At 36.3% G+C, this 72,089-nt stretch overlaps 1 protein-coding gene across 1 annotated transcript; it reads left to right on the plus strand.

Annotated features, from left to right (window-relative positions):
* Positions 1–23,411: 23,411 nt before the first annotated feature.
* On the plus strand, positions 23,412–49,130 carry LOC126086136 (glutamate decarboxylase 1-like). Its single transcript, XM_049902332.1, has 15 exons — positions 23,412–23,445; positions 25,629–25,745; positions 26,171–26,413; positions 27,608–27,698; positions 31,896–32,008; positions 32,334–32,449; positions 34,379–34,458; positions 36,797–36,851; positions 37,533–37,649; positions 38,719–38,783; positions 38,885–38,963; positions 39,485–39,634; positions 43,775–43,882; positions 45,623–45,712; positions 48,957–49,130. Exons 1-15 carry the CDS (start codon positions 23,412–23,414, stop codon positions 49,128–49,130), a joined length of 1,632 nt encoding a protein of 543 aa, XP_049758289.1.
* Positions 49,131–72,089: the final 22,959 nt, after the last annotated feature.

Consider the following 72,089-nt stretch of genomic DNA (forward strand, 5'->3'; position numbering starts at 1 on the left):
AAAAAGAAAAGGAAGGACTTTTTTTGTGTGTAATTTCGATATATTATATGCCTAGTACTGTTTTTTTTAGTACTGTCCTTAGAAGGAGTCCTGGTGGCATGAACAGTTAAGCGCTCAGCTGCTAACTGAAAGGTGGTTTGAATTCACCTATTGGCTCTGAGGGAGAAAGCCCTAGTGTTCTGCTCCCATGAAGACTACAGCCTAGGAAACCCTATGGGGCAGTTCTGCTCTGTCATATGAGGTCACTGAGAGTCTGAATCTACTCAATGGCACAAAGCGACTAAGAATTTCAAATATGTTTTTCTATTTTTTTTTGCAACAAATATGCCAGGGAAATATCGTTATTATAAGCTTACAAATGTGGAATCAGAGCTAAGCTAACTTTCCAGGGCCATCTATTAATTTTAAAAGTGGGTTCAGGATTTGGGCCCAGATTAGTCTGGACCCATTCACATTTACATTACAGTCACCAGTCCAATTTCCTTTGGGAGAGATGGAGCGAGCCAGGTAAAGCACATCTAAATAAAAGGAGTCTAATGTAGGACTCCTCAAGGAGCCATGATGCTGCAGTGTTTAGGCACAGGGCTGCTAACTGGAAGGTTGGTAGTTTGAACCCCCCAGCCTCTCCATGGGAGAAAGATGTGGCAGTCTGCTGCTGTAAAGATTACAGCCTTAGAAACCCTATGGGGCAGTTCTACTCTGTCCTATATGAGTTGAAACTGACTCGATGTTAATGCGTAGGCATCATCTTGATGCCTTATTTGAAGGCAGAGGCTTTTACTGTCAGGCATTCAATTGTGGGATTGAAATAATTATTTTGTTCATTTTGAAAAACTCTTAAGTGAACATTTACTATGTGCTAAGCATATTCAAGAGGCCAGGAATACAGAAAGCAAGTACAGTTCCCAACCCTGAAATGACCAAAGTCTAGTTGGAGACATCACTTGGTTTGTACCTATGAGTGGCCATCACTCAATGTAATTACAGTGGTTTGAAGATCTACTGGGAGAAGTGAGCTAGATGCAATGGATTCTGGAGCTGGTTTGGAAGCATGAGTAAATTGGCTGGATAAGAGTAAGAGAAAGAGTATTCCAGGCAGAGGGAATAATATGAACAAGGACACATAGAGAAACGTTTAACTGCTTAACCATAATTTATATCTGCTCTGAATAGGTAGATTTTTTCCCAGAAGTTTTTTCCAGAAAGGAGTAACTAACCCTTCTTATGCATTGTTAAAAAAAAAAAAAAAAAAAAAAAAATCCTTGAAAGATTCCATTTTGGAGAATTAAATACAACAGGAAGGAAAAATTGATGCAGGGCCTACACGAGACTGGTAGGAATTAATCTAGAATAAAATCAAGCTGATGACTTATTCTGTTACAAGACTTATGATTTTACCCTATGTGATGTATAAGATAATATGTACCTATGGAAGTCTCTCATAAATATAAGGGAAAAAATGGTTACTAACTCATTTATAGAATAATCCCCTCAACTGTATTTATTTCAAAAATTGTTGTGCGTTTCATAATTAAACCTGTAGGGTCGCTATGAGTCGGAATTGACTCGACGGCAGTGGGTTTGGTTTTTTTTTTAGTAATAAAAAACCATAATTAATTTAAAAGCAATGTGTGGGATGGGAAAGTCTAGATTAGATGATTTCATGAGGTAAGTAACTGTTATGGATTGAACTGTGTCCTCAAAAAATATGTTCTGTAAATTCTAGACTCTACGCCTGTGGTTATAATCCCATTTCAGAATGGGTTGTCTTTGTTATGTTAAGGAGGCAGGATTAGTGTAGGGTGTATCTTGAGGCAATTTCTTTAGAGATATAAAAAAGACTAAATGCAAGCTAGCAAGCTGAGATGGGAGAAGAGAGAGGAGAATCCACATGAAGATCTCCCAGGAGCAGGAGCTCAGAAGAGACAAGAACCTTCCCCCAGGGCCAACAGAGAAAGAAAGCCTTCCTCTACAGCCAGCACCCTAAATTTGGGCTTCTAGCCTCTTACGCTGTGAGCAAATAAATTTCTGCTTGTTAAAGCCACCCACTTGTGGTATTTCTGTTACAGCAGTACTAGAGAACTAAGGCAGTAATTAAAAGAAAATCAGTGTTATTAATGCATGTTTCATCTTTTCCTCATGAAAGTGTTTCTGGGTTAGAATAGTTGCAAAGAATTCCACCTATTTTATGTTATTTACTTCAAATTTTTGAAAAATCAAGAAGCAAATTACAGCCTTTTTGCAAATGTATAGCTTTTCAGGAAGAAAATAAATGTTCCATTTTGAAAAAAGACCAGTTGATTTCTCTTCAGAAACCCTAGTTACTACATTCTGAGGATGTTAAAATTTGAACAGGAATTTTGACAAGTTTGTCAACAGCCTAGTAACAGGAAATAGCCCCTGTGATGGGAGGATGGGAACGATAAGACAGAAGGATGGTGGTAACAGTATGAGGAATGATATAAAACAAAACAAAAAAACAAACCATATTTTTTGGTTGCAAAGAAGTAGCCACAGTGGTAACCATGATCAGAGTTGTCAGGTGGTGATTCTCTGATTCTGAGAATTCCTCCAAAGAAATAGAAAGACAAGATGAGTTGTGCCTTAAATATCTTTTAGGATGATGAAATACCATTCCTCAAAAATTAAGGAGAAAGAATCCATTTACTCACATTGTAATAACAAACGATTTCATTTAGCCCAGTTTTGAGAACAGTGTATTTGCCCTTAATTTATTTTCTATTCAACCTGTAATTTATCTGATAAATTGAAGATACTTCCATTTCATTATCCTGTTACAGATGCCATCTCAATTTCATTTAATGTCCTTCACAGTAATCAGAAAAATATTCTATCACAATTTTTAATATCATTTCTGAGTTTAATGCCAATTCTTACAAATCAACTTGTTCAGAATGAGTCTACAGAATTAAGGAGACCCTCGAGAGCTTTTCCACATTTTAACAGCATCCTCAGCTTGTCCCCTTCTAATCACCTCTTCCCTTACAAGTGGAGAGAGGATTAAACTCTAGAGACTTTAATATTCTTGGTTTTGAGTTAACTCTGAAAACCTTACTGTTCCACTCGTGAATCAAATTGACTATGATCCACATTATGGTCAATAACAATGCTGTTAGCATTTTGAACTTGCTCACTCAGAGGTATTGAATTAAGGCCTCTTATAAATTATTGACCTTATACTGTCTACAGAAATATAGCATGAATTTGAGGGCCAGAATCCAAAGGCTATAGAGGAAATGGAGGGGTTACTAAATATTTAGCCCTTTTCTTGCATAGTAGTTTAAATAACATAACTTAAGCAGTCTTTAATATATTTAGGGCTTCTTGGTTTGTTTTTTCTTTTTTTTATAAAGTTAAGAGAACGTTGATAAATGTTATCTTGCTTTATGTACGACACATCACATATGTGAACCAAGAATTTGGAATTCACCTTTCCACCAAAACCCGCAGGATTCCAAACTTTAGGAATTAGTCTCCATGAAAGGGAATCTGCCTCAGTTTCTTAGTCTTGTACTCCAGTTTATTTATTTATTTCAGGAGGACTAATATTTAAATCAGAGACCACTTCAAGCATACAGAAAAATATAGAGACTGGTATAAGGAATATCCATGTATCCACTCTCAGCTTTGTCAGTCTTAACATCGATTGTGTTTAAGGTTTTTTACAACTTTGATATGCAACATTTGATACATAAAAAGGAATACATTCACCGCAAATGTAAGCTAAGAAGCAGAATGATAAAACAACACCTATAAGTCAGACAGAACATTATCAGGACCCTGCTTCAGATCTTTTTCTCTAAGAAATAAAATATTCCGGATGTAGTTGAAGCTCCCTATGTTCTTCTTTCAATCCTCTTGCCTTCCTTTTCTGCTACCTTGAATTTGTCATTTGTAAAAACAAATATATGAAATCATAAATAATGTGTACTCGTTTTGCATATTTTTCAGATTTTACACAATTTACCATTGCATTTTCCTTCTACAATTTGCTTTTATTGGTCAACATTATGTTTTTAAGATTTATTGAGCTGGTACTTGCAGCTCTAGTTAATTTTACCTATCTATAAAAATATTTTTTTTCTTTTTCATTACATTGGAAACCTTGGTGGCGAAGTGGTTAAGAGCTACATTGGAGCCCTAGTGGCTCAGTGCTTAAAAGCTCAGCTGCTAACCAAGAGGTTGGCAGTTCAAATCCACCAGCCGCTCCTTGGAAACCCTATGGGGCAGTTCTATTCCGTCCTGTAGTGTCATTTTGAGTTCAAAGCGACTGATGGCAACGGGTTTGGTTTGGTTTTTGGTTGCTATATTACATTGGATGACTACACCAATATTATTTGTCACTTTTTCTATTGATGGACTTTTGAACGATGTGTTTGGATAATGTTTTTGTTTTCTTTTTTGTGTTTTTGTTTGGTTTTTACAGTTTTTATTAATATTTCTATGTACATTCTTATGTAAGGTGCACATAAATATGGATGCTTCTCTAAGGTTGAGGCTCTTAACTTTGACTGTACATTGAAACCACCTGGAGTGTGTTAAAAAAATCCTGATGTGTGGACCCCCCCTCCCCCCCGCCAGGGATATTCCTACTTACTAGGTCTGCAGAGTGGGCTGGCATTAGGATTATTTTAAAGTATCCCAGGTGAACTGAGTTTAACTTGGGCTGATAAACCTAGAATTAGATTTGCTAGGTTGTAGTTTATATGTATAAACACTTTCTACTTTACTATACATTACTAAACTGTTCCTCCAAATGGATGTACCGTTTTCTACTTCTAGCAGAAGTATATGAAAGTTGTCCTTTACTCTATCCTTGCCAGCATTTGGTGTTGACAGGTATTTCAGTTTTCGTCAATATACTAAGTGTAAAATTTTATCATCTATTGGTTTTAACTTGCTCTTGCCTGATCATTAGTGCATTAGTGAGAAGGAGTACTTTTTCAATTTTATTGTTCATTAGGTTTTTTTTTTGTTTTGTGAATTATTTAAGAGATTTTAAGCACTTTAAATCAAAGATTAAAGCGTTTTTCTTTCACATGTAAGCCATTAACCAATTCAACATTTTTACTTGCGTATCATATGAAAGAAGTCCTACGTGGTGCAAATGGTTGCTCGATGAACTCTAAGGCTCTGGTTTTAATTTTATCATGTGAAAAATCTTTTTTTTTTCCTCCCACATGAATGACTGATGGTCTCAGCATCATGTGGTCAAATGTTGTTAGTTGCCTTGGAGTCAATTCCAACTTACGGTGACCCCATGTGTGCAGAGGAGAACTGCTCTATAGGGTTCTCAAGGCTGTGATCTTTCGGAAGCGGATTACCAGGCCTGTGTTCTGAGGTACCCCTGAGTGGGTTCAAACCACCAGCCTTTCCCGCTAGTAGTTGAGTGTGTAACCATTTGTGCCATCCAGGGAATCCATGTTGTCGAATAGTTCATCCTTTCTGCACTGATGTGCACTGTCACTTCAGTCATGAATTGTTTCCACACATGTGTGGGACTGTTTCTGGGCTCCTTATTCCGTCCTAGTAGTTTGGTTTCCCTTCACCGGTGTGACTCTTCCTTAATAACAGCTGTATAGGAATTATATCTGTTAGGGCAAATCCTTTGTTTTCTTCTTCAGCGTTATCTTGGCCATATTGAATCTTTTTATTTTCCTTACAAGCAGTCTTTTCTTTCCCACAGGTCACGACTGCTGATATCTGATTGTACCTTGTGCTCATATCTGTTCAATATATAACAGGGAGTTTAAAAATTTCAGGTCAAATGAGAGGAAAGTGGATATTTTAATCTGATTTTTTTTTCCTGTGTGAAACAAATGTTATTTCTTCAGTCATTTATCTTGTCGGGAATTAAAAATCCTACCAACAAAGGAAACATCTCTTCATCAACATAGAAAGAAGGCAGATTTACAATTAAGCGTACAGATGAAGAGACTCATGTAGTCACAGCATGAGCATGTAGGTAGCTCACAAAAGACTACAAAAAACCAAAAATAAAACCAAACCCATTGCCACTGAGTTGATTCTGACTCATAAGTGACCCTATAGGACAGAACAGAACTGGCCCGTAGAGTTTCCAAGGAGTGGCTCGTGGACTCAAACTGCTGACCTTTTGGTTAGCAGCCAAGCTCTTTAACCGCTGTGCCACTAGGGCTCCAAAAACCAAAAACCTGTCACCCCCGAGTCGATTCCAAAAGTCAGGGTAAAATTCCACACAATTTATACATCACCATTGAGGTCCAGCAGATTCCAACTCATAGTGACCTTATAGCAAAGCAGGTACAAAGTTCACTTCAGAATTGAGATAGCTATTTGTTTAATTGAACTCCTCCTAGAGAATAATAAAGCTTCTCTTTTCTCTCAAAAAACAGAGGGTTATATTGCCCTGGAGACAAATGGTTATTCCTGGAGGTTGGCTCCAACTTCCATTCCAGAGATAAAAGCTTCCTGTGCCCTTGGCCTGAGAGAAATCTGCATTGTAAAACTGAAGACCGGACTTTCTATTCCCTAGACAGATTTGTCTACATTCCAAAGGCGAGGCGAAAGGATCTCAGCCAATTTTGTTTCAGGAGAACTTTTCAAGAGGGCAAGAGGAGGCAGCTGCCTTTTTCCCTTTGTAAGCAAAGAAAATTATTTTTATTTTATTCATCCCCACAATTTCATACATAATAGAAGTAATTTATACATTGAGTTTTTCCAAATTTGTTTAAAATTTACATTTGGGAACATTTGAAAATACATGATAACATTTAATGGAAAACTGCAAGTTCAAAAGGAAGAGGCATCAGACTGGATTATACCATTCTAATTAACCAATGATTTTCATTTTCTTCCTTTTGAAAAACCGAAATACACTAGATTTAGAAAGAAGTTCATTTCCTGATTTTTAAAATAAACATTAGAAAATAAGATTTTATCTTTCTAAATTACCTCTATAATTGTAATAGTAATGATTGTAAAAGAAATCATTTATATAGAATAATTTTAAACTTATTGGAATTTTAGAATATTTAAAAAATTTGTTAACATAAATGGCTATGCAATAAATAAAAAAAAATAGCATCATGAATAAAGAATTTTTTTGCATTATTATATTTTGGAAAATTAGATTGTAGTGCTAAAACATGCTCATATTCATGAATTTTCTGGTCAGTCCACAAAATTCTCAAATGGGCAAAAACAATAATTATAACAATAAATACCAAAACTAGCAATGTTTGCATGTGTCAGTGTCTTCACAGGGTCACTGGCATTGTATAACATTTTTCCATATTTCAGCGCAAACAATAACTATTGACAAATGTTTACAAAGCAGAAATTCAAACAGTAAATGTCGGTACGATAAAGAATAATATACCAAAGTTCTGAAATCCTTATATTTCTTATGCAGTTTAGGGATTTTTTCTAAGATTTCTGGCTTTACTACTTATTTGCTTAGTAGTCCAGTGCTTAACCTTTTTCACTACCCAAAGACTCATAAAGTGATTAAAAAATTACATGTGCTTAAATCAGTCAACCTCAAGTAAATTCAGATTACCTTTCACAATGTAGAAGCTGAAGGCCTTAAGAGCAAAAAGAGTTCCCTAGAGTGTGTTCTACCAGATTATAAAAAGACATTTTGCCTGAATACTCTTACTCTTTACTTTTCTTGTCACCCGAACTACAAATTTTGGGACATAAGCCTGAGCCAATTCCTAGAAGTAAATGTCTCTCGATATAGATGTAGACGTATGATGTATATAGCACACATTTGCGCAATCTTTGCAGCAGATCCCTTGGTTTATTAATCTTAAGGGAACCAGCATTGTAGCTGGACAATGAATAAGGAAGACCAAAGAAGAATTGACGCCTTTGAGTTATGGTGTTTTTGCAAAGAATATTGAATATACCATAGATTGCCAGGAAAACAAATAAATCTGTCTTGGAAGAAGTACAGCCAGAATGTTCCTTAGAAGCAAGGATAGCAAGACTTCATCTCACATACTTTGGACATATTATCATGCTTGGTAGAGGGTCAGTGAAAAAGAGGAAGACACTCAATGAGATGGATTGACACAGTGGCTGCAACAATGGGCTCAAACATAACAATGATTGTGAGGATGGTGCAGGACTGGGCAGTGTTTAGTTCTGTTGAACATAGGGTCACTATGAGTTGGAACCTACTTGATGGCACCTAACAACATATGATGTATAGAAATAGGTATCTCCAGCTTGCTTTAAATTTTAGAAAATGTAGAAGCCATTCCTTAACTAAAACCAATTTCTAGTTAAGGATGGAGGCCAGCTGATGTGTTTAAATACATTTCTTCAAACATACACTCCATTAATGAGCATTAAGGATGATTTCCAACATGTCCTAAGAAGCACCTCAGTATTTGTAATTCGAAGTGAAGTATGTTAATTTAGATGTAAGGTCTGGAACCAGGTGGCAGTTAGGAACAGAGTTTGAGGAAGAAGCATGAGGCTGTCAGACCAGGCAATTGTCTCCATGAAGGTACTATGCACCTGAAGATCAGAGGAAGAAGTCAATAAACACATCTGAAGTTTATTCACTGCTTAACACTTAGACTTTCATTTTCATTACCATGTATGAGCCTCACAATGATTTGTGGAGGAGGAAATCGCCCTATTTCATAGATTGGGAAGGCCCCAAAAGGTTGAAGGGACTTGAACGCACAGTTAGCTGTTGTGGTACTAGAACTTTCCTTCCTTCCTCCTTTCCTTCCTCTTCCCTTTCCATCTCTCTGTCTTCCCCTCCCCTCCTCTCCCCTTTTTTTCCTCTCCCTTTTCCTCTTTTCCTTTCCACTCCTCTTCCTTTTCCTTCTCTGCCTTCCCTGCCTCCCTCCCTTCTTTCCTTTATTTTTAAACAATAACTTGGAGCCTATTTTCTTTACATCAATGTGTAATACAGTAATGTAAGATCATCAAATATTGTATTTGGCTACTTTGCAGTTTTCTTTCGTATCTTTTGTTCTCATTTTCATTTTACATAGTTAAGTCCATTATAGCTTTCTATACATGATTAAGCTTTTAAATTACTGCAACATTTTCAAGTCTCTCTCTCATTATTTGGGAAATAAAATTTTCCCTGAGGAGAAATTATGATTAACTTGGAATACCTTTTATCTGGAAAATAACAGAGAACTATTTTCTAAGCCAGGTTTTTAAATAAAAGTTTCCAACAATTGATTAAAGTAAGTAAAATGTCAAGTGTCCCTTAAGGTCTTTAGCTGTGTATTATTGTTATAAAATATCTGAAACTTTTTTCTTTGTAATTTTTTTGGAAGCTTTTCTTGGGCTTATTAATTTGAGTGATATATATATATATATAAATACACATATTAGTATATATACCCACAAATTAGTATATATACCTTCTATTTTATGCCAAGTAGAGGTTTTTTTAGGGCCAGATCAATGAATAAACCAAAGCCTTCAAAAACTTACACTCTAGTTGGCAGAAACAGATAAAGAACAACTAAATATATAAAAATTTAGGTGCAATCTCTGCAGGGGTAGCAAATATGAACAAGTTAAAGCCATGCTTTCATAAACATTTACATAATCTTACACACTTGCACAATCTTTGCAGCAGGTCCGTTGGTTTATTGATCTTAAAGGAACCAGCAACGCAGCCCAGTTCATTTCTCTAACAGCATTTGTTATGTAAGTGCCTCTTCTTACTGCGTCCTCTATACACTTGCAACTCTGGTCTATCTGAAGCATGAATCTGATAATGTCACTCCATGAAAAACTCCTCATGGTTTCCTATTTCCTATAATGGTCTTCTCAAGCTGTTTCACCAAAGTACCCCTGGTAAGAGTAAAGGAAGGTTTGATAATAAACGCTCAAATGACCATCTATGATTGTGAAAGTATTTACACCATGCCTTTTATCATAAGTCTACTGGCAGATTTATATTTTATTCAAGATATGTTTGCGTTAATATAAAATATTATTTATAATTATATATTATAAGGGAAAAAAGCTTGCTGCTACCTCATTGATTATTCGATGAAATATTGGTACATTTACCTATCAATTTTGAAAGTATTGAACTAAGGAGAGCTGATGTTTATTTTACATTGTTTTAGTATCCAGTTGAGTTTATATTTTTTTCAGATTTTATATTTCACTATTTGGTCAATCTTTGTTATTTATTACCCTACTTGAATAACATTATTAACAAAGGAAGATATAAATGACATAATACTTCTTGAACTACCAAGATTTCACTTTATCCTCTGTTCTCTTTTTAGCTGTTAGAGAAAAGACTTTAGCATAGCAGGATATTTTTGGTTATATGTAGCATAATTTCAACTTGAACTAGTGAAGCAATAATAATAAAAAGAAGGGAGGGTGTTGATTGGATGCTGGAATAGTTCATACAACAGAAGCTACTATTCCAGAAGAAAGGGCCATGCCACGGTCCCTCGAGGCCCAGAACCAGGGGCTGGGTAGAGCCAGGACTTGCTCCCTCTTCCTCTGTTCTCTGCTTCCTCAGCCTGAATTGTAAACTGTTACTTCTCGAATAAACCCCATAATCATGAGTATTGTCTGTGAGTTCTGTGTGGCCATTGCAATGAATTATTGAACCCAGCAGAGAAGCAGAGAGTGCCGTGGGAGGGACGGTTGGTGCTAGAGTTGGTGAGGATGGTGGAAAGAGAAGGCATGCCTGACCTCTGCCTTGTAGGAATCAGCTTTAGGCTGTCGATCTTGATTCTCCTTCCCCCTTCTGAAGTCAGAGGAGATCGGACACTGCCCCCATATCATTTTTACAGTAAGTGACATTTGCTTGGCCATAGCTTTTAGGATTAGAAGAAAAATTAATTTCGTGATGAAGGAATTCCGTTAGGAAGCTATTGAAATATTCTGGGCAATTTATAAAGTGAAGGAGGCAAAGGAATGATCAAAACATGACTTCAAAGGCTGTAAATGTGACGTGACAGATGCTTTGGATGTCCTAGCTCAAAATCCCTTGGTCCACAGTGGCGTTCACCTGAAACATGGAGGACAGTTTCTATGGATGCTGGAAAAGTCCCACCTCAAATGCCATTGGCTCTGCTTTTCTGGCTGGGCACATTCTCTGCAGCCCTGAAGCAACAGGGATTTAATGTTCCCGGGGATAACCTTCAACACACAAAGCAGAGGAGGCAATGGACCAACATAGGGCAATTTCAAGGTATATTCCCTATACTTCGTGCAGGATCACCAACTGGAATGATCCGCAGTTGCCAACACTGGTAACTCTTACTGGCTTTTCTTCCACTTCTACCTCACTTTCCTTACTCCCTCATTTCTACTTCCTAGGATTACCTTTCAGATAAACCACCTGCACCCAAGTCTTTGTTTCAAGGTCTGTTTTAAGGAAATCCAAATTAAGACTTTGACAACTATTAATAGATGTGAGGGAGACACAAGAATAAACAGGTTTGAGCCATCAGAAAGATGCAAATCAAAACGACAATGAGATAATATTTCACTCCCACTGGGATGGTTAAGACTTAAAAAAAAACAAAACCAAAAATAACAAATGTTGGAAAAGATGTAGGGAAATTGGAACCCTTACCCATTGCTAGTGGGAATGTAAAATGGTACAGCTGTTATGGAAAACAGTGTGGTGCTTCCTCAAAAAACTAAAAATAGAACAGCCATATGACCCAGCAGTTCCACTCTTAGGTATATACCCAAAAGACTTGAAAGCAGAGATTCAAACAGAGACTTGTACACCAATGTTCATTGCAGCACTATTCACAATAGCTAAAAGGTGGATACAACCTAAATGTCCACAAACAGATAAATAGATAAACAAATTGTGGCACATACATACAATGGGATGCTACTTAGCCAGTAGGAGAAATGAAGTCTTGATACATGCTACAATATGGCTGGAGCTTGAAGGCATTATGCTGAGTGAAATAAGTCAATCACAAAAGGACAAATATTGTATGATCTCCATTATAGAAAATGAAATAGAGAAGAAAGTGTATTAGTGGTTACCGGGGAAGAGGGGGAAGGGGAGGTTAATGGTGATGGAAATATCACATTAAGGGTAGGATTGCACAGCTGATTATTGTAATTGCTGTCAGTAAGTTGTATACCTGTAAAAAGTTGAATTGGCAAAAGTTGCATGATAGACATATTTACAAAAAAAAAAAAAAAAAAGAGAGAGTAGCTGCTGAGGCTACTTATGTACAACCAAAAACCTAATGGGATTTGGTTTCTTTGTGTGAAGGTTTAGGATTATAGTTTCATGGGACATCACAGTTAATTGGCCTAATATCATGTTTAGTGCCTCTGTTCTACCTCTTAGTTCCTTGCATAGTGTCTGGGGTCTTAAAAGCTTGCAAGCGACCATCCAAGTCACAACAATTGGTCTCCATTTGCCTGGGGCAATAGAGGAAGAAGAAGCATCAGGAAAAAGAAGGATATAGAATGTGTGGCTAATTACCTCCATGAACAACTGTGCCCTTTTCCATGAGACCAGAAGAACTGGAAAACGCCTGGCTACCATTGCTGAACATTTTGATTAAAGATTGCATAGAAGAATCCTGATAAAAGGGGAAAATTGCAGAACGGATTTTCAAATTCTCATGGAATCCAGACTTCCTGGATCCATGAAGGTTTGATCAACTCCTGAAACTATTGCCCTGAGATAATCTTCAAACATTAAACCAAAAATATTCCCTAAAGTCTTCTTAAAACCAAACAATAGTTTAGCTGAGCTAGTAAAAATTGTCTGCCTTGAGCATTATGCTCTTTTGAGAACTATCTATATAGGATCAAACTGACAACAGCAACTTGAGCAATTAGATAGGAACCTTGGGGGCAATTAATTTATGTTAATGAGGGCAAAACAAGTCAGAAAAGGAGGATGAGAATGGTTACACAACTCAGAGAATGTAATCAATGTCACATATAGAAACCGTTGAATTAATGTATGCTTTTTTTTTTTCTTGCTGTGTATAGACTCAAAAAAAAAAAAAAAAGGAATAAATAGGTTTGGAGTCTTGGAACTACTTTCTGGTGATAATATTATGAAAATGATCTATCATAAAAATTTTATCCCAATATACATTTATAATCAACATTTTATATTCATAATTTTACAACAAAAATAATTATCAATGAATTTAAACATTATTTTCAGGGTGACTCACATCATTTTAAAATTCATTAAGCCCTTGTCATAGGAAAGAGATTAGTATTAGTATTTGTATAGCTGAAAGACTAAAATGGGAGTAATTTCTGAAGGATTTCACTTGAATTACTAGTGAAATTTGATTATTCATCATATTTCCAACAGTCACTTCTCCATATAGCCTAATATTTAGTAATTGGAGTTTTGCTATATTTTAGAAGGAAAAAAGACTACATTTAGCATTGATTCCAAGATTTAAGAACATAGGCTTTTTTATTTTACAATAGGAAATACTATAGCATTCTCAAATTCTTATGCAATAATAATAGAAAACATGAAAACGTTACTCTTGACTTTCTTGTGAATAAAATATGGTTTTGGGCCCCTTCACCAAGAGATTGGCTGGAGCTGCGCTGAGTCAGAATTTAAGCTGTTTAATTCACTTCAGTTAACATGAAATAACCACCTATCAAGTGCTCAGTTTTATACCAGATCGTTACAGACAAAGCTGAGTAAGACACAGGAACTGATGATCTATTCAATGAAATGGATATGTATAAATAATTAAACTGCATGGTATAAGTACCCTAAGGTAAAAAGGTTCTAGGTCAACACTGCAGGACTGGGAAAGACTCAAAGGAGTCCTTTAGGAGTTAGTAAGGTTTCAAAAGATAAAGGAAATTTTGAGAAGGCATTCTAAATTGAATAAAGGGCAAAATGAAGGAACTGAACCTTTAACTGATTTAAGTAAACTTTCACAAAAAATTCAGTATATTTTGGGCATATTAAAGACCCTGTCATCTTACATGTATACATCACAGAGGGGACTAATAGAGAGTTAATAGATGAATAGATTTCTTTTCTCACTCCCCCAAAAACTAGAGAAATGGGAGATAAATATACCATTCTCTGCTCCCTTCTGGCTAATCATTATCACATCTGACAGTTTTAAAGTTGTCTAAAGTGTAAACAAGAGCCAAGCTATTATCTCATTTCCAAATGATGTTCAATTATGTAAATCTCAATCTTTCATCACTGCTTTTATTAGCATAGCAATGGTCAGTAACTAATGAAAAGGCATTTTCTTAGTCATTTATTTATGGATCAAAAATTCTGCATAACACACTTACTGCCTCCTACATAAGATCAAACAGATAAATAATTCAGGGAATATTTATGAGTTTTTTCATTTGTTTTGCAAACCTTGCTTATCTTTAGGTGAATTAATGTGGAAATTAAATATTCATGAGCCAATTTATGTTATTGGTTTATTTTGTGATACCCAGATGTTATTTTTTCCTCTTTGTAATCAGTGGTGATCATTTGAGATTCAAATTCAACATTTAAGTATGATTGTCAGATCTGTATATCATTAAAAAGATGAATAACAAGGCTCCATAAACAAAACCATTTAATCTTTGTCTCTTTTTAACTAAGACAACACCCCTGGGAATTCTATTTATTACCTCAGAATAATTTGAAATCTATAACACCTATGTTTGTGAAGGTAACATTCTATAATGCAGCAGTTTAAAAACTTTTTGGTCTCAGTACCCCTTAACACTCTTAAAAATTATTGAGGACCCTAAAGTGTTTTATTTCAAAATGTGAGCTATATCTAATAATATCAACTGTATTAGACATATTAGAAAGCAAAAGCTGTAAAAATTTTAAAATATTTATTTATTCATTTATCTAAAATAGCAATTATAAACCACTTATATATATATGTTTACATAAATAACATGGTTATAAACAATAACTATTTTCTAAAACAAAAAAATAGAAAGGTGACACTGTTTTACATTTTGGCAAATCTCTTTCATGAATGACTTAATAAAAAATATCTGGATATTCATGTCTGCTTCTGCACTTGGTGAGCTGCAAAATGCTGTTTTAGCTAAAGTAACCGAAGGAAATCCAACTCAAATAGCTATGTGGTAAGAAAAGGCAAGAGTATTTTCATAACTTTTTCAGCTAATTATGCTTATTTTTCTTTGATACTTATCAAAAATGGCAAGTGGTAGTTTCTTAAAAGTTAACTGCAATGTGGCATTTTATCAGTGAACTTTTCATTTTCTAATACTTTAAAATCTTGCATTTTGAAGGTATCTTTACCAATGCATGATTTGGAATATGCATCAGTCATTTGGAACAAATTGATTTACTGGTTCACAGGGATCTTTTAATATTATGACTGACTGCAACAGAAAATCTTTAGGTATTGGGAGGGACTGATTAAATACATGTTATATGACTGCGTGTATCCTGTTAATTCTCATGTACTAGATTCAAAGTTCTGGATTAAGCTGTATCCTTAGATTAATCACGTACAGTGCAACCTGTGAGAGCCAGAACTCAATGGGACTGCCTTGTTTTTCCCAGTCTTGCAAGTTTTCCACATTTGACAAGGTGCAGTCGCCTCTTTCCTACTGTTCTCTGTTAAGTGGAAAATCTTTGAGTTTCCTTCCTCTGACAGGTTTCCACTTTACACAATTTCCAGCTTTCGCAGGTTTTAACTGTAGTAATGAAGTAGGTGGAACTCTGGTGGCAAAGTGGTTAAAAGCTTGGCTGCTAACCAAAAGGTCTGCAGTTCAAATCCAGCAGCTGCTCTTTGGAAACCCTATGGGGCAGTTCTAATCTGTCCTATAGGGTCGCTACGAGTCGGAATCCAGCGGGCAGTAATGCATTTGGTTTTTTGGCTTTAATGAAGTAGGTACTATTTAGCTTACTGTTTGGTTTGCATAAGTAGGATCACTTGAGACTTTCTTGATGGCCCAAGATTTACCCAATCAGCACTGATGCTCTAGACCTGGGTCAGACCAGGTGACACTAAAGCTGTGAAAGTCAGCCTGTAATGACCTGTTCCCATTAGTGACATCTGTAAATCATTCCTCACAGTGTAGCCTTGGGAAACACATGGGAACTTTTGAGTAAAATGCGAATTACACGTGCCAACAACGGAATCTAGAAATACGAATGGCAAGTCAGTTTTCCTGTGTAGAGAACCATTCAGAACACCTCAGCTAACTCAGATGATCAGTATTGCTTTACATATTAATACTTTATGCTCAGTAAAAACCAGCCATTGCCTGAAAACAATTTAAAATATTGAACATATGGCAGGGTCTGCCTAAAGAGCCATGAGATGGTAACGAATAGTTAGTACGTTAGGTTGTTTTGTCAAAATTGAGATTAAGGTTAGAAGATTTCCTTTTCAGTTTGGGGTCAAATCTACCCTGTTACAGGCTAATTGTATTTTTTAGAGTTAGTTCCCTAAGCTTTGTGAAAAACAGTTATTGTACTGAAGATATGTGGTTAGAATTATATTTCTGAATAATATGGATGGTGACTTACAAAGAAATAAGCTCCTTTTTTTCAACATAAAACACCAAGTTAATAAAAGGAAGATGCCCTATAGTCTAGACACACCAACCACAAAGGACAATATAGTTCCTATTATATTTATAGGAATTGATTTTTTTTCTCCTTTTAATATAGGTAAATAATAAGTTTTCAAGTGCTTATAGGAAAATGAAAGTGAAATGAAAGATGAACAGATCACATGAACATAAAGACCAGATATTCCCACAAAACATGAGCTATTTTCTGTGTACATTGTGTACTTAGAACATCCAGCTTCATGGCATTGTTCAAAACAATTTCTCAGAGGTGAAAAGAAATTCTCCCAGGAGAGATCAGTGACTTATGAAAACAGATGAAGTCAAACCTTACATAATTTCAAAGTAAACACTTACCAATACACCTCCCTGGTGTTTACTAAGTTATTATATCTTCATGTTTCATAGCTTTAGTTATTCATGCTGTCTTCAAGCTTATTTTTGCTATTTGAACCCAGATAATCAGAAATTATGTGGAAAAAAATCTAAAAAGGATGTCTTGGGGAAAGGGATGACAATTCTCCTTTGGATTTTACAGTATGACTAAGCACACTGTAGATGTGTAAAGAATTGAATGATATTAGACCCCATAAAAGTATATAAGGAATTGCATATTTTTTCTTATATTCAAACTTCATAAATCCAATTTAAGAGCTATAGTATCAACATATGTAAAGTTAAAAAAAAATAAAGTATTAAAATTTTAGATAACAACTGTCACAATCTTATATGCTCAATAACATGGTGAAATTCTAAACATCCTTTAATTCATCACATAAAAATCTTTTTTTTTTTTTTTTTAAATTCTGTTGTTGTTTTTGGGTGCCATTGAGTCATTTCAACTCATAGTGACCCCATGTGACAAAGTAGGACTGCCTCATAGGGTTTTCATGGCTGTGATCTTTATGCAAGCAGATTGCCAAGTCTTTTTCTGCTGAGCTGCTGGGTGGGTTGAAACCACCAACCTTTCAGTTAGCAGCCAAGCTCTTAACCATTGTGCTATCAGGGCTCTTGTTTTCAACTCTACAAGTTACTAAATGTATAAATGTGGGCGAAATATATAACCTTTGTATACTTCCCTTTCCTTGTCCAAAAAGTAGTGCTAAAATGGTATTTATCTGTGGCAAAAATTATTAATTTTCCACCAATATCCTCTCACCTTGTTTGTGTTTTAGCAAAGATAAACCTCCACTCCCCCAACACCCTTATCCCCACCACACACACAGAGTGTTAACAAGGAAAATGAACACCCAGTAGGAGACTATCATTTTTATCCTAGCCTCCTGGCAGCTCTGTGTGGCCATGTCAGCTGTATCTGGCCCTGTGACTAAGCTTTGGCCAATGGGATGTGTGCAAGTTCTAGATCACATCATTTAGCAGTGGGCTAATTTCCCTTATCTCTCTTTTCCTCTTCCTTGGCTAGAATTTAGGAGCAGTGCTAGTGATGCTGCTTTGTGGATAAAAGTGGAGGAAAACAACAGTCTTGATCTGTGTTGTCCAATGCACTGGCCACTGGTCGCATGTAGCTACTGAGCATTTGAAATGTTGCTCATACAACTGAAGAAATTAATTTAGATTTTATTTCATTTTAATGTAAAATTAAAAACCAACACTCAATATTGTTAATGGAAAACTTTTATGTCTTTTTGAAACAACTTGGGTATGCTAATCTACTTTTTCAACCTTAAATTTTGTGAAATCTAAATATTGTCCAAGTATTTCCAATGAAATTTAGCAGTATAATGGAGATACATTGCATGTTGAAATGGTATTTTATATATTTTGTTGTCTAAAACATATATTAAAGTTAATTTCACTTGCTTCTTTTTACTTTTTTTTCAATATAGACTACTAGAAAATTAAGAATTACTTCTGTGACTCACATATATTTCATCTAGATAGCACTGACCTCGGGGATGGTGGAACCACAAGGTAGAAGGAACCCAGGTCTTTGGATGACCTCATGGAGCATAACAGTGCGATGTCCCTGAACCACCTACTAGTTCAGACTTTCATGTAGAAGATAAATAAATCTTCTACTTGATTTAAGTCACTACAATTTTCTGTTAAAACAGCCATACACTATTTTAACTAACAAACTGCTTCATAGAGTTGTTAAATGTCAAGAGTTTAGAAAACAGCCTGCCATATTCTAAATGTTCAATGCTTGTAAGTTATGAGTATCATTCTTAATATCACTCTCAACTGAAATGAGATTCTCTTTCCCCTATAATTTTATAGTATTTTTTATATCTGTATTATGTAGTGCCACGGATTTAATTTCAATTCACCCTGGAGAATTGTGCCAGATTGCATATGTTCTACAATTTCTGTTTATCTCTGAGAACATAACTCACACAAAGTTATACTAAGATACTTAATGAATACTTTCAACACTGTCCGTTGCCATTGCTTCCACAACCATAAGGAAACCATGATCATGTCACTCCCCAGCTCAAACCATTTCAAACCCTTCTTTTTTTTTTTTTTAAATTGCTCTAAGGATAAACACCAAAAAACATTAAGATGCCCTCCTACTTTCCCAGGGTAATTACTTCCTGGTGGTCTTCTGGGCTGTTCCACACTCTGGCTTTCTTTCATTTCCTCAGTTGGCAATGCTTCTTGCTCTCTTAAGATTTTGTACATTTGTTTCATTCTTCCTTGAAGGTGATTCTCTTCACTCATTACCTTGTTAAATGCTACTTATCATTCATATTTCAACTCACCTATCAACTCCATTAGAGAGCCTGAGATGGCCTTCCAGACTGTGTTAGCTTCTTGCTAAGCATTCTCTGAGCACCTTGGTGGCGCCTGCCTTACCACCCTGTCCTATGTCTCTACTAGGATCTATGATTGCCATTTTATTATTAATGTAATGCTTTTCACATTAGTAAAACAGGGCAGATTTCTGTTTCTTTCTACCAATTATTCTTTCTTCTGCTAGACTGTAACCTCCTTGAGGTTACATGTTGTACCTCCCTGCCAATATCAAGACAAAACTTCTAATAAATGCATTAAACTGCCATATAAACTGTACAAAACCAAAAACTCCTTGCTTTTGAGTTAATTCTGATTCAAGGTGACCCCATGTGTTACAGAGTAGAACTGCTCCGTGGGGTTTTCTTGGCTGTAATCTTTGCGGAGGTAAATTGTCAGGCCTTTCTCCTTTGGTGCCACTGGATGTGTTCGAACTGTCAACCTTTGGTTAGTAGAGGGCAAACTGTTCAAACATTACACATATTTATGTAATAATTCAGAGGAAAATGAAGATCACTTCAGCTGAGTGGTGGAGATAAAAAAAAATCTATGGAGTTGCTAAGATGTGACTTGCACTTTTTAAGATAGAAGTCAGTATAGTGGTTAAGAGAATGGAGTCTAGAACTAGACTGGTTGAGTTTGAATCCTGGATCTTGTGCTTCCTAGCTGTGTGACCTTTGGCAAATAACATGACTTGTCTGTGCCTTAGATTTTTCATCTGTAAAATGGACAAAGTGAATAGCAATGTATCTTACTGGGAGAATTAAAATGAGTGTCTTAGTCATCTAGTGCTGCTGTAATAGAAATACCGTAAGTGGATAGCTTTAACAAACAGAAGTTTATTCTCTCACAGTCTAGTAGGCTAGAAGTCCAAGTGCAGGGTGTCAGCTCCGGGGGAAGGCTTTCTGTCTCTTTCAGGTCTGGAGGAAGGTCCTTGTCATCAATCTTCCCCTGGACTAGAAGCTTCTCCATGCAGGAACCCCAGGTCCAAAGGATGTACTTAGCTCCTGGCGATGCTTTCATGGTGGTATGAGGTCCCCCTGTCTCTCTGCTTGCTTCTCTCTTTTATATCTCAAAAGAGGTGGTTCAAGACACAATCCAATCTTATAGATTGAGTACTGCCTCATTAACATAACTGCTGTCTATCCCATTCCATTAACATCATGGAGGCAGGATTTACAACACGTAGGAAAATCATATCAGATGACAAAATGGTGGACAATCACACAATACTGGGAATCATGGCCTAGCCAAATTGATACACAAATTTTGGGGGGAGCACAATTGCATCATGATAATGAGTTAATGTGAATCTAGCTTACAACGGTGTTTGGCATGTAATAAATGCTCAGTAAATGTTGGCTCATTGTTATATGTAAATTTTGGATTAGAAGAAAGGAGGAGGGAAGATTTAAAGCAGATAAAACTGCATGAAACATATTGTAGGAAAGTAGCAAAAAGTAATGTGTACAATAAAGAGTGGGTGGGCCTATTTTTGAGATACCAACAGTTTCTGTAGATGAGTGGTAGATGGTAAGGCAAGAAAAGAATCTTCCACAACTAGAATCCATCTTAAGCACTGAGTAGTAGAGTAAATGGGGAGTCATTGAAAATTTTTGATCAGAGAAATGGCATTATCAAAACTGTTTTTTTTTAAAGGAAGGATTGTCTTTCAGGATTGCCAGAAAAAAGAATGGTATAAAGAATTTGGAAACCCTGGTGGCGTAGTGGTTAAGTGCTACGGCTGCTAACCAAAAGGTCAGCAGTTCGAATCCGCCAGGCGCTCCTTGGAGACTCTATGGGGCAGTTCTACTCTGTCCTATAGGGTCGCTACGAGTCAGAATCGACTCGACAGCAGTCGGTTTTTGGTTTTATAATTTATAGATTGTTATAAGCACTTTAGGAGCATTAAGTCTTTTGATACCACAAACCCATGAGTACTTATTATTACAATGACTACTTTATTGATAGGTGAACTGAGGCAAGGGAGATATGATATAGAACAAGAGAATAATAATACCTAATTCATAGAGCGTTTATGAGAATTTACCATATGAAAAAATGTTTAACATTCTATGAAATAAGGTATGGATCCAATGAAAGAAAGCTATAGGTTCAGTGTTAGTATTATTATCAATCCTAAGAGAAGGATATTAATCCTCTTTCCCTCATTTTTACTCTTAACTAATGCAGTAAAATATAAGAAAGTTTTTGTGTGCTTCGTAGAAAAAAAATTTTGAGTTATTTTCATTTCAATATATATGTATCATATAAATGTATAAAATTAGGCTAAAGTAAACACATATACACACACATCAATTTCCCCTTGGTTGGGAAGGTCAGTTTCATGCTCAGCATAGCTATGAAGGTCTAATTGTCAGAGCTAGGATATAAAAGAAAGAACTGAAATGGTAGCTGGAGAGGGCTTTATGACTCCAAATTCATTTCCTCATAATTGGGGTTATCTGCCTCTTTTGAATATAGAGTGTTAGTGGTTGTAAGGTAGAGGGAGGACCAGGTAGGATGAGGATGAGAAAGGGTGAGGGAGGGAACTTTGCAGGGGGTCTTCTCAGTGCTGAGGATGGAGGAGGGTTCATCACAGTTGGTACAAGCAGTGGAAGAAGGGAGATGAGTAGGTCTCCAGGAGTCATGAGGAAGAGTTCAACGCTTCAGAATGAAGATAATGGAACAATCTTTCTGAATGGACATATTGGCACTTTTAGAACAAAGCAGCTGTGCAGACCATTAAGAGAAATAGCTGTGTCTGGACTCCTTGTAGCTTTGTAGCTTCTTTTTTCTATTGTTCCACTTCTATGTTGCTTACAATGATTGATCATCTCCACTGGAGAGTGATGAAGAAGGAAAACAAGGAAACCAAGAAATGAAAACAAAAACCATTGCCTTCAAGTTGATTCTGATTCATAGAGACCCTATAGGACAGAGTAGTACTGCCCCACAGGGTTTCTAAGTAGTGGCTGCTGACCTTTTGGTGAGCAGCCGAGCTCTGAACCACTGTGCCACCAGGGCTCCTTGTTTGTTAGAAGATCTAGTGACTATATATATATTTTTGTTTGTTTGCTAGCAGCTCTAGTAAACTCTTTAGTGAGCAAAGAATTGAAATAACTGGCCTAAGTTAGGTTTGGAAGTTGTCAATGGATTTTGACATTCCCTAGAATTCTTTGTTATTACTTAATCTGTTTATAAACTGCACTTAAGTGCTTACACAGAGGCCAAGTGCTTTTGTTATATGGAACCCTGGTGGCTCAGCTCTGCTGCTAACCAAGAAGTTGGCCATTCGAATTCACCAGTAGCTCCTTGGAAACCCTGTGAGGTAGCTCTACTCTGTCCGATAGGGTTGCTATCAGTCAGAAGCAACTGGATGGCAACAGGTTTTTTTTATTTTTATTTTTTGGTTTTTGTTATATGGATCATCAAACTATTCATGTTCTTTCATTAACTGACTTACAACTTGTTTAATAAAGAAAAATAATTCTGAATAGCACATTACTCAATAGCTGAGTAAATCACAAGGTTTAAGTTGATATTTGATGAATTCTTGAGAAAATGTGTTCCTGAAATTGTAGCTCAGAAGTGATGATTATTATATGGTTTTGGATTCTTTTAAGTTTCAGGGTTTCCAATTCAAAAGCAAAAGTAATTCCTGTGTTACAAGGATATGAATTTTACTATTAATGTTCATCCATTTTTCTGCAGAATGTTAGTACCTAATATTTTACTCTGTAGATAAAAGTTGTCAGTCATCAAAGGGGAAGTTGAAACTCATTCCTTTTTTGTTACTAAATTATACTTTTAAAAAGCATTCCAGTTGGTGATGTTTAAACACACATACGTAACACAACCATTACTCAGTTAATTCTCTAAACAAATAAAAGCATTGTATCCCCACCCATCTTACAAATAACAGAGTTGCCCCGGATCTTCGTGCCATCAACAAAGGACTTTAAGAGAGTCTTTATTATAAGTTGTAGCAGCTATAAATTCGAAGAGTCCAGTTCTTTTCCATTGCATAAAAGGACACTCTGGATCTAAGTATTCTTTGGAAGCAGATTTTATTTTTTTCACAGCACATGGATTTCAAAGAGTGTGGATATAGCCTGGCAAGTAAGTTGAAATTTTGTGAGAGGATGGGAATTATTAACCAAGAGAGTCAGTGTTCCTAAGGCTACCTGTCAAAAAAACAGTGGATTGTGAGTCTTGCTTATTTTATGTGATTATTAACATATTTGGACGGAAGAACATATTAATGATTTTTGTCTAACTTGTGCATCTAAAACAACTACTTTGTTACTAAATTTAAATTTCATATAGTTTTTTTAGTTATAGATTCAGTGTGTAGTTAAGCTACTAATTATCATTTCCACGTCAATATATCGAATCTATCAATTTCTACATAATGTATCTGTAAAATTTCTATAATACTGCTTTACTTGTCCAAACAAAAGAATATTGTTTTATGTAGAGGATTTTTTTTTTCATATTTTCTTGTGACTTTGTTTTCATTGATTATTTAAAAGAAGTAACACTTCGGTTACTTTAAAATTTATTTCATTGGTTAAAGCAGTGAACCTTAGAAAAGGCAACTTTCCTCTAGTAAAATAAGTATTGCAAAAAATTAAACTAATATGTTTACCAGGTCAGCATGTAACATGGGAGTTATTTTAAGTGTATGCCTTGCAATTCATCTCACATTTTTGTAATTTTCACTTTGATTATGCACAAAGTTATTATATACCAAGATTTTTGTTATTTATAGAAAAAGGTATATAATAGAGTATTTTTGTCTGTCACATATAGACTTTTAAAAATGCTTAAAAATTATATCCACGTTTAAAAAGAACCAAATTAATCTTACTGCTGTCTTAACAAAGGCAATTCCTTGAATATATAAGGAAAGAGCTCATTTTATTTTAAGAAAAATCTGTTACAACCAGGAATGATTAGTACTACAAAGCTTATAAAATATAAAATTTGGCCACAAGTAATTTTCTGATTACTTCAGGTTTTTTCTATCTAGATATGGGTAAACACCTTTGAGTTTATGAACTATAATTTTTACTTTCTTTCCACCACATGGCCCAGAATATTAAAACATGTTTGGTTCAATATTTTTATTAAAGAGAAGCTCAGGACCTACTCTTTTCAAATATTAATTTTTATAGAGAATAACTTCATGGCCTTTGGATTCAAATGGATCTGTATATAAGTCAAAGTTCTACCACATAGTGCTATTTGTTAGTGATAATAGTACTCGTGTCATAACTCTGTTATGAGTGTTAAACATAATATGTAAGATGCTTAGAACAGTTACCAGAGATATAGTAAGTACTTAATAAATGTTAGATATTACTATTACTTAACTCTATAAATTTGATTATCTACATGCTGGAAAAAAATGTCCTTTATTGTAGGGTTATTTTGAGGATTAAAATGTGTGAAAGCACTTAGGACTCTTAGTAAACCAAAAAAGCCCAAAAACCCAAACTCATTGCTGTCCAGCCGATTCTGACTCATAGTGACCCTATAGGACAGAGTAGAACTGCCTCATAGGGCTTCCAGGGCTCTAGTCTTTACTGAAGCAGACTGCCATATCTCTCTCCTGTGGAGTGGCAAGTGGGTTCAACACATTGACCTTTTGGGCCAAGGCTTAACCACTGCACCGCCAGGGCTCCTCGCTCTTAATACCTAGGAAATATTGATATAAAAAAAAAAATTTTTTTTTTTTTAATATATATAGTTAAATGTCAACAGCAGGGTCTTAGTGTATAGCAGGCATTTTAATTAATACTTAAACTGATATTTCTTAAATACTACCTTGCTAATCCTGCACACTAAACTGAAATGAGACCAATTAATTATTCAAATTTTGTCTTTTGCTCTCCATATGGGTATAAAAATTCCCTTACGTTATTTCGGAAACCCTGGTGGTGTAATGGTTAAGTGCTATGGCTGCTCACTAAGAGGTTGGCAGTTGAAATCCACCAGATGCTCCTTGGAAACCCTATGGGGCAGTTCTGCTCTGTCCTATAGGGTTGCTGTAGGGTCGCTATGAGTCAGAATCGACTCGACTGCAGTGGGTTTGGTTTTTTTTGTTTTACATTATTTCAGTAGAGTTACGGCTTCTTTCCAGTTTACACCTATCCTCTAGAGATTGCTCATGGGTGGAAATTAAGAGCTACAATCATTATGAATTCCTTAGAGGCATCAGTTTGGTTACAAATAAGAGCAGTAAATATACATTATTAGCACATTTTAATAATTACAAAGTGTTTTCCTTTTTAACTCAGGTAAGGAACAGATGAGAAAAATGTCTATTCATAGTTTGCAATCAACTGAAAAAGACATGAAAAAAGGTGCTCACAATGAGAATTTAATGACTAATTTAGCAAATGCTTATGCTTCAGGTAAGAACATGATTAACAAATATTTCCCCTTTTATTTTTTTTTTAATAAATGGATTCTTTGTGATCTACATATTTATTAAAGTAATTACAATTTCCTTTAAGATCTCTTCCTTTAACTTACTTTTAGAAGTACCATGACCAGATCATTTTTTGGCAAGACTCATTCAAACAAAGTTCATCTCTAGGAGACCTTGAAAGGCCCGTTGTTCTAATGGCATTAATATAAAATTGTTTATTTTTGGTGAAAACTGTTATCCACTGTGACTTTGAATAAAGGTTACTAATAGGATTTGGGCAAATGCTACTTCATTTGCTATTCGACATAGCTCTTTAATATTTTTAATTTCTGTTATAAATCCATCCCTTGGAGATTTGCTTTGCAACTGTGGTTACTGATCTTGCTGTTTATCTCTGTTTTTCTCTAGATTTGCTGCCATCCAAAAATGGCAAAGAATTAACAAATTATTTTCTGCGACAAGTGGTAGATGTTCTCCTGCATTACATTAAAAAAACCTTTGATGTTAAGAGTAAAATACTGGACTTCCATCACCCTCATCAACTCCTTGAAGGTTTGGATGGGTTCAGCTTAGAACTGCCTGACCACCCTGAATCCCTGGAGCAGTTGCTTGTTGATTGCACAGATACGTTAAAGTATGGTGTTAAAACAGGTGATTTCCCAATTAGTGAGCGTGAATTATAGACTGGCTGAATGGCTTTAGAGTTTACATTTGTGTTGCAAAATGGTCATGATTTTATTTATTTTTGTTTAAAACTTGTGTTTAGTTTATTTTCAAATTGGTGTTATCATATATAAATTGCTAAGTAATTAACAAGGCAAAGTAAATAAAATGGTAGTCACATTACAATGGTAACTAAATGTATGATTTTTTTATCTTTTTTTCATTCCTCAATTTTCATTTTTGCCTATTTAATATTGATGTTCAAGTTATTATCCTTTGACGCCAGTAAAATATAAAGCAACAAAATTATCTAGTATGATTTGGGAACTTATGTTTCTTGAAAAATTTAATTTTACTCTACCTTGATTCTTAAACACTTGAAGCAGTGATACTTTCAGGAGCAAATAATGTTTGAAAGGCTATAAGGACTTCTTTTTCTAAAATCTTAAACATATACCAAATAGTGTATTGGAAAGAATATAGTTTTCGGAAAGAGACCAAAAAAAAAAAAAAAAAGAATTCCAACTATGAGCTGTATCCGTTCTGTGCTTATTATTCATTACTTATGAATAACATATTAGAGGGGAAAAAAGAGAGAGATTCACAAATAACCATGATGAAAGTCATCTGTGAGATACTTGGAAAAATAAATACAAAGAACAATCTGCTTTGGAACTAAGGAGGGAAAGGTTAATTTAAACTGAGTTAAATACAGATGGTTCAATTTGACAATTAAAAGGGGCTAATATTTTGTACAATGTATAGTTTTTGAGTGGAAATTATTTAATCTTTTAGGTGGCTCTCCCCCATTTATCCAGGTGGTTCACTAACGTAATCTCACACATGCTCCCTCTCGCTTTTTTTTGTTGTTTGTTTTACAGTACTACAAATTGTAATTGAACACATGTATGTGTCATTATATGTTCAGTGGCTTTCTCTTCCAACAGTCTGTAAATTCTACACGGCAGCAACTATGTCCATCTGTTTTACCACTGTATTCCCTAATACCTAGCACTATCCCTGAATATGTTGGTTGCTCAGTAATATTTACTCAATAAAAGAACTGGTTTAAGTACACTTGATTTCTGGTTACCTATTACCTGAGAAATTGTTATAAAATTTGGCCAGTTTCACAGCCCTATGCTTTTATTTCGGCCCATTTGTAATTTTGTCTTTTCCTAGGACATCCTCGCTTTTTTAACCAGCTCTCCAGTGGGTTAGACATGATTGGACTAGCAGGGGAATGGTTGACAGCTACTGCCAATACCAACATGTGAGTATCCGTCTACTCTTTAGGACTGTGAGACTAGTAGACACATTTAAGTAACACTGAAGATGCAGATGGTAGAAGTTGTATTTTGCTGGATGTGCTTTCTGTATGAAGAACATGAGAGAAATATAAAGGAACTATTACAAGTTCCCTGGTGACATCCCTGCACATCCTATGGACATTCTCTGCAAACTTTTAGGACCTGAATACTCTGGTGTCTTAGGGTTCTCTAGAGAAAGAGCTAGTAAGAAAAAGGGAGAGATTAAGGTATTGGCTCACACAATTGTAGGACTGGTAAGTCCAATATCTGTAGGTCAGACAATAGGCCAGAGATTTCATCAGTCTTGTGTCCCAAAATCTATAGGCCAGGCAGAGAGAAGAGTAGAGGAGTTCTGGCAAGATGTCTTCTTACGGTCTAGAGGTGGAATACCCCCTAGGGAAACTTCCTTTTTGCTCTTAAGGTCTTCATTCCTTTGGATGAGACTCGCTCACATTATGGAGGCCAATTTAAGGCCAATTGATTTAAACACACGTTAACTACTTCATAAGAGCATCTAGACTAGTGTTTGACCAGACAACTGGAGACCATAGGCTAGTCAAGTTGACATATAAGATTAACCATCACACTTGGTAAATCATAAAGATTAGTCAATTAGCCTAAGTCATTAATGTGCAGAATGAGAATCAAATTCTGGGTCTGGATTGTTTCAATGCTACTCAAAACAGCCACAGCACATATTAGCTTAAAACACACACATACACACACACACACATACACACACACACTTATGAAAAGTTGCCCGAATATAAATTAGAACCTCAATCTTATTGAAGGTGAATAATGCAAACTTTTGAAGAAAAGTTGAATTTCTCTCCAATTGTGATTCTTTTAAAATACTGACCTTTGCCACAGCAAAACATTTAGCCCTAAGAAAATTAGATACACTGCTTGCAGTACTTTGAAGTGAAAGTTAATTTTAGGGCAATGTTTTTCAAGGTCAAAAGGGATAGGGAACTGATTGGATACGAAATTGCAAAGAACAGCCTGTGTTAATGCTAATATAACTTAACTAGCAATCAAAAGAGATAGCTGGTAGAAATTTAAACTTTAAAACCAGGAACTAGACTTCTATGAGGAGAGACTGGTTTGCTGTGTGGTAAAATTGAGGTTTATTTTAACTGTTTAGTTATCATTGAGATTTTAATGATGCATTGTTCATTGTTGTAATCAGTATTTTAGGTTGTAGAATGAAAGCAAAAATGGCCTACACAGTTTACTGCTACTTTTAATTTTTCTTACTTGATTATGATCCTTTATTTAAACATGCATAGAGCAATGCTTCACCTTAAACACCACATATTTTGAGGCAATATGATGTATTCTTTATACTATGCAAATTACTACATAAAAATCAGTTTATGAATCATACTCTATTGTTTGGAGTCTCATTGTTATCAGAGTTAATTATTCTGTATGTGAAGAAAATATAGATTCCTGGGTTTAATAAGAGAAAAAGCAGAAAGGAGAGATGGAGGATGCAGAGAAGGAACTTAAGAGATGGTCTTCATGTTGGGGGTGTCCTCATTCTTCTTTAGTGAATCTATGGCTTTTAGCATCATCTGAGATAGTGGAAAAGCATGAGAAGTGGAATTAAAGGGAACCAAATTCAGCTGCTGATTCTACCACTTTACAAATACTGTGACATTCAGTGAATCTCTGTCGTTGGAAAATAACACTTACTGCATGGAATTGAAGTAGGATCCAAAGGGTAATCTGTGCAGAAGCCAAAATTGACACAGCACATTCTGGCAGAAATGTGCTTTGTTAAAACAGAGGTGTGTTAAGGCTGGCTTCTCACTTGGTTCCTCTTAGAACTAGAACCTTAATTCTGATAGTCAATGGGGTTTTCTTAGTCTGGGTCTCTGAGTAGAGCCTGAAGCAAAAGCTATGAGTTACTACTTTATTAGGGTTTGCCATCCTTAGGAGCAGGGATGAAGGGAAATGAAGGGAGGCAGGAAAGAGCTGAAGGGCAATATGAGGACACCTTAGAGAACCTGGCCACCATTTGCTGTAAGCGCAAGGAAGTGCTTGATCTCCTGGGTTGTGCTGCTGTGTGAATGACTGCTTCCAGGACAGTCCATCTGTCTGGAGGAAGGGGAAAGAATTGATTCTTGAGCAGGTCTCCTATCGGTCAAAATTTAGCATTGTGGGATATTAGCATACCCATAATTAATGCTGGGCCATTTGGTCTCATGTATCTGATTGAACTATGAAGCACACTCCTCATGTGTATTATTTTTGGTTTTATAATCCTGACTATTCTTTGCCTGAAGAGTAGGCTTCAGGAATGGTATCAGTTCTGGGTTAACAGAGGTCTGGGGCATTGGCTGGTTTTCTGAAGTAGATTGCCAGGCCTTTCTTCCTAGACTGTCTTAGTCTGGAAAGTCCTGTGAAACCTGTTTAGCATCACAGCTACACAGAGCCTCCATTAACAGATAGATGGTGGCTGAGCATAAGGTGCTTTGGGCAGGAATCAGACCCTGCAGGGAAGGTGAGAATTCCACCACAAAACCACCACAGTAAGGACAATTAAGGTACTCTTTTCAAAACTGTGCAGACAAGTAAAAGGATTTGTTGAGAATAACGGAACCTACCCTTTGATTTTAGAACTCGTAAATACTGTATTGCTTCCTATACAGTGTATGGAAACCCTGGTGGCGTAGTGGTTAAGAGCAACAGCTGCTAACCAAAAGGTGGACAGTTTGAATCCAGCAGGCACTCCTTGGAAACTTTATGGGGCAGTGCTACTCTGTCCTATACGGTTGCAATGAGTCAGAATCGACTCGACAACAACGGGTTATACAGTGTATAGAAAAAGCTTATAGCCTTCTTTTTAATTACAATTTCCTAGCCTTCTTCTTAATTCCAGCTTCTTTTGAAGTAGCTAATGGCAGTCTCACAGTGGGGTCCAGAGAAGGTTTTCTCCCATCATGGTCCTTTCTCTTTTCTGTGGGTCGCACGTTGTTCTTGTCTTGTATCATCTTGCTCAGAGCTCTTATTACTGAAAACATAACAATTCTTAATCTTTTTTAGTTCTTAGTCCTATTGGGTATGTTTTTTTCAAGGTACAATCTTTAGAGAATGTTTATTAATTAATTTCTAGAAAGGGCTTTTTATTCCTCTTTCATGTTCTACAAAAAGTTATCTGTGGCTCTAGATCTTGGTCTGTCTAGCTTGCCTGCCAGGAAGCATATACATATTTTCTTGACAACGGGGCATTTTCTAGCCCTAATAGTATTGTTTGTGTGCTGAAGGAATGGAAGTTGCTTTCAAAAAATCTTTTGGTGAGAAAGAAATTCCCAGCTATGGCATAGAACAATGGAAGCCATGATACTTATTTGTAAAACTAATATCCTCTTTAAAAAGAAAAGAAAAAAAAAAATTGTGCTTTTTTAATTCATATAGTTAATTAAGTTCCCAATGGACAATTTCTGTACAAATTTTTCTGTCACATTAGTTACAGTTTTCACAATGTGTTAACATTCTCTTTAATTGCATTCTGGTTGTTCTGTTTCCAGTGTTCTAGTTTACCTGCCCCCTTGTCTTCTTGTCTTTGCATTAGAGTAAATGTTGATCTTTTGGTCTCATACAGATGGTTTTTTGGTAGAGCACTTTGCTTACAGGTAATATCTTTATTTTGTGTACCACTCTGTTGTTTCGCTAAAATGTGAACTCAGGATAGTTTCGGTTCAAAGTTTAAAGAGTATCTCAGGGCCATAGTCTCGAAGAGTCTTCTGGTCTCAACTGGTCCAGTTAGTCTGGTCTTTTTTAAGAATTTGAGTTTTGTTCTACATTTGTCTCACTTTCTATATGGGACCATGTATTGTGACACCGGTCAGAACGGTCAGTAGTTGTAGCCAGGCACCATCTGGCTCTTCTGGTCTCAGGGTAGATGAGGCCATGGCTCATGTACGCTATTAGCCTTGTAGACTTGTTTCTTCTCTGAGACTTTGGTTTCCTTTGTATAACTAATGTACTTTTAATCTGTAAGCACCAATTCAGAGCATATAAAATTTAACCACTTCTTGCCCAGTCTATTACAGAATACAAAGATATTTATAATCTTGTCTAGCACATTAAAAGCATTGCCCTCTTCCATGAAATATAATTCATTGCAGAATCCTATATATGTATTATAGGTTTACATATGAAATAGCCCCAGTATTTACTGTCATGGAGACCATTGTTCTCAAGAAAATGTATGAAATTATTGGCTGGAAAGAAACAGAAGCAGATGGACTGTTTTCACCTGGTAAGAAAAAGCAACAAATCATTGCTATAAGTTAAATGAAAGATGTAGAAGAGGATGTTTCAAATGCATTTCAACTAACATTATTATTTCGAGAGGTCTATTTTCATAAGCTATTGAATGGATCATGAATGCAAACGAAGTGCTAGAAATTTAAAAGTGTGAATTGTGCTTTTAATCTTTCAAGACTTCCATGGAATCATATTTTTGAAACAACGTTAGTAATTTGGCACCATTTTAGCTTCAGAAATCTCTCAAGTTGTCATGATTTCAATTAACATTTATTATTTTTGAAATTTGATTAATAGTCATTGTTTCCCTGCCATAGGTGGGAGTATATCAAACCTTTATGGAATATTAGTAGCTCGTTACAAGCAATATCCAGAGATAAAAACAAAAGGCATGACTGCACTTCCACACATTGTATTATTTGTTTCTGAACAAGTAAGTATCATTCTAGGTTTTTTCAAACCTCTAGAACTAAAAAAGGAATTTAACAAAGTTAAAGGCAAACAAAAATCAGTTGAGTTTTTATACACCAGCAATGAGAAATCTGAAAGGGAAATTAGGGAAACAATTCCATTTATGATAGCATCGAAGAGAATAAAATACTCGGAATAAATCTAACCAGGGAATTGAAGGACTTATACAATGAAAATGATACGACACTGCTGAAAGAGATTAAAAGAGACTTAAATAAATGGAAAGATGTTCCATATTCATGTATTGGAAGACTTAATATTGTTAAGATGTCAATATTACCCAAAGCAATCTACAGATTCAACGCAATCCTGATCAAAATTCCAACAGCCTTCTTTACAGAAATGGAAAAACCAATCCCCAATTTTATATGTAATAGCAAGAGGCCTCAAATAGCTAAAGCAATGCTGAAAGAGAAGAACAAAGTAGGAATAGTCACACTTCCTGGTATAGCAATAGACACATAGACCAATGGGATAGAATTGAGCGTCCAGAAATAAACCTACACATCTACGGTCAACTGATTTTTGACAAGGGTACTAAGTAGCTTCAATGAGGAATGAAGGGTCTCTTCAATTAATGGTGCTGGGAAAATTGGATTTCCACATGCAGAAAAATGAAATAGGACCCACGCAAAACATTTCTTATATTGACAATCTACCCACTGATGTCTCCTTTAGTTTTAATGTTCCAATCTTGTGCACAGAATCAAAACTTCTTAAAAAAAAAAATCAATTTATCCCTTTAATACATCTGTTCACTTTCTTCTTTACCATGGAAACATTTAAGATTTCAAAGGGGAATGGTAGTGCTGGTTTGAGAACCTGGAGACAGGTTGTTTTTTTTTTTTTTTTTTAAATTCCCATTACTAAATTCAGCTGTATATTCAATGTAATTTAGTATAAACTGCAGTATAATTTTACATGCTTGTTTGTAAATGTGATTTTTTATCATTCGACATGTGATTTTTCAAATATATTTTATTAAGCATAAGCTGAATATTCCTTAACACAGATTTTTTTTGATTATTTCCTATCTAACCTTCTGAATTCTTTAACCTTCTGAATTCTCCATTGAAATGAAAACATGGTTAGAGTTTTTTATTTCTGCATCATTGTTGTCACATATCTGGTCTTTTCCTGACAACTGAAAGTATCCCGGTCCAAGTTTATCTTCTGAGATGCTACCACCACCATCTTACTGGTGTTATTTACAAAAGGTCAAACAATATTAGGAAAGAGTAGTTAACTAAACCAAAAAAAAAAAAAAAGAAACCCAAACCCGTTGCTCTCAAGTCCATTCCAACTCAGAGAGAAAGACAGAGTAGAACTGCCTCAGAGAGTTTCCAAGGACTAGCTGGTGGATTAGAACCGCCAACATTTTGGTTAGCAGCCATAGCTCTTAACCACTACGCAACCAAGGTTTCCAAGTAGTTAACTAGAAGATAGGAAATCAAACTTGGTGTCAAAGTCAGAACTCAGAATTACAGACACTGGAAGAGTCAATTTATTTCTCTTGGCCTCACTCTCTTTAAGAAAATCTGTAATGCAAGAGTTAGAGCTGTCAAGAACAGGAAAAGATTTACCTCGAGGATGCTATCACTAACGGTATAAAGGACGTGATTTTCTGTATATACAGAGAACCAGAATATGCAAGTTCCCACTGCGTGTGAAGACTCATAATTCTGTGACAGTGCTGTCTTGCAAGAGGTGTTACACCCTCATCTCAGTGAAGGCCATGATGAGGGTCTGGACCTATGCCCTGAGCCTGTACTGTGTATATACATATACACAAACCTTTTCAAAACTGGGCTTATATACCACCAAATGCCCTGGATAGAAAGTGACTGAGTACAGGAGAATTAATGACTTTCTGCTTCCATTTTTGCCCAAGGGTCATTATTCAGTAAAAAAAGCTGCAGCCATCCTTGGCATTGGAACTGATAATGTGATTGAAGTAAAATGTGATGAAAGGTATGTTTCTTATTCTTGAAAATGTTTATTATCATGTTTCACAGATTAAAATTACATTTTCCTGTTACTCAAAATTTTAGCAAGAATACTCCTTCAGACAAGTTTTGTTTAAATTTTAACTAGATGTGATTATGAAAGAAGCACCAAGGTTATCCTATCTCATTGCTGAAGTTCCTTTACTCAAATATTTTATGATCATATAAGTAGAATTGCCACATGTCTGTTCCCTGTCTTATGTTTATTAAGTTTATTGGATTATCACTATAATGATTTGGGGAGAAAAAAAATCAACTGGGTTAGTAGGGTAAAAACAAAAAAAAAAACACAAACCCACTGTCATGGAGTCAATTCCTACTTATGGCGATCCTATAGGACAGAGTAGAACTGCACCATAGAGTTTCAAAGCAGTGCCTAGCGGTTCCGAACTGCCGACCTCTTGGTTAGCAGTCGTAGCACTTACCCACTACCCTACCGGGGCTTCCGATTAGTAGCGTACAAAGTGAAAATATATTCCCGTTTGTCTTGAATCTCATTCTTCAGAAGTAAACAATATTACAAAATCTACATATATTCTGGAAGACATTTTTATGCACATCAAATTTATTTATACTTAAATTCTGTGTTATATTCTGTAACTATAAGGTCGCTATGAGTCGGAATCGACTCGACGGCAGTGGGGTTTTTTTTTTTTTTTAATTCTGTAACTTGGTTTTTTTGGCTTTTCTTAGCTTTGAAATATATTTTAGGAATATCCCATGAATTCATACAGACCTTCTCTATTCTCTTTTTTTTAATGACTTGAGTTTTCCATTTTATAAATGTAACAAAATTTAACAAGTCTTATTTAAAAAAGGTATTTAAGTTTCCCCCTTTTTGACTTTTGTGTTTAAAAACAATGCTTAAATGAATATAATTATACAAATATATTTGAGCGTCTTTGAATATTTCTCACACAAATTTCTAGAAGTAGGATTATTGGCTCAAAGAATATATGCATTTACAATTTAATATATATGTTCCATTTACTCATCAAGCATTTTTGAGTTAATTGACACTCTCATCTACAATGTGAAACCTTAGCATTATTAATATTTGTACACTTGAAAAATGTAAGACATTATCATTATTGTTTTAAACAATGGACATCTCTTAATACATGTATCTGTCAATAGTGTATTTATCAGGAATTGCCTGTTCATATCCTTTGCCTATTTTTATTGGTAGTTTATTATTTCTTATTGGTGTGTAAGAAATATTTGCATATTTAGAAATTTTGAAATACAAGAATATAAAATACTTATAAATATATTTTATATGTTCATTATTCAATTGTTATTTCTCAAGTTGTTTTACATTTCTTTATATACCAAAAACTGTTGCCATCAATTTTAACTCATAGTGACCCTATAGGGCAGACTAGAACTGCCCCATACGGTTTCCAAGGAGCGCCTGGTGGATTTGAACTGCAGACCTTTTGGTTAGCAGCCGTAGCTCTTAACCACTATGCTACCAGTGTTTCCATTTCTTTATATAACCTCTGCAAATTCAGAAACCCTGCCTCCAGATATTTTACATATATATTTTCTATTATAAATGGCATATCTTCTATTATCTAGTCACACTAATTAGTGTTAGCAAGTAGGAACATAAGTTACTTTTGTAACCACCCAATTTACTCAACTTTTATATTATTTACAAAAGCTTTTTAATTAATACTTTTAGATCTATTTCACAGATTATTTCTTCAGAAAAAGTTATACCATATTGATGATCGTGAGCATCCTTGACTTATTCCTGACGTTAATAGGAATGCTTCTAGAGAGTCAGCAATAAGCATGCTGGCTGTTAGTCTGACAGCTGGATGGAGAAGAAACATAATGGCTCTCATTTTTTTCTCAGGACTTTGTTGTGAAGAAACATGAGGTCCACTTGATTTGTGGCACCACCCCCCACTGTTTAAGTATCTGATTTTTCAATCTTGATGCCTAATGATCCTTACTTGATAATTAAAGTTTAATAACTTTAAAGTTTATCATTCTGTATCTTTCTTAAAAAAAAAAATTCTTAGGAAGACTTGAATCTTCCTATTAAATGGTCATGTAGATTTTAAGGTGACTGAAATAATAAACTAAACATTCTTTACCTCAAACAACAATGTGGTCTTTAACATTGGTTTTAGGAAACAAGATATTCCCCTAATGTCTGCTTATATGCCTAACAATTCCTTTGGGAGACACTAAAAACTAATTTTTTTCTTAGTTTAAATGTCATTTATTTTTCTAATTGATAGAATCAGTATGTTTCTTCATTTATGATAAATCAAATTTGCATTTTTAAGGGGAAGGATGATTCCAGCTGAGTTAGAGAAAAATATAGCACAAGCTAAAAGAAAGGTATGTTCTACAGTTCCTTATCTAAAATGCAAAGGAATCTTTATTGTTTCTTTACTTATTTCATTAAACCCATTGCTGTTGAGTTGATTCCAACTTACAGCAACCCTATATGACAGAGTAGAACTGCCCCATAGGGTTTCCAAGGAGCGGCTGGTGGATTTGAACTGCCAACTTTTGGGTTACCAGAGAAGCTCTTAACCACTGTGCCACCAGGGCTCCACTTATTTCATTAGTGGAAAACAACTGATAGGAAAACTGTGAGAAGTAAAACAATTCTAAACATGGAAAATTCTCTATAAAATCGAAGTGGGATAATTAAGTAATGTTGCAGTATTTCTTTAATAATTTTGTTTCTGCTAAATATAAAAAGAAAAGTTATCAGGGTACTTCCTATATACAGGAATTTGATCATCTCTATTTTCTGGTGTTATTTTCTGAAAACAACTTCAGAGAGATATAATAATTAATAAAATCCAAATGCAGTGATATCCATTTTATCTTATGATTAAGCTACTTTCTCCAGTGCTCCAAGTTCTTCAAATATATGACATTGCTAAGTACTTAATATTTGCAATCAAAGTTATCAAGCTTTCTGATGTCCAGAAACGTTAAGTAACAATATTAGCTTTCTTTTGGGCGGTACGAGATTGTAAGAATGACTCATTTCTCTATCACCACCAGGGCCAAACTCCATTTTTCGTCAGCACCACAGCTGGCACCACAGTGTATGGTGCCTTCGACCCTCTCTGTGACATCGCTGATATTTGTGAGAAGCACAAACTCTGGATGCATGTGGATGTAAGTCACATCTTTTAGCCTGGTTTATAAAAAAAAAAAATGGTTTATAGTTTCCCTTAAAAATGAATCCTATGAACAACCTAGGAGCCCTGGTGGCACAGTGGTTAAGGGCTTGGCTACTAACTGAAAGATGGGCAGTTCAAATCCACCAGCTGTTCACAGAAGAAGAGATGTGGCAGTATGCTTTTGTAAAAATTACAGCCTTGGAAAACCTACTGGCAGCTCTACTCTGTCCTGTAAGGGTGCTATGAGTCAGAATTGATTTGATGGCAACAGGTTAGGTTTTTGGTATGAACAATGTTGAAGGATTTTTAATAGGTATTTCAGTCAAGACAAAAATTTCTCTGTATTCTAATTTTTTATAGTAAATAAATATGGAGACAGAATACTCTTATTCTCATCAATTACTTTTTAAATGGCCTTAATACATAATAAAAAGAGTTACAAAAATATCAAGTGATTTTAAAAAGTCTAAACATCTATGAATATTCATTCAACCATAAATTTAGAAAATCAACTTGAAGAAACAGTCAAACCTGATTTGAAATTGGGAGAAGATTTAGCCCACTACTCTAAAAAAAAAAAAATACATTGCTTAATAAATACCTATTAAAAATTTTTTTTTTTTTTTTTTTTAAGGAAAGCAAAACTTCTGTTGGTACAGTGCTTTTTGGCAACCAGAACAACAAAAAAGTATTTGGCTTCAATTAGAATTGGACAAATTTAAAGTTACATAATAGAGATTTTAATTTTTCTGTAGTATTGCCAAATTTGACAACTGAATTTTTACTTTATCTGCAGGTGGAAATTATTCAGAAGATGTCATTTAAATTAATTAGGAACCCAAAACTTTACTGCCATGAATAAATAGACAATGAGAATTTATATTAGGAAATTTTAAGTGCATTGTTCTCATATGCAGGATAATTATAGCCAAGCTTATAATTACCTACTGTAGCAATTAAGTCTTCATCAACTTTCAAAATAAACTTACCATAAAAAAAGTAGTTGGTGCAATTTAAAATGAAATACTTTATATCTGAACACTGGTCCTTTGTACGTGTTGCAGGCAGCTTGGGGAGGTGGATTGCTGCTGTCCAGAAGCCATTCCTATAAACTCAGGGGCATTGAAAGGTGAGACTGTGGGCATTCTGTGTGAAAGGAAATAATGTATATAGGCTTCTATTCTCTTCCATTAGACTGTGAATACTAACTGGGGCTGTTTTATCACCCAGGGCCAACTCTGTGACCTGGAATCCACACAAACTGATGGGTGCCCCCCTTCAATGCTCTGCTATCCTGATCCAGGAAAAAGTAACTATTTCTATTTTTAAGTAGAAAGCAATGGATGGATGTGTTAGTATCGACTGCCTTCATTGTGAAAGTCAGCCTATTGAAATGGCTAGAAAAAAGCAAACTAAATGGATGGGTTAAACAAATGGGTAATTTTATGCTCTATCTACTGTGGCCATCTGAGCAGTTTATCTGACACCTATACTATGGATTCATAGGAGTGCTTAGGCAACTAAGTGTACGAAGAACTTGGTTCTCCTTAACTACATTGCAAGATAGTCACCGATTTCTAAGAGCTGCATAACTTAAGTTGAAGAAAAAGTAGACAAGTATTAATGCAATTATATACCTGCTGTTCCAGATAGGTCCAAATATACTAAAATCTTTGGAGGAAATTCACTTGTATTTTTTATATAAAATATACAAAATTCCATTTAAATGTACATGTAAAGTAGAAATAGTACGTTAATTGTAATGAATAATTGCAGTTCTTATCAAAATATATATGACTTACATGTCAGATATGTTATCCCCTTTTTTAGGATCTTCTGGAAGCATGCAACCAGATGAGAGCAGGATATCTTTTCCAGCCAGATAAACTCTATAATGTTGAATTTGACACAGGCGATAAAACCATACAGTGTGGCCGACATGTTGATATCTTCAAGCTATGGTTAATGTGGAAAGCAAAGGTAGGAATCTCAGAGGAATGAGACTAAAAATATGGAAATCAGGGAGAAGCAAGGGATCCAACAAAGGGGACTCAGAAAAAGTGGCCAAAGATATAAAAGGAGAACTAAGATAGTGAGGAAAACCCTGGTGGCGTAGTGGTTAAGTGCTATGGCTGCTAACCAGAAGGTCGGCATTCGAATCCACCAGGTGCTCCTTGGAAACTCTATGGGGCAGTTCTACTCTGTTCTATAGAGTTGCTATGAGTTGGAATTGACTCGATGGCAATTGGTCTGTTTTTTTGGCTTTAAGACAGAGTCCTGGTGATACAAATGATTAAGTGCTTGGCTGGTTATTAACTAAAAGTTGGTGGTTTGAACCCACCCAGTGATTCTGTGGGATAAAGACCTGGCAATCTGCTTGTGTAAGGATTACAGCCAAAAAAAACCCTATGGAGCAGTTTTATTCCATCACATGGAGTCGCTATGAGTTGAAATCTACTTGACTGCACCTAACAGCAAGAACAAAAGATAGTGAGGTACCTCCAAAGCCACGGGAAGAAAGCATTTCAGAAAACAAAGAATAATACTGTCAAACTCAGCATATCACTTGAGTAAGATCAGAACTTAGAATTGCTTGCTTAATATGGCATTTTCATTCAGTAGTGATCCACACAAGAGCTTAATAAAGTAAAAATGGAAGGAGGAAACGGAGACAGTGAATATAGAAAAGTCTTTTGAGGAGATTGCCTATAAATAGAGGAGAGAAACACACAACACAGGTAGTTTTCTTTTGTGTGTGTGATGTTGTTATTGTTATTATTTTAGGAAGAATTTATCGCAGTATACTGTTATACTGTTGGTAATGATCCAATGGCCAACCAACTGGAAGAGATCCATATTTGTGCCCATTCCAAAGAAAGGTGATCCAACAAAATGTGGAAATTATTGAATAATATCATTAATATTACTCACAAGTAAAATTTTGCTGAAGATAATTAAAAAGTGGTTGCAGCGGTACATTGCCAGAACTGCCAGAAATCCAAGCCAGATTCAGAAGAGAACATGGACCAAGGGATGTCATTGCTGGTGTCAGATGGATCTTGGCTGAAAGCAGAGAATACCAGAAAGATATGTACTTGTGTTTTATTGACTATGCAAAGGAATTTGACTCTGGATCATAGCAAATTATGGATAACATTATGTGAAGACTAGGAATTCCAGAACACTTAATTGTGCTCTTGTGGAAACTGTACATAGACCAAGAGGCAGTTGTTCGGACAGAACTAGGGGATACTGTGTGATTTAAAGTCAGGGAAGGTGTGTGTCAGAATTTTATCCTTTCACCATACTTATTCAATCTGTATGCTGTGCAAATAATCAAAAAAACTGGACTATATGAAGAGCCATTCAGCACTGGGTTTGAAGGAAGACATATTAACAACCTGCAATATGCAGATGACACAACCTTGCTTGCTGAAAGTGAAGAGGACTTGAAGCACATACTGATGAAGATCAAAGACCACAGCCTTCAGTATGGATTACACCTCAATATTAAAACAAAAATCCTCACAACTGGACCTATAAGCACCATCATAATAAACAGAAAATACTGAAGTTGTCAAGGACGTCATTTCACTTGGATCCACACTGAACGCCCATGGAAGCAGCAGTCAAGAAATCAAATGATGTATTGCACTGGGGCAAATCTGCTGCAAAAGATCTCTTTAAAGTGTTAAAAAGCAAAGATGTCACCTTGAGAATTAACATGCTCCTGACCCAAGCCATGGTATTTCCAATCACCTCATACGCATGCAAAAGCTGGACAATGAATAAGAAAGAACTGACACCTTTGAATTATGGTGTTGGCAAAGAATACTGAATATACCATGACTGTCAGAAGAAGGTACAAGTCTGTCTTGGAAGAAGTATACCCAGAATGCTCCTTAGAAGGGAGGATGGCGAGGCTTCATCTTACGTACTTTGGACACGTTATCAGGAAGAATCAGTCATTGGAGAAGGACATTATGTTTGGTAAACTAGAGACTCAGCTTCCTCTTTTTTAAGAGGAAGACTCTCAACAAGACGGATTGACATAGTGGCTGTAATGGTGGGCTCAAACATAGCAATGATTGTGAGGATGATGCAGGACTGGGCAGTGTTTTGTTCTGTTGTACATAGGGTCGCTATGATCCGTAACTGATTCCACAGCACTGAACAAGAACAACAACAACAATGATCCAATAGATGGAAAAACTGATAGGGATGACATTCAGTGTTAGGCTAGAGGTGAAGAAGTGTTATGGTTTAGAGCTGTATAGGTTACTCCATTTAGGGTTGTCTTAGTCATCTAGTGCTGCTATAACAGAAATACCACAAGTAGATAACTTCAACAAAAAGAAGTTTATTCTCTCACAATCTAGTAGGTTACAAGTCCAAAATCAGGGTGTCAGCTCCAGGGGAAGGCTTCCTCTGTTGTTTCTGGAGGAAGGTCCTTGTCATCAATCTTCCCCTGGACTAGGAGCTTCTCTGCACTGGAACCCTGGGTTCAAAGGACATGCTGTGCTCCCAGCAATACTTTCTTGGTGGTATGAGCTCCCCCTGTCTCTCTGCTTGCTTCTCTCTTTTATCTCTTGAGAGAGAAAATGTGGTGCAGGCCACACCCCAGGGAAATTCCTTTTACTTTGGATCAGGGATGTGACCTGGGTAAGGGTGTTACAATTCCACCCTAATCCTCTGTAACCTAAAATTACAATCACAAAATGAAAGACAACCACACATACTGGGAATCATGGCCTAACAAAGTTGACACATATTTTGGAGGGACACAATTCAATCCATGACAAGGGTCATGTACAGTTCATCTAGGAGATCCTGGGTGGTGCAGACAGTTTAGTGTTTGGCTACTAAGTGAAACATTGGCAGTTCAAATCCACCCAGAGGTGCCTCAGAAGAAAGGCTTGGTGATCTATTTCCTAAGGATCACAGTCATTGAAAACCCTACGGAGCATAGTTATTTTCTGACACACATAGGGTTGCCACGGGTCAGAATTCACTCGATGTCAGTTGGTTTACTGGTTTTTTACAGTTCATCTACTCACAAGGCATCTCTCTTCCCCTGTTTGTGCCTGCACGTCTCTTAATCTGTGTTGCTCCTTATAACTCAGAAGTGATTAGTTTTAGGACCTACCCTACACCAACATGGAGTCATTAACAAAGAAAACCCTATTCTGAAAGGGGATTATATCTACAGGTATGGGGGCTATGATTTCAACACCTAGTTTGGGGGAGGACACAATTCAATCCATAACACTGAACATGGGGCATCTTGGTGCCTCTTTTATGACATATATTTAAAAATTTAATATTACCAATTGAAAAGAAATGAATGGACATGAAGAAAGCATATACAGGATTCATTTCTATGTGCTGTCTAAAAGAAAACAACCCAAAACTTAAGCAGGTAAAACCTTCAGTAACTGTACCAAATCTACCAGAGATTTGGGAGGTGGCAGTAAATACCAAGAGTCAAAATTACTCAAAAGTAAGTATGATGGCTATTAAAGTTTACTAGGTACTGTTAACGTTAAAGCAGTTCCAGTCCATCAGCTCTTCCTTGGAAACACTGTGGGGCAGTTCTACTCTGTCCTATAGGGTTGCTATGAGTCGGAATCGACTCGACAGCAATGAGCTTACAGGTTAATGTTAAAAGACAGATGTTTCTAAAATAAAATCTGCACAAAAGGAGATATTTATTAAAATCATCAGAATGTAGGCAAAGGTTTAGGCATAATTAACAATAATTATTTTCTTGCAATTCTAGGGTCAATATTAAGAGAGTCATTGCATATTCACATCCCATGCCCAGAATATGGAAATTAATGATGTCGGGTCACGGGTGCAATTATAATCAGTATTTATGGAGAACAGAATGGTGAAAGTCACAGACTCATGGGTCAAGAAGCTTGAGGTCAATATAGAATCTCTGATTTGAAGGTTTATTTAATGCGTGAACATTCAACCTACCTTAGATTTACATTTAAAATATTTTTTATATTTAAATATATTTTATATATTTCAGAAACTTCTTCAGTATAATTTAAAGGAACTCACTTGAATTGAGCCTTCATTTTGATTTTTTTTGTTTTTTTTTTTTAATTACAGGGAACCTATGGTTTTGAGGCACAGATCAACAAACATATGGAACTTGCCAAATACTTTTATAAGGTTTTAAAGGAACGAGATAACTTTAAACTTGTGTTTGATGCAGAAGTAAGGACTCTTTTAGCTATTTTTCTTTTTTTTTTCCCCCCGAGATAGTTTAATGGATCTATACCATCTTTGCTGCATGTTCTTACCTGAATCTATCATCTGTATAATACTTTGAGAGAATTTTAAAAGTATTCATAACAATTATTATAAATATTTTACTGTAGCTAAGTTCAAGTAAGTTGGGTTTTAAAGCTCTTTTCATTTAAGTTTTGTGTCTTTTAAGCTAAGGTTTCGAAAGATAAGTTGATTATTCAATCTTTTAATTTTTAAAACAATGTAAGCTATTTGGTTACAATTGCTTTCTTGATTTCTCTGGCACTGAATCTAGAGTGGCTGCATTCGTCCTAGCTTTTTTTTTATTGAATGTTAGAGCATACTACTGGTTTCCTGGATAGTGGACGATTAGAGAAGATAGGCTTTAAATTATATGATAGCCTTGGATAAGTCATCATATAAAACCAAAAAAACCAAACCTGTTGCCATGGAGTTGATTCCAACTCATAGTGACCCGAGCCAATAGGACAGAGTAGGACTGCCCTATAGGGTTTCCAAGGAGCGGCTGGTGGATTCGAACCAACAATCTTTTGGTTAGCAGCTGAGCTCTTAACCAATGTGCCACCAGGGCTCCTTATAGGCACTAAATAGATATTAGTGAAAAATCTGAGATAGTTGCTATCATTATCTCCTTCCCCCCTTTAAGGCCAGTCAACCATTCACTGGAAGGGGTTAACTTATGCTATTAAGAGTAACTATTAGGAAACAAAGATGCTTTGTCTATCTTCAAAATGTCTCTACCTTACCATTTTATTACCTTAATCTTTGCTAGTTTCTTTCGGTCTTAAGTGGAAACCTGAAATAAAGGAGTTTTTTGTTTTGTTTTTAATACTACACGTTCTCTAATCGTTCATTTTTCTCTGTGAAATAAGTTTTGATAGTTGATTTTAAGTAAAGTTCTCTTTTATTCTTTGTCTTGTGGATGACGTCCAGTTTTTCAAGCCAGAAACCTTGAATTCATCCTGAAAATCTAGCACTGATCATCACGCTTCAATTCTCTCTCTTGAAAATCTCAGGAGTGTGAACACTCAGTCTACACTCACGGCCATTGCTTTGGTGAAGCCGCCTCTCCCCTCCTCCCTGAACTACTGTAACATCCTGTTTACTAATAATCTCACCTCTTCCGTTCTGATTGCCCCTAAACAATTGTCCATACTTAAAGCCGAGTGAAGTTTCTCTCGTATAAAACTGGTGTTATCACTCTTTTGTTTAAAATACTTCAAGGAATGATCATGGATAGCTGAAGATCTTTGAGGATCTTCTGAAGAGGTATTAAAATTATCAAGAACTATGATAGGATAGGAGCCCTGGTGGAGTAGTGGTTAAGAGCTCAGCAGCTAACCAAAAGGCTGGCGGTTCAAATCCACCAGCCGCTCCTTGGAAACCCTATGGGGCAGTTCTACTCTGTCCTACAGGGTCACTATGAGTCGGAATCTACTTGGCAATGAGTTTTTTTTGTTTGTTTGTTTTTTAATGATAGAGGTTTTAGAGACTAGGCACTCTCTACAAACTGTGGCCATTTCTTTTTATCTGTATCCAGTATCTGCCATTTACTGGGTCCTGGATAATTATTTGTTAAATATATTAAAAAATTAAATTGATTAAAATATTTCTGAAATAATTAAGTCACTAAAGAATTAAGTTGGGCTTTAAGGATTACTTGTAAAATTTTTATCTTTGATTTAGCCTGAGTTCACCAATGTCTGCTTCTGGTACTTACCACCAAGACTTAAACATATCCCAAAAGGTTTTGAAAGAGATCAAGAACTCCAAAAGGTAAGGGGTGTGTGTGTTTGGTTGTGGTGTTTTTAATGTCAGTTTTGCCTTTTACATAATGTGATCGATTACTTTGTTTAGTGGATAATTAGCCTGGTCATCATTTGTATATTAAAGATATTTATTGAGTGTCTAATATGTACTCAACTGACCTTTTATACTTTGGTTAATTCATTCACTAATTAATATTTGCCAGGTGTTCCAATAAGAGCTAGGAGTATAACTACTCATCATTCTAACTGGGGACTCAATAGATGGTCCTGGGTAGAATGGGAGAAATTTTTTAACAAAACTCAAATACCTAAAAAAAAAGGCCAGAGTTAGCGGACTGGTAGAAACTGGATGAACCCCTGATGTTATTGCCCTTTAAACTTAGACCTCAAACCACTTCCAGAGGTCACCTTTCAACCAAATGCTAGACTATCCCATAAAATACATAATATCATCTATAAGTACTGTGTTCCTCTAAATAATCATCTAAATTAAACCGAATGGTAAATATTTTCCCCGTACCAAAGATGAAAAGGTAAGGGTGGGTAAGGAAGCTAGATTAAGGGAAACAGAACAATGAGAATGGAAAGAATGAGAATGCTGATACAGTGTGAAAAAATGTAACCAAGTTCATTGAATAATTTGTACAGAAATTGTTAAAAGGAAAACCTAATTTGCTTTGTAAACTTTTACTAAACACACGCACATACGCACACACACACACAAGAGCTAGGAGTATAAATTGAGTAAGGTAGAATCCCTGTCTACAGGCTAAATTCCTTGGCTAGAAGGTTTAGTGGGAGGGAAGGCAAGAATACAAATTACTGTAATTCTGAAGAGCAATAGAAGAGTTACTTAGGAAAGTTATTAAATTTGAAATACTTATCATAAGGTCACTTGAACAAGAATCTGAGCAAAAGATATTTTATACCTTCACACACCCATAAAAAATACTGAAAAAATAATCAAAATGAAAGTCATTAACAATGGGAGCATTTCATCTTTTCCTGAATGATATAAAGAGGACCTCAGTCCCACTACACGGTATTTAGCACATATATTTATTATACATTTTTAACCTCTCTTAAGCATGCAACCCATATATTCATTTTATGATATTACCAGCACTTTCTGAGTCATACCAATATTACAACCATTTACTTATCTTAGGTCATTTGATGCCCTAGAATAAGCTGAGCACAGACTATCTGATATGTTTAAGGGCATCAGCTTTTTATATTATCAGTAAATTTTGCTGGGCTCCTAAGTCATTAAAAAATTAGGGGTTTACTTTTCTCTGTTTTGTTTTTCTTTTTTTTTTTTTGGTTTTTGCTTTTCACAATACTCCCTATTTAAATATTTCATAGTTTGAACAAATATGAAGTGAAGCTCTTAATTTTTTTTAATGTATAATTTTTTTTAAATGTGTAAGGAGCCCTGGTGGTGCAGTGGTTAAGCGCTCGGCTACTAGCTGAAAGGTCAGCAGTTGGAACCCACCAGCTGTTCCACAGGAGGAAGATGTGGCAGTCTGCCTCCTTAAAGACTGCCAGAAAACCAAACCCTCTGCCGTCGAGTTGATTCATGTTCATAGCAACCCTATAGGACAGAGAACTGCCCCATAGTTTCCAAGTAGTGCCTGGTGAATTCCAACTGCTGAGCTTTTGGTTAGCAGCCCTAGCTCATAACTACTACCCCTTAAAGATTAAAAACCCAAAAACCAAAACCATTGCCATCGAGTCAATTTCGACTCATAGCCACCCTAAAGGCCGGAGCAGAACTGCCCCATAGGGTTTCCAAGGAGCACCTGATGGATTCGAACTGCCAACCTTTTGGTTAGCAGCCAAGCTCTTGACCACTACACCACCAGGGTTTCCCCTTAAAGATTATAGCCTTGGAAAACCTGTGCGACAGTTCTATTCTGTCCTATAGGGTTGCTGTGGGTAGGAATCAACTTGATAGCAATGGGTTTGGTTTCTAGTTTTTATAAGCATGATAGTCCACTAGGGTAACTACCATCAGCTGAGAATAGGTGAGGGGCTTATTTGCACTGACTTTACCAGCTGGCTCCTTGAGGCCCACATAACCCACTTACCACAGAGCTATCCCTCTCAGGGCCCTGCACTTTTTCCTAGACAGAGGGTAAGGGCGGGGGTTGTGGGACAACTTCTGACAAATACTGCAGACAATAACTAACAGTTACTTTATGGTTGTCTTGATTAATTAGAAATCGTGAGGGATATCAAATGGTAACGAAATAAAAGGTATAAATAAACATATCTTTTTTTTGCTTCTACACTGCTGTTATACAAAGATATAAAGGAAAATCAAATAATGGATGGCATCTGTAGATTCAAAGGTAAACTGTGTACAGAAACAGAAGGGTCAGGGAAAAGTATCAGGAAAAAGAACATAATGAGTAGTCATAGAGCGTCGCGCTCTGGCTTTTCCAAGGTACCAGTGCCACTTGCGCTAGAATAATAGCTTAAGAATGTACTAATGTGTCACAATGAGGAGCCCTGGTGGCACAGTGGTTAAAGCGCTCAGCTGCTAACCAAAGGTGGGCAGTTTGAACTCACTAGCCGCTCCACGGGAGAAAGATGTGGCAGTCTGCTTCCAGAAAGATTTACAGCCTGGGAAACCCTCTAGGGCAGTTCTACTCTGTCCTGTATGGTCACTATGAGTTGGAATTGACTCAGCGGCAGGGGGTTTGGTTTTTTGGTAATGTGCCACAGTGCCACATGCATGGTATAATTTTAGGAGATATACAGGACAATTAGACAGAGCTTGTCTCTGCGAAGTTTACCAAAAACAAAAACAAACTGCTTTGCTGCAAAACAGTGACCTTGGAGAAAAACTCAAGATGTATTGCGATAATTCAGATGCTGCAAGTTACAATCTAAAGTATGCTACTATTGTTCCATTCCTTATTTCATTTTAAGTCTTTCCCAGGCACTTCTATTATCTGTATTGCCATGTAAATACAAGCAGCTACCACACGACTTCCTTTAATGCATTCTAGCAGATGTACATGACTATGAGTTTGGTAATCGCGAATCATGGAGTAACAGGAGGTGCAGTGTGAATACAGATCGTAGTGCTTCTCTGTACAAAACCACTTCTTAAAAATTATCCCTGACAACTTTAAATTGTCTGCAGTTTACTTCTAGCTAAAGATAGTTATGTAGCCATATACAAAATGGAAGAGTATTTACTTGTAAAATTTATTTTTAATAATATTTACGTTTACACACAGATTGCTCCAAAGATTAAAGCTCTGATGATAGAAGAAGGCTCAGCCATGATAAGCTACCAGCCATGTGGGGACAAAGTAAATTTTTTCCGAATGGTCTTTTCAAATCCTGCCACCACGCAAACAGATGTTGACTATCTTATTGAGGAAATTGAAAGGCTTGGGAAGGATTTATGATGCTTCAATTTGAATACCAAATGTAAACACCAACTGTAAACAATCTGTTGCTAGACATAACAAGAAACGGACACTATAAATGGAATCCTCTCTTTTACAACTTTTAATTCTCTTTATGTGCGTGTGTGTTCTTAGCTGCCATCGACTTGAACCCTGATTCATGGCAGCCCTGTGCATAATGGAATGAAATGCTGCCTGATCCTTTACCATACCCAGGATCAGGGTTTTTGCTGATTTTCTGGAAGTAGACCTCCAAGCCTCCTTTCTTCCTAGTCCATCTCAGTCTGGAAGCTCCACTGAAACCCATTCAGGATGATAGCAACACTCAAGCCTCCACTTAGAGAGGGATGGTGGCTGCACATGAGGTGCCCTGGACAGGACGCAGACCGAGGTCTCTTACATGAAAGATGAGAATTCTACCAGTGAACCACAACTACACACATACACGTGCACACACACACATACGTATATACGGATAAGTTCATTTATGCATCTGTTATTTTCATTCGTTCAATAGTACATTATTGAGCACCTGTTAAATGGTTCAATGTCAGGTACTTTTCTTGGTGTGCTTAGGACCCATCAGTAAATAAAATAGACAAAAATTTGTCCCCTTGTAAAGAGAGGAGAAATTCTATTGTGGACATTCAGTAACTTAACATAGATGTATATGCTTGAATTAATTAAATAAAGACTTCCTCAACTGAAATCCTTTTCAGTATCATAGTAGTATTTTGTTTCTGTCAAAAATAAAATAGCCCAGAAGATATTTCTCTTTATCAAATATTTAGGATATCCAAAATGTTCCATATCTTGGAGTAGAGAGTAAGGGAAAGAAATGGCGAAGGCTGACGTATTTTCCTTTTGATCCTTGACTTTTTATCTAGCAGTGGCTATAGCTCATACCTAGCTTCTATGCATTGATTTAACTCTTTTTTTCCTACAATATGATCTTTACCGACTCCAAAGATCAACAGCAGTGATACCCTTTTACAATTCTCCAAAAGTACATTAGCCATATTTCACAAAATGGAATAATATAGCTCTCTATTGATGATACGTTTAGAATTTTTCAGGTCCATTTTTGAGATAAATAACAGCTAAAGCTAATTGAGCACTTACTATGTATCAGATGTTATGCTAAGCATCTTACCTTGCATCATCCATTGACTTCTTTACTAATATCATGTTTTAAATGGTTTATTACCTCCATTTTGTGAATGATGATCTAAGGTTTAAAGAGTTTAAATAACATCTAGTTTAAATAATACATATAACATGATGCTGCTGATAAGTAATGACACCAAAACTTGAACCTAGCCAGGTTCTTGAATGTGTATGATGAAGAATCTGCCAAATGCCTTGCTACAATTTATGTACACAACAGTCAGTTAAGCCATTTGTCAAATCATTTCACTCAAGCAGGTCTCTTTCCTTCTCTTTTAGTAGGAATAGTACCAATGCCCATCTCAAAGTGTTGTTGGGAGTATAATAAATTAGGTCAAATATTTTTTAAAGTATGAGTCACTTTATATGTGTTAATTTTTCATATTTAATTTTCTCCCATGTCAAACAGAGTCAAGAAAAAGGGAAAAAATTAAATAAAAATGAAGCTCTGTATCATTGGTTTCATCTTTATTAATCACTCAGAGTACAGCCAGGTATTGCCATGGTTTTTCGTTACAGGGGACATTATACCATTCTGTTTTCCAAGGTATGTTGCTTTCAATTGAGTTGAATGTGTGAGAATTTCTATATTTTAGAAATAAAACCGTGGACTGGAATAGAGATTCTTTTCCATTATTTTTCTACCAAATAAAGAAGACATTTCATGCCCAAAGTTTTTCTCAGAGGAAACGTAAAATTGATTATCCTACTGACTTTGATAGTTTGTGTCTATGTGAAATATAGGGAATAGCAGGTTCATTACCAAAGTGCTGTGTATCCCTTGATAAGAATTACTGCTGTAGACAGGACGGACTGTCTGAATGCGGCCTGGATCATCAGACTTAGAGACATAAATCTTTCTCTTCCTATGTAACGTATATGATTGCCTTTTTTGATCATTATATAAAGGTTATCAAACACAGATTAAACATTTCCTTTTTTTAAAAGTGAACCTGAAGTTTCTTTGTCCCTAAATCTGCGATTTTAAGTTTTGGTTTTATTCCTTAATAAACACTTTCAAATAAGAATGTAATGAATCCTAACAAGATTTTTGATTATGTGGGTTATATGGACTAGTTAAAATACTGCTTTCTTCCACTACCAATGTGATTAATTAAGGCACATACATTTTTCAGAGTTTCTAGAAATCTACACACAGATTTATTCAACAGTCTCCTGTTAAACCCAAGGAATCTAACAAGAACTGTTCCCTCTATTATTGTGACGTATGCAACATTTTCACTTGTTGGGATACTGTTCTGTATGTTGCCGAAAATCTGTTTATAACATTTAAATTACAGAAAGGAAAATATTCATTAACCTATGTCATTCCCTTCCCACTTAAACTTGGATTTTTTTTTTTTTTTAATTTCACAGTCACCCATAATTATTTTACCCACATTATATTTAACCTTTGTTCCCACCATTATGCTCTCTCAATCAAGGATTTGGCACTAGCTCTGTATTTCATGAAATAATGTTTTTTTTTGCCGTCTAGAAGTTATATGAATTCTATAAAAAGTGTGCCTTTCTTGTTGCTACAAGACTGTAGCTTAGTATAAAAATTCTCAAAGGACTTTTACTACTTTTTTTTTCTTTTTAACTTTTGAAGGCCCTATTACAATATATTTTTAACATTATAAATAAGATTCATTTAACCAACAGAGATTGGGGTCCAGAGAAACTGGACATGTTATCTAACACACACGTGCTATTAATATCACAATTTTAAAGACTACATATGCAAGCTTTAAAGGTTCTTTTTTTGAAGTAGTCCTCTTCTTCAAAACTCATGTTCTTTCTAATTTGCCATTATGCCTTTCCATGTGTAAAGGAGTATGTAGATTAAAAAAAAAAAAAAACTATAAAACTAAAACCAAACCCGTTGCTATTGAACAAATTTCAACTCATAGGGACCCTATAGGACAAAGTAGGACTGCCCCATAGGGTTTCCAGTAGCAGTTGATAGATTTGAATCGCTGACCTTTTGGTCAGCAGCCACGCTCTCAATGGCTGCACCACTAAGGCTGAAATATGACCTGGAGTATTTATGTATATATAAAAAATATATATATACACAATTACATACATATATACATATACAATTATGTCTATCACTAGATTGAGAGTTCTTGAGGTCAGATTCTTATATAAATCTGTGTTTAGCATTATAATAAAGGCAAAGAAAGATATGGAAAGGTAGGCCAGATAAATTCCTCTGAGCAGGGAATTTGAGAGACCTCCATGGAAGAAACATTTAATCTGGGCTTGGAAATAGGAGTAGAAACTTGGCAGATAGTGGCAGCTAGAAAGGTATAATCTGGAGCTATTCAAAGAAGAAAAATGTAAAGCTTATGAATCTATAACTCAAGTTAAAAATATTTCAGATAATTTGACAAAACTAAAAAAAAAAATTTTTTAGCTACCTTTCAATTTCACCTTGGTCCTAGAATTGGCACAAACAGTTTGTGCTATACTACTAACCTGAAGGGAGCCCTGGTGGTGCAATGGTTAAGTGCTCAGCTGCCTACCAAAAGGTTAGTGGTTCAAACTCACATAGTAGCTCCACAGGAAAAAGACCTAGCAATCTCCTCCCAGAAGCTTAGAAAATCCTATGGGGTAGCTCTATTGTCATATGGGATTGCTGTAAATCAGAATTGACTCGATGGTACACAACACAACATTACCCTAAAGTTGGGTGTTCAAACCCAACCAGAAGCACTATAAAAGAGGCCTGGTGATCTGCTTCTACAAATATCACAGCCACAAAAACTCTAAGCAACAGTTCTACTCTGTAACACCTGGGGCTGCCATGGGTTGGAATCGACTCAGCAGGAATGGGTTTGGTATTGGTTTTAAGTGTGAAGAAACACCATTTCTCTAATAAAGCGACCGGGTTTCATTAGGAAGATATAACATTAAGCTAGAAGGAAGAGACATATCCGTATCAGGTAAAAACATTTTATAAGAATTTCAACCATGAATTATCCTTAATCCATGGTCTGTTTGTCTGCCTGTTACATTATCTCGCCCCGCGATCTCAGCATCTACAAGTCCAGGATAATATAAAGAAGAAGTTATTTCTGTGGATCCTGCTCCCTGTGTTTACCAACATAAAAAGATCTATGAAGAAATTCATGAGAGACCAGAGCATTTTTTTGACTCAGCAAGAAACAATGTGGATCAGACAATGAATGCTACATTTGCTGAGATTGGTCTGTGTTCCCAGGCAGACCTCATCATCTTGGCCTCAGAGACCTTGTAGTAAAACAGATTGGAACTGACCCGTGGTCTCTCACATTTCCTTTCAGCAACACTGCAATCCTTTCTGAGACCATTTTACCACTATAGTCACCTGGGAATATTTTATGACACATTTAATCTTTCTTAGATAGAAAACTCAGTATTTCCAAGTCTTAGCTTTCCTATTCCTTTCTGTCAAATCCTTAAGTGTAAATAGAAGTAGAAACGAAGCAACACATTCACTGGAAAACCTAATGCGACTTCACCCACAAGGCATAGGGGAGATGAAGCTAAGGTTTATGTCTTTCACACAATTCTGGGCATTATCCTGCTTACACCACTGAGGCAAGCCATAGCTAAATTACCCTTGGCTTAGTCCAGATCTAGTGGTATGACATAATTCATAGTTTGTGTTCATTCCCTTTGCCCAGATCACGTAACTCAGGAATAATTGACATAATTGAAAGTGCAATCATCTCATTCAACACAGTTAACTTTAGCACACATATTACATTTCTGTGATTTATGAATGACTTTGAAAATCAACATGACTCAGCCCCTCTCAAATTCTATGGATTGATCATTGTTTAATTATAGCAAATTCATTCAGCAACTGTGTTACAAATTAAAATTTCCTTTGAACAGATGATTTACTATGACTGTTAAATGACTCTATATTGAAATGTTAAATACCTCCAGGAAGATGACAAAGGTTTGAAAATGTCAATTGTATAGAGTTGTTTTATAGCCTTGTTAAATTTTGTCTTTTATTTTTCCTTTGATTTCTAAAATGCATAAATATTTCTGTGATTTTTTTCCCCTTAAGTAAGAGGAGCCATTTTTGCATATTATGCTTTTAATTCTTTAGTTGCCTTTCCCTCATAAACTGCAGGCGCCTGTAAGGTTAGAACCAAAAAAAAATGAAACTGGTTTCTACCGAGTGGATTCCAACTCATAGAGACCCTATAGGACAGAGTAGAACTGCCCCATAGGGTTTCAAAGGAGTGGCTGGTGGATTTGAACTGCCGATCTTTGGGTTAGAAGCCGAGCTCTTAACCACTGCCCCACCAGGGTTCCCTGTAAGGTAGAGACTTGCCTAATTGAACTTTGTGATGGCAGAACTTGACCGAGGACCTGGCATATGGCAGACACTACTAGGGGCTGGATTGTTTTATTGATTGATTCACATATTCATAACTTCCTACAAAAATGCACATAATCGAAGAGATCATGGATAATTAAAAATAGATTTCAGGGACACGGCTAACTGTTACTACTTACTTATGACATTTAAAACTTATTTTGAAAACCACAGAATTTTAAGTTTTTATCTGTTTCCCAGGAATGGTATATGCCTCATAGATTTATCAGATTTAAAATTGGCATAGGAAAAATCTATGCCCAAATATTGAGACATTATATTCAAATGAATCAACTTTCATGTATTTCTTTCTTAATATCTTAAAACAAAATTCTTGCACTATCTTAGTTCAAATCAACAGCATGACATTCAGAGCTACTAAAGGCAATAGCTGTTCAAAGGAAGACTGATGATTTAAAAGTATTTAACAATGATATATGATCAATATGCAAAAATCAATTGTATTTCTATATACTAGCAATGAGCCATCTGACAACTGAATTAAGAAAACCATTCAGCTTACAAGAACATTGAAGAGAATAAAATACTTGGGAATTAATTTAACAAAAGAAATGTAAGACTTGTACACTGAAAGCTACAAAGCATCATTGAAAGAAATTAAAGATCTAAATACATGAAAAGTCATCCTATGTTCATGGGTTGGAAGAATTAATATTGTTAAAATGGCAATACTCCCAAATTGATCCACATATTTAATGCAATCTCTATCAAAATCCCAGCAGCTTTTTTTTTTTTTTTTTTTTTTGCAAAAATTGACAAGTTGATCCTAAAATTTATATGGAAACATAAGAGGCTCAGAATAGTCAAAACAATCTTGAAAAAGAAAAACAAAGTTGAAAGACATACTCTCTGATTTCAAAACTTAATACAAAACTACAGTAATCAAGACAATGAGGTACTGGGATAAGGGCAGACATATAGAAGAATACAATAGAACGGTAGGCTGGAAAACAAGCCCTTACACTTATGGTCAATTGATTTTTGACAAGGGCGCCAAGACAATTCATTGGAATTTAAAAAGAATAGTCTTTTGACAAATGATACTGGGACAACTGGCTAGGCACATGCAAAAGAATAAAGTAGGGCCCTGACCTCATATCATACACAAAAATCAACTCATAATGGATAAAATACTTAAATATGAGGTAAAACTATGAAATTCTTAGAAGAAAACATAAAAATATATCTTAATGACTTTAGGTTAAGCAATTATTTCTTAGATATCACCAAAAGAACAAATAGCAAAACACAAAAAACAGATAAATCAGATCATATCAAATTTAAAAACTTTCATACTTCATATGACACGTAAAGGAAATGGAAAGACAAACCACACCACAGCAGAAAATATTTGCAAATCATATATCCAATAAGAGACTGATGTCCAGAATATAAAAAGAACACTTTTAGTTGAATAATATAAAGACATATAACCCAAATAAAAATGGGCAAGGGACTTGAACAGACTTTTCACAGAAGAAGATATGCAAATTGCAAGACTTACTACAAACATTACTATTTACTACATTAATCAAAATAGCTTGGTATTGGTAAAAGGATAGACCCATAGATCGGTGGAACAGAATAAAAAGCCCATAAATATATCTGCACAATAAAATAAATTGAATTTTGACAAAGGAGTAAAGATACATTGATGAAGAAAAGATAGTCTTTTGAGGAAATGGTACAAAAAATAATAATCTTGACCCACAACTCAAATATCATGCAAAAATTGACTGAAATGGATCACAGACCTAAATGTCAAATGTACCTCTGTAAAACTTGCAGAAGAAAAACTCTTTGTGTTAGGAAAAGAGTTCTTTGATGCGGCACCAAAAGTAGAATCCATAAAAGGAAAAAGTGATAAATTGGGCTGTACCAAAATTAAAAACTTTTTCTCCGCGAAAGATGCTGTCAAGAGAATGAGAAGACAAGCCACAGACTGGAAGAAAATATTTTGCACATCACATTTCTGACAAAAAAACTCTCAAAACTCAACAATAAGGAAAAAACAACATAGTTTTAAAAAAAATGGGCAAAACATCTGAACAGACACTTCACCAAAGAAGATGTATGGATGACAGATAAGCATCTGAAATATGCTCTCCAAAGTTATTCTTTAGTATAACATGTATAAAAACAACAGTGAGATATCATTGAAAACTTATTAGAATGACAAAAAAAAAAAAAAAAAAGGAAGTACCAAGAACTGGCAATGATGCAGACCAACCGTAACTCTTAGACACTGCTGGTGGGAATGCAAAATAGTACAGTCAAATGGGAAATAGTTTGACATTTTCTAATGAAGTTAAACATGTACTTAACCATATGACTTAGCCAATCCTACTTCTTATTTACCAAAGTATTGCCTACTTAAGTATTTACCTAAAAGAAATAAAAACTTATGTTCTATTTCAACTCACACCAACTCTATAGGACAGAGTAGAGCTGCCCCATAGGGTTTCCAAGGAGCAGCTGGTGGATTCAAACTGCCAACCTCTTGGTTAGCCGTCAAACCCTTAACCGTTGGTGCCACCAAGGATTTACCTAAGAGAAATAAACACTTACGTTCACTTAGATCCTGCATATAAATGTTTATAGTAGCTTTATTCCTTATAACCAAAAACTGGAACAACCTAGATATTTTTCAACTGGTAGGTGGATAAACAAACTGTGGTACCTATCCTGTTGTATACACTCAGAGAGAAAGAACAAACTATTGGTTCATGCAACAACATAGATGTGCCTCAAGTACATTTTGCTAAATTAGACACAAAAGATTATGTATTGGATGATTCCATTGATATGACATTCTGAAACAGGCAAAAATTATAGGGACAGAGAACAGATCAGCAGCTGCCAGGGCTTGAAGGTTGGGGAGGAGGATTAGGGGTTGGCTCTAAAGGGACAGCATGTGGGAATTTTAGGGGTGATCAGTCTACTCTGTGTCATGACTGTGGTGGTATACACATTACTCTATGCCTTTGTCAAAACCCATACAAATGTATACCACAAAGAGTAAAGTTTTTACTATTTGTAATTTTAAAAATTACAAAAAAATTAGAGCAAAATAGCAATTACTTTGTCCTATAGGGTTGCTATAGTGGCTGCAACAATGGGCTCAAGCACAGCAACAATTGTGAGGATGGTGCAGGACTGGACAGTGTTTTGTTCTGTTGTGCATAGGGTCACTATGAGGTGGAACTGACTCAATGGCACCTAACAACAATGACAACATAGTGTCTCTATGAGTCAGGATCGACTCGATGGCAATGAGTTCGGTTTCTTTGGTTTTTGTTCTAGGTTGTGCTCTCCCTTCCTCTGAGTCATAGGATGATATGATCCAACCAGAGATAATTAGGAATTACAAAATACAATACGCCCTTTAAAAAAAAAAAATTATCCTGGCACTATGCTACTGAATTTTTTACTATTCACAGTGCTTGTTAATAGTTATTTTAAAATGTGTACTAATTGTGGCTAATAACATAAATGGACTTTATGTTTGCTATGTTCTACAGGCGGGGACTTCAAGATGCCAAAATTCTAAAATCTAAAAATTCTTTATGGATTCATCTAACAAATAATATGGGTTTTAGATGCTATTTCCATTATATTTGGGGCAAAGTCATCTGTGTTTACTTCCATCTCTAAGAATGAAATTTTACTATGGTCTATTGATATACAGATAGTCCTTCATTGTAGAATCATTAATGGTGAGATAAAAGGAGACAGATCATTGGCTTGAACTTGCTCTTTAGATGTAAGTCAAGGAAAGACAGAGAGAGAAAGGATTTTGTAAATATAACATGCAAAGAACTGCCCTATTAAAAGAGCCTTATTTTTTTATAATTAGAGCCGCATATAAAACTTTGCATTTACTTTAGCAGAAGATCTTAAATATGAGAATAACACTGAATCACAAAAATTTGGGAGAAATCAGTGTTTAATAGCATTAATTTCACGGGATTCTGATTGATCCTTTCCAAGCAAAGGAAAATACAGCAGTTTATATCATATTTTCTCTCATCAATAATGAATGACTGATCATTCAGTGGGTCTTCTTTCTACATGACAACAGAATTGTGGAAATAGAGAAATGATGAATTATGGCTCTTTAGAAACTCAATTATATGTTTGGTAGTGTGATGCAGTTAATAAAAAATTATTGAGCAGTATGTTGCTCCATAAGGCTCAGTTTGAGTTCTCCTTCAGAGAGTAAGTTGTCTTCCTAACCATCCCATCAATTGTTATGATATCAAGCCCTGTTATGTTATCAAGCCCTGGAGAATCATTTGTTCTTGATCCAAAGATCCACATAGACTAGTGTTTCTTTAGACCACATAAATTTCCACAATGATATCCACTGTGTACCCAGTACACAATTATTACTAGGTTGAAAGCTTTTCTGAAGCTTGTTCATCTGCAGCAGAGAAGAAAATTCTTGTTCAACTGGCCCTTGAAGACAATCATCAGAACTACGAATTCTAACTCTATGTATCCTCACTGCAGATATTGATTATCCATGGAAATTTTTTTCCCAGATCATTTTTCCGTTTATAATAAGTACTTCTTATATTCAGATGGACTATTAGCTCCATAAGGGCAGGGACTATCTCAGGAATACTACATTGAAAGCAGTGCCAATGACATGGTGTCAAGTATACAATGAATACTCATGTACTGATATTTGATAGAACTGAATGCACTACATTGAAATGATAAGCTTGGTGATCTGGCACTCTTGCTGGGCAGTTACCTCTTGTTGGCCAGGGAAGATGTCTTATTCTATTCCTGGCAAATAATGATGGTGCAATGATACTTAATATATCAATGAGTATCATGTACTCAGATGTGCCAAGGTAATGCTTCAGGGTTTTGATAATATTATAGGATGGTAGAGTTTAGTATTGTTCTCAAAATTCTTTTGTCATCTTCCTGCTCATAGTGAGGAAGAGAAATGGTAGAGAAGGAGTACAGAATAATCTCACAGAAAGAACATGTTGTTGTTGTTAGGTGCCATCTAGTCGATTTTGATTCATAGCAGCCCCATGTGACAGAGTAGAACTGCCTCATCAGGAACAGGTTGCCAGATATCTCTACTGCAGGGTCATTGGGTGGGTTCAAACCACTAACCTTTCAGTTAGCAGCCAAGTGCTTAACCATTGTGTCCCAAGGGCTCCTGAGAAAAAACATATACTACACAAACTACATGTATGCAAAAATTACATATCAACAGGAGCAATTCCCAGTTCTTTTATTAACTGGATATGGCCTTAAATAAGTCATGTAATATAATCTCTTGAATTCTAATGTTTTAGGTGGGTATATAAAGAAGAAAGCAAAACTAGAACTTTAAAATATAGTGACTTTATCCGATTACTTTCAACACATTATCATGATAAAGGAAAAAATACTGAAGTTGTCAAGGATTTCATTTTACTTTCATTTGAAAATCCAAAATTTAGTGCCCATGGAAGCAGAAGTCAAGAAATCAAACGGCATATTGCACTGGGAAAATCTGCTACAAAAGATCTCTTTAAAGTGTTAAAAAACAAAGATGTCACTTTGAGGGATAAGGTGTGCCTGACTCAAGCCATGGGTATTTTCAACCACCTCATATGCATGTGAAAGCTGCACAATGAATAACGAAGACCGAAGAAGAACTGACGCCTTTGAATTATGGTGTCGGCAAAAAATATTAAATACACCATGGACTGCCACAAGAAGGAACAAATCTGTCTTGGTAGAAATACAACCAGAATGCTCCTTAGAAGCAAGGTTGGCGAGGCTTCATCTCATGTACTTTGTTATCAGGAGGGACCAGTCCCTGGAGAAGGACATCATGCTTGGTAAAGTAGAGGGTCAGCAAAAAAGAGGAAGACCTTCAAGGAGATGGATTGACACAGTTGCTACAACAATGGGTTCAAACATAGCAATGATTGTGAGGATAGTGCAGGACCGGGTAGTGTTTTGTTCTGTTGTACATAGGGTTGCTACAAGTCAGAACCAGCTTGATAGCACCTAACAAAAATCTTGCCAAGGTTTTTTTTTGTGTGTATATTCTTCTAATCATTCAGTAGTTTTCTACTGTACTCTCTCTTAGAGAAAGACTATTTAACAAGCATTCAGTGCTTTGGTGTTCTGAACTTATTAGGCCACTGGTAGTTCTTCAACTCCGGGTCATAATTCTTGTGTGTTGGTCTGATCCAATAGTTCTCAACCTTGTCTCACATCAGAATTACCAGGGAAGTATTTAAAAAAATACCAATCCCTGGGCCTTACCCGAGACAAATTAACTCAGAATTTCTGAGTGTAGAATCAGAATGTTGGCATTTTTTAAAGCATTCTCAGTGATTCTAAAACGTAGTTAACACAGGTCTTGGAAGTGGTATAACCAGAATGTACCTTAGAAGCGAAGATGGTGAGTCTAAGTCTCATATACTTTGGACATGTTATCAGCAGGGATCAGTCCCTGGAGAAGGACACCATGCTTGGTTAATTAGAGGATCAGTGAAAAAGAGGAAGACTCTCAATGAGATGGATTGACACAGTAGCTGCGACAATGGGTTTAAGCATGGCGATCGTGAGGATGGTACAGGACTGGGCAATGTTTCATTCTGTTGTACATAGGGTTGCTAAGAGTCAGAATTGACCTGATGTCACCTAACCACAACAACAACAACATGTTCCAATAGAGCTAAGTAGAGAACCCTGACTAGTAATCACTGAGATCAGTCCCCAGAGACATCAAGAAATTGAAATTAATTTGCCAGTAATTTCCTAGTTACAGTTGAATCAATTCTGACTCATGGTAATACCATGTGTTCAGAGCAGAACTGCATTTCATAGGGTTTTCAATGTGCCAACCCATGTAATTCCCTGGGATTCACTGAGTAGAAATACAACGTGCTTTGAATTTTACCTGGGTTTGACAGTCAGCTCGTATTTGCCAAATGGTTGACTACAGTTCTTAACTCTTCTTGCTTATTCTTCTGAGGAGGCAATTTTGATGATATCATCAATGTAATGCACTAACAGGCTCTTAATGACTATCATTTTGAAGTCCATCCTCACTTAATTACACTTAATTATGGCAATATGCCCATAAACTCAAATATCCCTGTGGGAAAACAGTAAACGTGTACTGGTTTCCATCCATAAGAATGCAAGCTGAACCTGGCTGGCCTCCAATTTTGTATTGAAAAGACGGCATTAGCTAGGTGTATAATGGCACACCAGTCCCATTTGTTGACCTATTGTTCTTCCTGTACAGTCTTTTCCATATTAGACATAGCTGAGGCCATCAAAGACACCACCTTGAGAGAATTAGAGAATTAGTGGAAAACAAAACTTCTACTTAAACTATTTTCTTAAAATGAGTGATCTCTCGCTGTCCTCCAGGCCACTCTAAAAGTTATCATTTAGCATGACCAATTAAAACTTAGCAAAGGATGGACTTGGTCCTTACCCCATGAAAAAAGTAAGGACTACATGACCATTCACTCATTATATCCATCCAGGTAATAATACATTTGGATAATAGCAAAGAGACTTCACCATTTTCATTCCAATTACAATCGCTAATTTGTAACCCAACCTACCTCTAACATTGTATCTCCACCCCTACTACTTTCCCCCAACACCCTACCTCCCACCTATCTTAGGGACTTTCAGAACACCATTGCTATCTCCCTAAAGATTACTAAGGATCCCTGGGTGACACAAACAGTTTTCACTTGACTGCTAAACTAAATGTTGGCTGTTCAAACTCACCCAACAGTATTGCAGAAAAAAGACCTGGCAATCTGCTTCCTTAAAGATTACAGCCAAGAAAACCCTACGGAACACTTCAACTCTGTAACACATGGGTCGCCACGAGTTGGAATTGACTCAACAGCAAACATGGCTTATTTGTTTTTTTAAGGATTACTAAACATTGAGCACCCATTCTTAGTAAAATACCCTGGTCGCTTCACTCAAATTGTTATGTAAGACCTAAGATTCCCCCACAAGGGGTTGGATGATTGAGTAAGCAGCTCATGGGCTCTCAATCTTTTCCACATTCGATCACTTTAGCTGAGAGGGTAAACTCAGCCCTGGTTGAAGTATTTTTCATTCTAAACCACAATCTTCATAAATAAATTTGAATTTTTCAAGGCCAATCTTCATTCAACAGTTGCTAAAGGAGCCCTAAGGAGCCCTGGTGGTGCAGTTAAGAGCTTAGCTGCTAATCAAAAGGTTAGCGGTTCAAATCCACCAGGCAGGGGAGAGAGACGTGGCAGTCTGCTTCTGTAAAAATTGCAGCCTTGAAAACCCTATGGAGCAGTTCTACTCTGTCCTGTACGGTCCCTATGAGTTGGAATCGACTAAATGGCAATGGGTGTTTTGGTTTTGGAAAGAGGCCTTGAAGAACTCTGAATATCAAAGACTACAGCCTTCAGTATGGATTACACCTCACCATAAAGAAACAAAAATCCTCACAACTGAACCAATAAACAACATCATAATAAACAGAGAAAATACTGAAGTTGTCAAGGACTTCATTTTATTTAGATACACACTCAAAGCCCATGGAAGCAGCAGGCAAGAAATCAAGCAATGTATTGGATTGGGGAAATCTGCTGCAAAAGATCTCTTTAAACTGTTAGAAAGCAAAGATGTCACTTTGAGGAATAAGATGTGCCTGACTCAAGCCACGTTATTTTCAATTACCTCATATGCATGCAAAAGCTGGACAATGAATAAGGAAGACCAAGGAAGAATTGATGCATTTGAATTATGGTGTTGGGGAAGAATATTAAATATACCATGGACTGTCATAAAAGCAAATAAATCTGTCTTGGAAGAAGTACAGCCAGACTGCTCCTTAGAAGCAAGGATGGCAAGACTTTGTCTCACTTACTTTGGAGATGTTATCAGGAGCGACCATTCCCTGGAGAAGGACATCATGCTTGGTACATATAGGGTCAGCAAAAAAGAGGAAAATCCTGCCAAAGATGGATTAACACAACGGCTGGAACAATGGTCTCAAACATAGCAACGACTGTGAGGATGGTGCAGGACTGGGCAGGGTTTCCTTCTGTTGTACAGAGGGTAGTTATGAGTCAAACTGACTGGACAGCACCTAACAACAACAACAACAACAAGAGCAACCCTGGAGACGTGAATGGTTAAACACTTGGCTCCTAACTGAAAGCTTGGCAGTTCAACCTACCCAGAGGCACCTTGAAAGAAGGAATTGGTGATCTGTTTCTATAAAGATTACAACCAAGAATAGCCAAAAAAATCCCTATGGGACAGTTCTACTCTGTCACATGGGATCGCCATGAGTGGAGATCGACTCGAGGGCACCTAACAACAAAGTTTTGTTCCAGCAGTCAGTTCAGTTACTGGGGAACATATTTCATCTTGTCAGGCTTGGTTTTATTCTTAATCATGGCAGATCTTCACTCTGCCTGAACTGAACTCCAAATTCTGTCTACGCTATTTGACTTCTGTTATCTCTTTAGTTTCAGCCTCACAGCAGCTGCTGTCTGCTAAGCCTCAAGGAGCTTCCCACTGTGCATGCATAACCCAGCCCAGGAGACACTTCCATAACCTCCATCTGCACAGCTCCCCCTCTCCAGTACCAAACCAGACCAAACCAGTTTTCGTTGAGTGGATTCCAACTCATGATGACCTCATGTGTGTCAGAGTAGAACTGTGCTCTGTAGGGTTTCCAGTGGCTGATTTTTCAGAAGTAGATCACCAGGCCTTTCTTCCAAGGCACATCCAAACAGAAAAACCAAACCCCTTGCTATCGAGTCTATTCTGACTCATAGCAACCCTATAGGACAGAGTAGAACTGTCCCACAGGGTTTCCAAACAGCAGCTGGTGGATTTGAACTCCCAGCCATTTGGTTAGCAGCCAAATGCTTAACCACTGTGCCAACAGAGCTCTAGGTGGGCTGAAGTCACCAACCTGTCTGTTAAGCAACTGAGCTCTTAACCATTTGTACTGCCCAGGGACTTCCTTCTCTGACACACCTGCAAATCCAGCTGCTTCAGTGGTCCACAACTTCAACTGTGCCTTCTCAGTTCAGCAACACCACCGTCCACCCAGCCTCTACCTTCTGACACAGCAGCAGGCAAGTGTCCCAGCCAGAAAGGGCGAATGACTGTGGCTCGTACATTGTGTTTCTTTGCTCTCAACGATCGGCGCTACCTTTTGTTCAATGTCAGAATAACAGTTGCCTTTTATGTTGTTGACCAGTTTTCTGGTTACTTCTGACTGGAAGGAAAGTACAGTATCAATTAGTCTGTCATTGTTGAAAGTAGATATCTGAGTGTCTTTTTCCAGATTTTTTAAACAGCCAAATTAGTATATTTCCTTGAAAATGCCAGCAGGTGTCAGCAAAAGGCGAGTTAGTGATACATGAATTTTGTATTCGGATGTCAGATATTTAACTATCAAATTTAGAGTTCAGTCAAATATCTCAATTTTCTAAATGTAATAACTCCACCTATAGTTAATTCTCTTTTGGGGTTGGGAGAGGTGGTGGTGACAGGAGGAACACTGATATCAGATCTTGCATGGAAGCAACAAAAGTGCCAATCACTTAATTGCTTAGACCTGTCACACACAATCATACACAATAGTTTTCTTAGATCCATCTTGAAGGGGCCAATGCACTATTGCACAATACATCAAACAAACCCAAACCTGTTGCCCTTGAGTTGAATTCCAACTCATAGCGACACTATAAAACAGTAAAACTGCCCCACAGGATTTCCAAGGCTGTAATCTTTATGGGGAAACCCCGGTGGCATAATGGTTAAGTGCTACGGCTGCTAACCAAATAATTAAAACTAAGTCAGTAAGAAGACATAAAGCAAAAAAATGACAGAAGAAAATATTGCAAACAAAAGTTAGTTGTAAATAAAAATTTTCATAAATCCCTTGATAAACTGATCAAGGAAGAAAGAGAAAAGAGGCAAATCAACATATTCAGGCATAAACATCACTACCAACCCTACCAAAGACATAAGATTATAACTAGGCAATATAGATTTAAAAAAAAAAAAAAACCTAGAAGGAAATCAATTACCAAAAGTGACTCAAGAAGGAATAAAGAAACTGATACCAAGAAAGTGAATTTGTAATTAAAAAAAAAAAAAAAAAAACCCTACATGGAAATGATCAGGTCCAGATAGCTTCAATGGTAACTTTTTTTTTTTTTAATTGTGCTTTAAGGGAAAGTTTGCAAATCAAGTCAGTCTCTCACACAAAAACTTATATACACCTTGCTACATACTCCAATTGCCCTCCCCTTAATGATACAGCCCACTCCCTCCCTCCACTCTCTCTTTTCGTGTCCGTTTCCACTGGTAAATTTTATCTACCAGTAAAAGACAAACAAACAAAAAGTAGCACTAATTTCTCACAAACTCTCTCAGAAATAAAGGAGGACATACTTTCCAAAATACTTTATGAGGCCAGTATTTCCCTGATACCAAGGCCAGACAAAAATGTGACAAGAAAAGAAAACCACAGACAGCTATCTTCCATGGACATAGGCAAAAAGTGTAATAAAAATCAACAAATTCAACAACATATAAAAAGGATTATACATGATAACTAAGTGAGATTTATCCCAGGAATGCAAGGTTGGTTTAACCTCTGAAAATCAACTAATATGAAACATTAATTCAGTGTACCCTGTTATACATTAAAGATTTATGCCGTAAATGCTAAAGTAACCAATAACAAATAAAAAAGAGATATAAACTAATAAGACACTTGTGGGAAAAATGGAATAATAATAATGAAAATCTTAATTCAAAATAAAGATGAAACAAAACAGGAAAAAGAGTAAATGGGGCAAATAGAAAAATAACTACTAAGACAGTAGTTTTAAATCCAACCATATCAAAAATTATATTAAATGTCAATGTTCTCAATTAAAAGGCACAGATAGTGAGATTGAATTAAATAGAAGTAAATAAAAAACATAGAATTAGAAAGTTAAAAGGTAGCGTGAGGGATAAAAAAAATGATAAAGGGCTCAATTCACCAGAAGATACCACAATTCGGCAAAGAAAATCTAAATATATTAAAACCAATTTGATCTAACTGACATTTGAAGCATTCTCCATGCCAAAAAGAAGATATATGGATGGCAAATACACGCACAAAAAGATGTTTGCCATTTTCAGTCATTAGAAAAATGCAAATTGAACCATAATGATAAACCACTACACACCTATAAAAAAAAATTAAAAAGACTTATTAAAAAAGGAAACAAAAAATGCTAATAATACCAAGCGTTGATGAAAATGTGATGAAACTGGAACTCTCACAGATTGCTAGTTAAAATGCAAAGTAGAACAATCACTTTGGCAAACAGTTTGGCAGTTTCTTCCATTTTTAAATGTACTTAACCATGTGACTTAGCAATTCAGCATCTGGGTATCTACGCAAAGTAGATGAAAATGTACATCCACAAAAAAAAAAAAAAAAAGAAGCTGTATACAAATATCTAGAGTAGAATTACTCATAGTAAATCCACACTAAAAATAATCTATTCATCAAGTGATGAATGGATAAACAAGTGTGGTATAAACATACAGTGAAATACCACTCAACAATAAAAAGTAACAAACCACTGCCACATGCAGCAATATAAATGAACCTTTTAGCATTATCGTAAGTGGAAGAAGTCAGACACAAAAGACTCCATACTGCTTGATTCTGTTTATATGACATTCTAGAAAAGTCAAAATGGTAGAAGCAAAAACCATAGCAGTGGTTGTCAGGACCTGGGGGTTTTAGGGAACAGACTGACTATAAGAGGCACAAGGGAACTTTATGGGAGAATCAGAATTGCCTGTTTCTCAATTACCATAGTGGCTACATGGCTGCATGCCACCAAGTCACCCACCCCACCCCTCATGGCAACCTCATACATAATGGAACAAAATGCTGCCTGGTCCTGCTCTAGTTTCATGATTGGTTGTAAATCAGACCACTGTGATCCCCAGGGTTTTCAGTGGCTGATTTTGGGAAGTAGATCACCAGGCCTTTCTTCCTCTTCCCTTTTAGTCTGGAAGCTGCACTGAAACCTGTTCTGCATCATCAAAACACACAAGCCTTCACTGACAGAGGGGTGGTGGCTGGACGTGAAGTGCATTGGCCAGGAATTGACTCTAGGTCTCCCTCATGGGAGGTGAGAATTTTATCACTGGACCACCAATGCCCCTACATGGCTGTATTGATTTATAAAAACTCATAGAAATGTACATCTAAAAATGCTGGGTTGTGCTTTGTGTGAATTACATCTCTGCCAGCCTGAATTAAAAAAAAAAAATGGTAAAAGAACCACTAGAGAGGGTGGATACCCCTCCTGCATCTTTACTGCAGGTATCAAGGAATGACTCATGGGAACCCAGCTGGGGCAGGGCATTTGTCCTCCCCATCAGCAGTTAGAGACACACCTGAGGGCAGAAGAGGAAGGGGTCCACCCTCAGATTCCACTGACTCCAGTGGGCTCCAATGCCCTGCTCAACTGAGAACAGGCATTGGCTTCCCATGCTTCCTTCTGTTGTTAGTTTCCATTGAAATTTGTGTTTAACAAGATGTCATCTTTCCCCTATTATACCAACGTACTGGCTGAAAAATATTCTTGTCTGTGTCCAAATGGACATCAAGTCTGATTTGGTAGTGTCTTTGTTTTAGAAAACACTTCCTTTATCCACTTTATAGGAGTTTTGCATATGTAAAATCAAATGAAATATAAACTGTGTTGTATCAATATGAAACTATCAAAGCAAGGGGAATTTTGTGTGCCATCTAGCCAAAATCCTAATACGCCAAGTAACATTCAAAGCATTGACAGAGCTGGGAGGATTAACTGCTGTAGAAAGCCTAATTTGCTTCAAAGCACAGAATTTGATTTCTCACTTAAGAAACATAATAATATTAATATATTCCTTGCAGTGTTCTCTTGTGAGAATTTACTGTGTTTTTTTTTTTTTTTTAATGTACGTAAATTATCTGGTACTCAGAGAAATTAAGCAATTTGCTTAAGTTACCCTGTGTAAAAGACAGATCTGGTACTGATCATAAGTAGCCCTTGACATATACTAGAAAAAACAACCCAAACTCATTGCCATCGAGTCCATTCCAACAGAGAACTCCCGCATAGGGTTTCCAAGGAGCACCTGGTGACCTTTCCGTTAGCAGGCAACCTCTTCACCACTATGCCATCAAGGTTTCCAGGTATAAGAGGGAAGAGGTTAATACGAGGCTCTTAGGAACTGACCTTTTTGTAGGTTTAAATTACATATGTTACTTTGACCTGACTTCACACAAGAAAGTTTAATGTAATTCCTTGACCGCTTATTCCCTTTGCCCAACACAAACATACAAATATATGCGTACCCAGAAACTTTCCTTGCATTTACTAAATTTATCCACCAGATGGCACTATTAGTCCACAAACCCGTTGCCGTCAAGTTGATTCTGCCTCAGCAACCCTATAGGAGGTAGAACTGCCCCAATAGGGTTTCCAAGGAGTGGCTGCTGGATTTGAACTGCCGATTTTTTGGTTAGCAGCCACAGCTCTTAACTACTGCACTACCAGGGCTCCTATTAGTCCATAAGCTGTTGAAAATTCTTGTAAAAGTTCTTGTAAAACTTTGATATCTTTTATGTGTGCTGAGTTAAGTACCTACACCTTATCCACGTTAGTTCCCGTATATGTTGATGTTCTTTTAATGTTACTGAAACACTACTGGAAAATCCAACATGTTAAGTATCCTTTAAATTTTGTGGCATGTCTATTCGTGTTTCACACAGTTGAAAGTCATTCAGACAGTCCTGTCTTGTTGAACACTGAGGCTCTTACTCTTCATCTCTAAAGTCATGTTTATAAGGGAATTCTGATAGAGAGTGAAGCCCCCTCTGCCAGGCAATACTGTGGCAATGGGAAGGGTTAGTTAGCCTGGCAGTATGGGCCATTTTCTTCTTCATGTCTTATTTTCCTTTTCTTTAAGTGAAAAGGTTGTACTAGATAGCAAAGATTTCTTCCTCCTCAACTTGTTGTTAGCTGCTGTCAAGTAGGCCCCCTATTCACGGTGACCCCATGAAATACTGCCCAGTCCTGCGCCATCCCCATAATCAGTTGCAGATTCAACCATTGTGATCCGTAGGGTTTTCACTGGCTGATCTTCAGAAGTAGGTTGCCAGGCCTTTCTTCCTAGTCCATCTCAGTCAGGGGCTCAGCAACACAGCAATATATGAACTTCCACTGAGGGGCAGATAGTAGCTGCCTATGAGGTGCATTGGCCAGGAATGGATCAAGCTGGGTCCCTTGCGTGGAAGGTGAGAATTCTACCCTGAACCACCAAAGCCTCATTTCTCCTTACCTAACAATGGTCTAGTCCTAGGACTGAGATAATGATGGGAATAACTACACCTGCTAGAGTTAGTGGAAATTCATTATGTAATCATGTAATATGTAATAAAAAGCAAATATTTTGGATTTTGGCAAATAGTGAAATGATTAAAAAATGGGCAAGATGGCATAAAATCTAACAGAAAGGATAAGGCAAACTAAAAACCTGTTGCTGTTGAGTCGATTCCAACTCACAGCGAATCTGTAGGACAGAGTAGAACTGTTTTCCAAGGAGTGGCTAGTGGATTCTATCTGCCAACCTTTTGGTTAGCAGCTGCGCTCTTCACCAGGGCTCTGGATGAGGCAAAGGGGGAACAATTTGAAAATTGAAACCTGGAAGCAGTAGCCCAAGTTTATATCAAGTACCCCAAGTCCTTCCCCATTCCACAGAAAAAAAAAAAAGAAAATCAGAAATTTCTTCTTACCCACATGCAAAAGTAAATAGTCTCCCAGTAAGAGGGTTCTTTTTGAAGGTTCTCCACTCCGCTGTGACCACCAGGTTGATAACGTGTAAGCGGAGTGCTCACATTTATACCCACCCCTGAAGCAGGAACCAGGCCCTGCAAGATCTCACCGTGATTGAGACCAGAAGCCCTTTCTACCACAGCTCTAGGGAATACTGCTGATGATTTTGCTTGTGACAAAGACAGGCATAGCCATCACGCTGACTGACTGGACAACTCAGTATGAATAGAGAAGAAAGAACAGAAAAAATATTTTAGAGATAGTATTGTCCTGGGGCATACCAGTAAAACAGGGATAGCACTATCAGAGCAGACAAATGGAAAGGTGTTCCAGAAGCAGCAAGATAAGCCCAAGTATAATGAAACTGTATGACCAGTTCTGGGAGACAAGCTAACTAGAGGCACGTGAAAGCATATTAGAAAATGCAAAATCCTAAGCTTTTCTATTATTACCAAAACAGCCATAGTGCTTGCCTTTTAGCTAGTTTGGCACAAAAATAAAATCAGAATTTATGTTTGTCTAAATTAAATATCCCATGTTTTACAAGTAGAAAACCGATTTGGGGAAAAAAATTGTATAGATTTGTAGTACAGCATCTGTTTTCAAATTAAGCTAATTGATTGGCAGCATGCCAACACTGAGATCTCCACTGTATCAACACCTCTCCCATTCTTCATGTTGAATAGAAATGCCACTTTCCCATGACTCCCACCTGCTTATTTGCCTCTATTAAAGTTTGCTATATTTTATTATAAATATATGTTTTTCTGACGATGCTCTCTACGAGGCTACCAATCCCTAATATATTGCCTGTTCATCATTTATATTTTCCAAGCCCTTGCATATTACATTCCATATACTGGGTAATTAATATATGTTGAATGAATGCACGAATAAGTGAATATCCAGATTTGGAGCTTCCAGGGACAGGAATGGAACCCAAATGGAAGTTGGATAAAATATCACCGTAGAGTTGTAATTGAAAAAAACCAACACACAATGGCCTGGCTCATTCTAATTTCCTGTCCTGGAGTTTCACAATTAATTTTTACTAGGGAATAGGTAGATGATCACTAGTAAAGAATAGCCAATAGTAGACCAAGAATGGATAACTACAAGTATCAAAAAGTAGAAGTTCTCTTTTGTTTAATTTTTATTTTAAAAGCAATGCACTGACAATAGAATATAATTTATTGTATTGTGACAGACAAACCCAAGATAAATCTGATTGGGGTGCCTAGCACTTCAAGGGGGAAAAGGTATACAAACAATATGTAGGCAAGAATTCAATGGTGACTTTTTTTAAAACATTAAATTTTAGATAAGATTTCTACCTTATTTCTAATATTTTTCCACCTTCTCTTTTAAATTATGCCTCACAGTTTATGAATATTCAGATTTTAAAGGCATTTACAATAGTTCCCTGTGAATACATTTACAGACTTTGGTTCTGATTAGGATTTTCATTTTACCTTTACATTTAGT

This window comes from Elephas maximus, chromosome 11 (assembly GCF_024166365.1).
Source record: "Elephas maximus indicus isolate mEleMax1 chromosome 11, mEleMax1 primary haplotype, whole genome shotgun sequence".
In the NCBI taxonomy this organism is placed as follows: domain Eukaryota; kingdom Metazoa; phylum Chordata; class Mammalia; order Proboscidea; family Elephantidae; genus Elephas; species Elephas maximus.

Bases quoted from the DNA above. Each gene is read 5' to 3' on its own strand.
- LOC126086136 (XM_049902332.1), top strand. From the start codon at position 23,412: ATGGATTTCAAAGAGTGTGGATATAGCCTGGCAA. The intron at 23,446-25,628 runs GTAAGTTGAAAT...TTTTTAACTCAG, and splicing joins GTGTGGATATAGCCTGGCAA to GTAAGGAACAGATGAGAAAA. The intron at 37,650-38,718 runs GTAAGTCACATC...TACGTGTTGCAG, and splicing joins AACTCTGGATGCATGTGGAT to GCAGCTTGGGGAGGTGGATT.